The sequence below is a fragment of the Humulus lupulus genome, chromosome 4 (assembly GCF_963169125.1).
Source record: "Humulus lupulus chromosome 4, drHumLupu1.1, whole genome shotgun sequence".
Taxonomy (NCBI): domain Eukaryota; kingdom Viridiplantae; phylum Streptophyta; class Magnoliopsida; order Rosales; family Cannabaceae; genus Humulus; species Humulus lupulus.
Window position 1 is genome coordinate 186,094,451 of NC_084796.1, and position 72,089 is coordinate 186,166,539.

The 72,089-nt window shown below is 40.7% G+C and overlaps 1 protein-coding gene and 1 long non-coding RNA gene across 5 annotated transcripts; both read left to right on the forward strand.

Moving 5' to 3' along the window:
• The first annotated feature begins 16,436 nt into the window (after positions 1-16,436).
• LOC133829323 (uncharacterized) lies at positions 16,437-28,831 on the forward strand. 2 transcript variants are annotated; one of them, XR_009891688.1, is made up of 3 exons: positions 16,437-16,560; positions 22,728-22,857; positions 28,495-28,831. It is a non-coding gene; the product is annotated as an uncharacterized LOC133829323 (long non-coding RNA). The 2 variants fall into 2 exon arrangements; XR_009891687.1 differs by lacking the exon at positions 28,495-28,831 and adding an exon at positions 23,205-23,923 and having other exon boundaries at positions 22,728-23,083.
• A 6,172-nt stretch (positions 28,832-35,003) lies between these two features.
• LOC133831022 (uncharacterized) lies at positions 35,004-53,452 on the forward strand. Of its 3 annotated transcripts, none has more exons than XM_062261180.1 (4): positions 35,004-36,061; positions 39,386-39,529; positions 46,340-46,438; positions 46,532-46,961. In XM_062261180.1, exons 1-4 carry the CDS (start codon positions 36,041-36,043, stop codon positions 46,580-46,582), a joined length of 315 nt encoding a protein of 104 aa, XP_062117164.1. In that variant the 5' UTR covers positions 35,004-36,040; the 3' UTR covers positions 46,583-46,961. The 3 variants fall into 3 exon arrangements, with proteins under 3 accessions (XP_062117164.1, XP_062117163.1, XP_062117165.1); XM_062261179.1 differs by lacking the exon at positions 46,532-46,961 and adding an exon at positions 53,135-53,452 and having other exon boundaries at positions 35,005-36,061; XM_062261181.1 differs by lacking the exons at positions 46,340-46,438; positions 46,532-46,961 and adding an exon at positions 53,135-53,392 and having other exon boundaries at positions 35,442-36,061.
• Positions 53,453-72,089: the final 18,637 nt, after the last annotated feature.

Sequence of the window (72,089 nt, forward strand, 5' to 3'; positions counted from 1 at the left end):
TCAAATGTCACCATCCTGCGCTTGCAGTCAATCGTCGCTCCGTACTTTGATAACCAATCCATCCCTAAAATCATATCGAAGTCATCCATCACTAACTCAATTAGATCAACAGACAACTCTCTACTGTCTATCTCCACTGGCAATGCTCTAACCCATCTCCTAGATACTACCAGTTCCCCAGTCAGCAACAAAGTCTGAAATCCCCTAGCATACAAATCACTAGGTCTACACAGCTAATCTATCACTCTAGCAGACACAAATGAATGAGTAGCCCCTAAATCAATAAATGCAGTAAAAGAAGAACCAGCACTGGAAATCTGACCTGTCACGACCGAGGGGCTAGCCTCAGCCACAGTCTGGCTCAAGGTGAATACTCTGGCAAGAACGAGTCCGTCGCTCTTCTTCGGCTCCTCTTTCCTGGCTTGTGGGCAGTCCTTCTTCAAATGGTTAATAATCCCACAAGTAAAGCAGGTCCTGATCCTGCACTCTCCCTGATATTGTCGTCTGCATGGAGAACACACTGGAATACTCCTCCAGTAGTCTCCCCCGCCCTGATGGCTACTGAAAACACCCCGTGCCCTCCTATCCGAGCTAGGAGGAACAAGAGAGTCTAGGGCCTATCTCTTCTGCTCACTGGGGCCACTACCCCGACTAAATCTGGTGAAAGGAGGCACCTTCCTCCGAGGATCGCGCCTAGCAGTACCTTCTCTCCATATCTGATCCTCGGCCCCCTCAGCTATAAGGGCCTTGTCCACTACCTGAGCATATGTAGTAGTCCCCAGATCCATGGTTATCTTTACATCACGGGAAATCATGAAATTCAATCCCCGCACAAACCGGTCTCTTCATGCCATATCAGTCGGCACCAAATCCGGCACGAACTTCGCCAACCGGTCAAATCTCAAGGCATACTTAGTAACTGTCATCTGGTTCTGAGTCAGATTGGTAAACTTGTCAACCTTCACAACTCGGACTACGACACTGTAGTACTTCTCATTGAAAATGTTTCTAAACTCTTCCCAGGTAATAGCTGCAATGTTCCTTCTCTGAGTCATCACATCCCACCAAATGCGGGCATCCTCTCTAAACATGTAGCTGGCACAAGCTACCCTCTCATTCCCTTCCACCCTCATGAAATCCAGGATGGAAGAAATAATGTTCATCCACTGCTCTGCCCGCAGTGGGTCTGGCCCACCCTCGAAGGTGGGAGGATGCTGCTTCCTGAACTTTTCATACAAAGGTTCCCACCTATTCTCCATAACAGGTTGAATTGGCACTGGCGCCACAGCCTGTGAACCCTACAACCCAATGCCCTAAGGAGGGGCTTGTTGCCTCAACTTTCGAAGCTCTTCTTCTGTTCAGTGAAGTCTAGCTTCCATATCGGCAAACAATTGTTGCCAAATTCTATGGGGCAGGTGGAGGGTCCTGACCCTGGTTGTCATCCTCGGCCCTATTGTCGTAGAGTCTGATTGATCGCCGAGGCATCTTAACAATATGCCTGCAATCAATGGCGCCACTCTATAGGAACAAACAGTTTTCTTACCGGTGTCCCAAGCTCACAGATTAACGCAATCCCGAGCACGATCCCCTAAACCCAAACTTTGACGTAAAACCTAGGCACAACACCATAATAAATAGATATCCATCAATCTCTAACCAATTAAGAACTTTGGATTAAAATACTATCCTTCGGGACCTCGAATCCTACTTAACCGGGTAGTAGGATCCTTCCCGAGCCCTAAGATATGGGTTCCTGAGCTTAAAACCCAACATAGGTTATTTGTCCTAATTTGAGCCACGACCTACCCCCTAAGGTCACAACTTGCTGCAAGTCAGAGAGCATGGCTCTCTCTGCTGAAGGACATGGGTCGCTAGGCCTAGGCAAACTCAGAGGCTTCCCAAGCCTCTTCGCACACATGGGCCGCTGTGCCTGAAGAACAGGGTCGCGGCGTGAGCCACAAAACCCAGAAATCCCACCATTTCTCTGCATTTTTCCTCGAGCCTAAACCATTAAATCACACCCCAAACATCACCCAAACCTAGAATCAAGTCTATAATTCTCATCCACACATCCTAAATATCACAACAACTCCAAAAATTATTCTACAAGCTCATCAAAACTCAAAATCAAATCTTAGAATTCAGCCCTCATACAAGCTTATGGATTAAAGCAGAATTCAATAGAAAAACAACAACTCAAAACCCTTACCTCACTGATAATTTCGACCTGAGCTAACTCCAATCTCCACAAGCTTTAAATTTCTCCAAGCTCCAGCCAACTTTCCGAAGAGTTTTCTCAAAATTTCACCAAGCTTCTCAAGCAACAATAGAGGGAGAGGGAGCCGAGATAGAGAGAAGAGATAGGCCGAGAGGAATGTTTCTTTCTGATTTTTGGTTCATTCTACGGAATCCATAAGGCCTAAGCTAAGTCCATCCCATAGTGCAAAAGACAAAAATACCCCCAACTTATACTTACCCTTTCTAACACCACCAAGGGCAAAATTGTCTCTTGCCACATTCCCGCTAATTTCTCGAATAGTTCTATAAAGTCCCATTTAATCCTGACACACTTAAACAATCACTAAATAACTACCTGCTACCCGGTATATCCCGAACACAAACTATTTTCCCAAAATATCCCTAGGCTCACCCCGAGCCAGGTATTCAACCCCGTTGTGACTATTTCGCTATTCCGCTCCCTAGGACCGTCTTGGATCACACATCACAAATATATCACCACAATCTTGTAGTATCAAATACAACACACATATATTTCACATTTATGTCATCAACGGGCCAAATTACAAAAATGCCCCAATTAACCAAATTGGGCCCACATGCATATTTAATTCACATAAACATGCATTTCTAATCACATAATCATTAATCCACGTATTAACATAATTAAATTAATTATTGCCCTCCTAGCACGCTAATCAAGGCAATAAATCTTATTAGCGAATTTGGACGTTACACTTTTGGATCAATCATTAGGATTAACTTCTACGCAAATCTGTGATGAGTGAACTCTTCAGTTCATCTTTGTAATTGTCAAATGAGTGATTCAATACTAAATTCTAAGTGGATTAGGTTATTACTGTTCATCTGAATAGGGCTGAACCACTATAAATTTCTCTGTGTTTTGTTTAGATATTTGTACTCAGTCGTATATTTATATTGTTCAAAAGGTGTCGTATATCGTACATACCACCGTTGGCAGATTTCACAGGTCAACAGGAAGCAATGGCATCTGGCGTCATTGGAGACATGGTGGACTGACATCAACTGATTATACTTGGAGAGATGATCGAAAGGATATGTCATTCCATTTTACAGGGTTATGTCGGGCATCTTGAACCCTCTGGGCAATGGGACTTCCACGATGTGTCGGGCACACTTCTCTTTTTCTTCGTCCTCAGAGTCTGACTCATTCCCCTGACTCTTGGCCATCTTGAGCATAATTTTCTTCAAACTCTCTAGCTCCCCTCAGAGAGGATCATTGTTGGTGCTTTGTGCCAGACAAGGCTCGTGGTCGAGAACTACCTCCTTTCTACGAGCATTGAGGCTGTCTCGTAGATCATGTTGTTTTTGTTAGAATCTTCTGTGGGGTGGGTTCCTCAGGCACAGCCCCATTTTTGCTAGCATTAAGGTTATCTCATAAGTTAGGTTATGCGTGCCTGCGGTAACCCTCCTTGGGGAATCCTACTTTTGTCTCCCTGTCAAACTCCTCTACGAAGTCAATGTTTACCTAGATGTTGATATGGCACAAAATGTTCAATCTCTCATTGATGGGTGTCATATGCCATAGCAAATTTAAATATTTATTTTATCAATCACTTATACTAGCTACTTTATGATAGCGGTAAATAAGGGCCGAACCCACGAAGACTATGATCAACTTTTTATTCAAAATAAGGACTAAACATAAATTAGATAGGGGTTTAGTTTTAAAAAATTAAAACATAAAATGAAATGATGATAAAAAATTAAATAACTATGGATAAAACGATATTAAAGAAATAGTCAAGAATTACTCTCCACCTTCGACAATCAATCTATCAACAATGACAAATAATATTCTCTACTCCCAATTAAACTATTAACCCCGCAGATAACACTTAAGTAGTCAATTATCTCAGTTTCCCTATTATAATTAATAAAGCTAAGCGCTCTTAATTAATCATTTTTTTCCAGCAATAAATCCATTAAGAATGCAATCTATTTAACCTAGTAAAAGCATTACACTCTATGGAAACATGTTAATCTGGGCAACAAATTCATTAAGCATGCAATTTATTTAACCTAGGTTCTATTTTTCATCACAATCAAGATACTTATCACAATATTATAATTGCAATTTATCACTCTACTTAGAATCATAAACTATTAGGAGAATAGTAATCCTAAAATGATAGTAGAATAATGCAAAACCCTAATTAGTTGGCCACCCAACAAGATCTCACAATATTCATAGCATTAAATTAGAAAAATAGAAGCAATTTAATATAAGGGAATAGAATGAATAAAATCTATCAATGCATTCAAGATCTCATGTCTAGGGTTTTAAAATAACTCTCAACTACAAAGAAAACTACTCCATAATCACATTCATATTCACAAACATAAATATTCAATGAAAATAAAGAAGTTTTGAGAAGAAAGAAAAACTAGATTAAAGAATGTAGTTGTTGATGTCTTTTCTCCTCCTCTACTGCTCTAGCCTCTAAAATTCGCAATATAAAAGTTAACCCAAACCCCTTTAATATCCCTTTCAAAAATACATTTAAAATGAAAAAATTAAGGAAAAATCGATCATCGGCCGCAGCTAGTGTTTCTTGGCGGCAGCGACCACCAGAACATGTATTTTTTCCAGAAAATCGGGCTCCGGCCACGACCAGGGACATTGCTGGCCGTGACCGCTGGGCTCTATTTGTGTATCCGCGGCCTTGGATGTGGCTGGCTGCAGCCATAACATTTTTTTTTCCATTTTTTCATTTTTCTTCAGCTGCAGCCATTGATGTTATTTTAACAAAAACTTCCTCGATATAGCTCGGAATCGGACAATTTAAAAAGATATGGAAAGCTAAGAAAAATATCTAAAAATTGTATTTCAAGGAAGATTTCCAAAAGAGTATTGTAAAATTATCAAAATCAAGTATGAAATTTTAGACTTGTAATTTCGAGCTTAACCATTGCTTGTAAAACATCCAAAATTCATTCTTTTTCATTCAAATGTCCTAAAAATCCTAAAAACACAAAATAAACTAATTAAACATATATAAATAAATAATCAAGTACATAATCATAGAAGAATAATGAATTAAAAATAGACAAATTTGATACTTATCAAATTCTCCCACGGTTGACATTTGCTCGTCCTCGAGCAAACAAAATAAAAACTAAATACATAAGCAATTGTTTTGTCAAAAGCATTAGTTGTCTAAAAAAATAATCAAACAAATACATCATAAGAAAAATCTAAATTCCATAATCCTCAGAATTTCAACTCAATACCCAGTCACCACTTAAACTTGATCTCTTATGATTATGCACAATCAAATTTACCAAATCACATGCACCCGAATCAATTTATACATATCAAATATATTTCAAAGTTTCTTGTATAGAAAATATTTATAATGAAAAGCATCCACTCCATAGACATTAACCAATTATTCTCCACTAATATAAACACACATAATCAATAATCAAAAGGTCTTTAAAAGCTTGTAATGTAAGGCTAAGGTTAAAGGTAGATGAAAAATGAATATTTAAGCTTAAATCACACCATAGCCTATATTCATTCTATTCTCTAGATCTTCCCACCAATTTCCCATAAAATTCAAAAATACAAAACTTTTCCCTTTTCTTCTTTCCATATCAATCTTACTATTTCCCCGACACTTAGACTTTTGCCAAACTTTTCTCTTTTTTTCAATACAAATTTTTTTTCTCTTCTCTTTTTTTTTTTCTTTTAATTCAACTTCATTGGGAGAAATGGTAGATTAAATTTCCCCTTCTTACAATACATAACCCTACCCAAAAAATCAAACATTCACGTAAAACTATGGTGTAATGGGTCACAAGAAGAGATAAAATTTTCAAGCTGCAAAGGTTTAGATATTGGATTCATAGAATAAAAGATTAGTCATTATGGCTCAAAAATGGGAAACTAGGGTATTAGATTTCAACGGTAAGCTTGAAAGGCTCAAATGATCTAAAGAACATGCCTTAATCATCTTCCTAATCATGTGTACTTATGATTTCGCTTCAAACAATTAATCAATGATTTCTAGAGTGGTCGAGACTATACATAGGTAATAGCATGCATAAATATCTCCAAATACTAGTGAAAGGTAAATCTAATTGTACACATTATGTTTAAAAATCAAAGATCAAGCTTAAGTAATAACCACACAAGAGTTAAGTACACAATTCATGCATAATTCACCAAGTTCCTAGACATATTCTTATCTCAATCAGAAATTTTATCATTGATAGACAACTTTTCAACATAACCATACTAATGACAACCTAAAAACAAACTAAAAAAATAGAAAAAACAACACTAGAAACAACAAAAAACAATTAAACAACAAAAAATAACTAAACAACACAAACACATATAACAACTAAAGAAATGACAAATAATAATAAAATAGGCAGTTGTCCCTTCCCCCACAATTAATTTAAGCATTGTCCTCAATGAAAATAAAATGAAAGATAAGGAAAAGAAAACTCCCTCAAATACGCTTTGTTTAACGTCGTTAGCTCGACTGAATGATGTGGTCATGATTGTCATGGTGGGTCATTTAACAGAACCTTCTTCCTCTTATACTTATCAATAGAATTCAATAGATCAAACTTTATAACTTCACCATCAAATTTCATTGTAAGTACCCATGCTTTGACATCCAACTTTGTACTTGTAAGCAGTATGAATGGCCTCCCAAATTGAACCTACATCAAAACATATTCAACTACCCTTAGGGGATAAGGATTAGTGAGATTAGCCAATCGAATAATAACACTAGTTTCTTTTAATAACTAGATATTTAAAGAAGCAAAAATAAAATAAGACATAACATTAATAGGTGCTCATAAATCTATCATACAATGATCACACCTGGTTTTACTGATGATGCATGGATTTGTAAACATCCCAAGGTCTTGACACTTGGGTAGCAACTTCCTTTGGAGAATATCAGAAACATTCTCCCCTAAACTTATTTTTTTATCACCTCTCAGCTTTCTTCTGTTAGTACACAACTCTTTCAATAAGTTAACATAGTGAGGTACTTGCTTGAATGCATCAGTGAGTGGAATTTTAACCTCTGTTTTGCAAAAAAATTAAGTAGTTCCTTGTTGGCCTCCTCTTTTTCATACTTTTTCAATATGTTCGAGAAGGGTGGAAAAGATACATAGGTTGTGACAGTTGGTTTGTATGAATTTTTCTGTAATGATGGACCAACTGAAGTGGGAGTGTGAACCGCTTGTGAAGAGGGTCCTTCTGGGATTGAATTGTTGACTTCTTGAGTTGGAATTAGATCAAATATTTTGTCTGGGTGAGGTGATGAGTCAAATTGTGTACCACTTTTGAGAGATATGGTACTATCATTCTCTATTAAATTACTCTCAAGTTCTGTGGACAATTCTAAAAAATTCTCAACCTCAAGATTATTCAATGATGTAGCAATTCGTGCCATTGCACTCTCCAAAGTTTGAAAAGATTTCAGATTACTCTGAAGAATTACTTGGGTCTATATATTTGAAGCCACCAATGTTTTTAGCATATCTGAAATTGATGGTTCCTGATCTTGTTGCATTCCTGTAGAAGGTTGTTGAGGAAGATGCACATAAGCTTGTTGTGACATCTATTGAAGTTGGAGAATGTTGGCATTCAATGCATTGATGATATCTCAAATTGATGGATTTTAATATTGTGGTAAAAACTCATTATATTCTGATTGAGAGTAGTAATTCAGCTCAACATATTGATTTCCACCATAGAAAGTATTAGAATATTCTTCCCATTGTGAATTGTAATTGTTAGAATAGGGGTCATATCTATTCATTTGTGGAGCATAACAATGTTGATAATACATTGTGTTATCCCTCAAAATTAAAGTGATGACGTGGTGAATGAGAAAGCAACATGTGGCATCACAAATCATGGAAAAATGACAAAGTATTGAAAAAAAGACCGATGAAGAAAATTGGATAGGTCCAGGAGAGGAAGTCGACCAGGCCTAAACCCTAGGGGTGGTCGGCCTGGCCCTAGCCCCCTAGGGGTGGTTGGCCTGACCCCGACCCCTAGGGGTGGTCGGCCTAGCAGGCTTAAGGACTGCATGGGGTGGTCACGCTCGTTCAAGCTGAAATCAACAGGCCTAGCACCCATAGGGTCATTAGGCCTAGAACCCAAGCTTTAAAGGGTCATCGATCCTAGCACCTAAGTCTCATAGACCAACCAAGACTTAGCATTTTCCCAAGGGTTTCAATCGTGCATTGTCAACCACGATCCAGAGAAACAACGAGAAGACCCACGATCTCATAATCATGGGGAGGTGGACACATATCTCCACTACCTAATGATCATGTACCAAACCATGATCCCAGTCTTGTTGATCATGTAACAGCCCCTTGGTACTATAAATAAAGGACCCAGGGCTTCATTTAAAGGGGACGATTCTAGGACTGATGTTTTTTGGGAAGAGACTCTGGGCAAATATGTGGCGTGTGAACTCTTCAGTTCATCTTTTTAAATTGTCAATCGAGTGATTAAATACTAAAGACTAAGTGGATTAGGTTATTACTGTTCCTCAGAACAGGGCTAAACCACTATAAATTTCTATGTGTTTGTTTGGATATTTTTACTCTATCGTATATTTATATTTATCTCATTCAAAAGGTGTCGTATACCGTACATACGACCATTGGCCAATTTCACAGGTCAACACATTGCCATGTCTCAAGCCAAGTTCTATGCGAACCCTGAAATCATCAACCACAACTAATAAACCAAGTTAGTAAAAAGAGAAAAAAAATGAATAACAAATTAAATAAAATAGTCCCTGGCAATGACGCCAAAAATTTGATGTGTGTCGTATGCCGTATCAAATTTAAATATATTTATTTCTTATTACTCACTAAATTATTAGTAAAATGGTAGTAAGGGTCGAACCCACAAGAACTATTATTCAATTTATTATTCAAAATAAAAACAAGAATTAAATAGGGGATTTTTTTTCAAGATATAATAACATAAAATAAAGTAATAAACAAAGAACAATGGATAATGGATAATATGGTTTTAAAGAAATAGTCAAGAATTACTCTTCACCTTCGACAATCAATCTATCAACAATGACAAATAACATTCCCTACTCCCAATTAAACTATTAACCCCGCAGATAACACTTAAGCAGACATTTATCTCACTTTCCCTATTATGATTAATTAAAGCTAAGCGCTCTTAATTAATCATTTTTACCCAACAATAAACACATTAAGCATGCGATCTATTTAACCTAATAAAAGCATTACACTCTATAAAAATAGGTTAATCTAGGCAACAAATTCATTAAGTATGCAATTCATTTAACCTAGGTTCTATTTTTCATCACAATCAAGATACTCGTCACAATACCCTAATTGCAATTTATCACTCTACTTCGAATCCTAAACTATTAGGAGAATAGTAATCCTAAGATAATAGTATAATAATGCAAAACCCTAATTAGTTGGCCACCTAACAAGATCTCACAATATTCATAGCATTAAATTAGAAAAATAAAGCAATTTAATATAAGGGAATAGAAGGAGTAAAATGTATCAATGCATTCAAGATCTCATGTCTAGGGTTTTGAAATAACCCTCAACTACAAAGAAAACTACTCCATAATCATATTCATATTTACAAACATAAATATTAAAATAAAGGTGTTTTGAGAAGAAAGAAAAACTAGATTGAAAAATGTAGATGTTGATGTCTTTTCTCCTCCTCTACTGCTCTACCCTCTAAAATTTACAATCCAAAGTTATTATAAAAGTTAACCCTAACCCCTTTAATAGCCCTTTCAAATATACACATAAAATTCAAAAATTAAGGAAAAATCGATCGTCGGCCGCGGCCAGTGTTTCTTGGCGGCCGCGGCGAGTGGAACATGTATTTTCCAGAAAATCGGACTCTGGTCGCAGCTTTGGACATTAATGGCCATGGCCGCTAGGCTCTGTTGGTGTGGCCGCGGCCATAACATTTTTTTTTAGTTTTTTCGTTTTTCTTTAGCTGTAGCCACTAACTGTATTTTAAACCATAACTTCCTCGATATAGCTCAGAATTGGACAATTAAAAATGTTATGGATCTAAAACTTGTATTTCTAGGAAGATTTCCAAATGAGTATTGGAAAATTATAATAATCAAGTGTGAAGTTTCAGACTTGTAATTTTGACTTAACCATTGCTTGTAAAACATCACAAATTCATTTTTCTTCATGCAAATGTCTTGAAAATCCTAAGAACACAAAATAAAATAATTAAACATATATAAATAATATAATCAAGTGCATAATCATTGAAGAATAACGAATTAAAAATAGACAAATTTGATACTTATCACATGTGGCCTAGCGTTGTTCGTCATAGTGCGCCTGGGTGGAATGCCCTGGGCTCCGTGGACAAATTGGGCCTAGGGCCCTCCCCGGTCTCCGAGGACTACATGCAGATCATAGACTCTTCTCAGAGGAATGTTATAGGGTTCTAATGCTCGGCGGGTTCTCTTCCGCTTGTGAGGGGTTCCAGCCCTTTCTTCCCTCACATGTGTTGGGTGCACAGGTGGCACGTCAGCTGGGGGTCCACCTGTAATCCTTGGGCCACCAAGGTGGCCCTCATTGTGTTAACCACCTAATGCAAGGCGGCGATATTGTTCCTTTGTGCCTCCAATTCTCTCTATTGGGAGGCCACTTGGTTCCTAATAACCACCACTTTTGGTGGTTGTTGGATTATGTGGAGCGTGAGGAATCACTGTTTCTTCCATCTCCGTCGTATCCATCATTGTTTGCCACCTCCAAGATGCTTACTGGAGGTTGGCGCCCTTGTTCACCTCCAGGTGCGGCTGGAAGATCTTCATTTGCGACTGAATGGATTTGAGTGTTCACCATTGTTGAATTCTCGCTTTCTTCAAGCTCTCAATGAAAGCACCAAAATGTTAAGTGTCTTTTTCGTCAACTAATAAAATAATATAAAGGAAAGGAATATCAAACACCAGGTTTTACATAGTTTGGCTATTAATTAGCTCTAGTCCACAAATCACTTGTATTGAAGGTGAAGAACTTGCAAAGCTCAAGTTCTCTTAGAATTCAGGCAGCATTTGTGCTCTCTGAAAGTTGGGATCCTTTTACAAGTAATGCCTTAGATCTATTTATAGGTGGCTGAGGGGATTAAGTTCATTAATGGGAGCCAATTACAATTATTTATCATAATGGTATTAGTTATTACATAAATGAAGATTTCCTATCTTAAATAGGTTGTTGAGCCCTATCATATACTCGGCGGGCCCAATACAATGATGTCAAGCCCATTGCTTTATTGGAAAAGCGCCCCTGGACAGTGACAGAGTAGTAGTTGCACGTTCTCTCATGTCAATCGACATCGTGGGATATCCATTTTGTCGCTTGTACGGTACCGAAAACACAATCCCTGGAGCCACTAGGTGTCAGACATGTGTCTGTAGTCTAGAGTGCCTCTCTGGCCGACACTTGTCCATTGTCCTCCTCCTCCGAATGAGGTCCTTTGTTATCTTGATGAGTTAGTCATGACTCGAAGGGGCTCTAGAGGGTCACCTTCTGAGTATCTCCTCGGTTGTAATGGTCGTAAATGACATGCTCTTAGTGACAATAATGATAAGAACTGGACTCGAGCTCCCGAGGAAGGTTAGTCAATGTAGTCATTTATGACACGTATCAAATAATGAAATCGTAGACAACAATAACTATCCAGGTGTCAAAAACACAAAGAGGTATACTGATACCTCCTTTTTTAAGGGAGTACCGGAAAATTGCCCAATTCTATTTCAACAGCAATTCTATTTCAACAACAAACTATTGGATTAATCTCAAAATTAATAGAAGCATCATGAAACTATTTCTTTTTTCTTGAAAGCATAAAAATTTAATTAGATTTTTTATTATGCTAATCAGAGAAATATTTAAATTTAAATAAGTACATCTTCTCACTTTTTTTCTTTTACCAATTTATTTTACTAAACACGTCAAACAAACCTAATATGAACTAAATATAAATCCAATATTAATTAAATATATGAGTGTGTTTGTTTTAAAAAAAATTTCTCCATGTATTGTATTTCATTGAAAACTTGTTGTGCATATTATCATTAGATGTAATTTTTGCCAATTTCTTTCTGATGCAATATTATTTGGTTCTATTATTTATTTGTTGGGATGAAAAACAACAATGTCACCACCATTTCACCTTCTATGTCCACTAGACAATGTATAATGCCATCTTGTCTTTGTGACCATGTACGATGACACATGTGTACATGATCCTACTACATTCCAAGATGTATAAGCAATTTTGACCATAGGATTCTCATGGGAAACCAATCTATCTACATTGTTATTCAATAGTAACCAAAAAGAAAAATAAATAAATAAATAAAAGATGGAGAAGAAGAAAAAGAAAAAACCCACCAATTTCGTTGGGTTATTAGAAAATTGTATTTATTTTTCTAAGAAATTATGATGGTATGACAACCACATATTTCTCAAGGTACACATTTTATTCTTCCATTAATACATCCAACAAAAGTTTACACACATTTTTAACACTTTACCTTGCAATTCTCCCATTATCATTATTATTATTTTAACAGTAAAGCTACATGTCACACTTTTTCTCCCTCCATTTATACACCTATCAAGAATCTCCAGCCCATTATTTATTTACTTATTTAAAGCTATCTTCTTCTTGATGCCTACCCAACCAAAAACAATGTACTAACAAATGAAAACAACTATTATATATATATAGAGGAGAATTCTCCTATACGAGCTTCATTTTAAGCCCTACCGGTAGGGGTCTCAGTGTTCTCAACCCGTGAACAGTTTTCGGCGCGATTTTTTTTATGACCGTGTATATTGTAGCTATTTAGAGCATCATGCAAATTTTTAGAAAATTCTGAATAATTTACAGTACCGAAAACTAGGTTCAAACATGTTGCACGCGTGACTAATTTTTTTTTATGCGTGTAGAAAACAACATGTTTGAACCTAGTTTTCAGTATCATAAACTATTTGAAATTTTCTGAAAATTTGCAGGATGCTCTAAATAGCTACAATATACACGGTCATAAAAAAAATCGCGCCGAAAACTGTTCACGGGTTGTAAACACTGAGAGTCCTACCGGTAGGGCTTAAAGTGAAGCTCCTATAGAAGAATTGTCATATATATATATATATATATATATAGGAGAAAGTGAAGCTCCTATAGGACAATTCTTCTATAGGAGCTTCACTTTAAGCCCTACCAGTAGGGCTCTCAGTGTTTACAACTCGTGAACAGTTTTCGGCGCGATTTTTTTATGATCGTGTATATTGTAGCTATTTAGAGCATCCTGCAAATTTTCAGAAAATTCTGAATAGTTTACAGTACCGAAAACTAGGTTCAAACATGTTGTTGCACTCGTGACTAATTTTGTTATGCGCATGAAAAACAACATGTTTGAACCTACTTTTCGGTACTGTAAACTATTCGGAATTTTCTGAAAATTTGCAGAATGCTCTAAATAGCTACAATATACACGGTCATAAAATAAAGTCGCGCAGAAAACTATTCACGGGTTGAGAAACACTGAGAGTCCTACCGGTAGGGCTTAAAGTGAAGCCCCTATAGAAGAATTCCTATATATATATAGGACTCTCAGTGTTTCTCAACCCGTGAATAGTTTTCTGCACAACTTTATTTTATGACCGTGTATATTGTAGCTATTTAGAGCATTCTGCAAATTTTCAGAAAATTTCGAATAGTTTACAGTACCGAAAAGTAGGTTCAAACATGTTGTTTTTCACGCGCATAAAAAAATTAGTCACGCATGCAACAACATGTGGTACTGTAAACTATTCGGAATTTTCTGAAAATTTGCAGGATGCTCTAAATAGCTACAATATACACGGTCATAAAAAAAATCGCGCTGAAAACTATTGAAGGGTTGAGAACACTGAGAACCCTACCAGTAGAACTTAAAATGAAACCCCTGTAAGAGAATTCTCGACAAAAACAATATATAAGTGCCTACTTTTTATCATGTAAATTATTAAAAGTAATATTCGTGTATACTTATTACAAGATATATTTTATTTGTCTTTGTAGTGTATACTTGTTGCCAAATATTTGGCAACAAGCTAATTATATATTTATTGTAAAATGCGTCTCTCACTATGTGCCTACTTAGTGCCTAATGTCAAAATAATATTTTTAATAATTAATTAATATATTATTAATATTTTTCTTGTAACTTCTAATCTTTTTTCTTCTAATTCTTTTTCATCTAATAAAAAAAATCTTTACAATTATATACATATAATATAAAATAATTACAAAAATTACCTACAAACTTTTATTTACAAAAATTTATTGTCACGTTATCAAAAAATACCGGGTTCTAAAAGTAATATACCTGAATTTGAAACTTTCCCAAAACCAGTTTTTTAGGTTTAAAAAAGTAATTTTTTGGTTACTTAAAATGTTAATAAGTTACCAATTAATTATTTTTTCACCGTTTTTATACCACTTTTTTTTATTTGGTTTTTTTTTCATGGTACGGTGCCTCTCTCTCTCTCTTTCTCTTCACTGTACTCTTTTTTTTTATTAACTTCTTACATTCTCTCTTATCTTTAATTTTAAAAATCTTTTTCTGGCCACACCGCTAGTCGGTTGGGCTCAAAAGTGATACCATCGCAATCTACTCTTCAAGGTGATCATTTTGATATATGAGAAGCATATGTTTTTTGTCCGTCACCGGAGAAAATGACCAAAATAAAAAAGCAACATTTTAGTTTATTTTTTAGATTGTGTTAACAAAAAAGTAACTAAATTTTAAACTTGATCAAAATTTAATATACTAAAATTTGTATTCTTATTTTACATTTAAAAGATATTATATTGTATTCTAAACAACTTAAATTTATTTAAAAATATTCAAAGTAACTTTTTTAAAATAGATTTTTTATGATATTGTTTAGTAACATTTAAATAGAATATAAAAAAATTATTGTATAGTATACTAAAAGTAATTTTTAATAATAAGTTATATAGTAAATTGTTATATTTTATTGTAATTCATTAGTTTATAAAAAAAATAACTAATCAGCAACGTAAATACATCTTAAGTAATAAGACATCATACTATAACGTCAAAATGATTAATCAGTGTCTTAAGATAAAAAAAAAAATTAAAAATAAGTATTGAAGATAACCAAATGTATATAAAATAATATGCTATAAAAATAAAAAAAAATCATAAAAAAAGTAAATAATTGGTAAATTATTAACATTTTAAGGAATCAAAATGTTACTTTTTTAAACAAAACAAAAAATGGGAAAAATGAGATTTCAAAAAAGTTTCAAATTTAGGTATATTATTTTTAAAATCCGATATTTTTTTGAAGACGTGACAATGTATTTTTGTAAATAAATTTTTTTATGTGATTTTTGTAATTAAATTATAAAACCTTTCTCTACAAATAAATCTGTTGCATATTGACCGAATTAGCATGTGGCATGATTACGTGCAAAATGCTTCTATGTTATTATAATAATATAATATTTACACACAAAAGTCTTTGTTTTTTCTTATTCTAATTGTGTGTATACATATATTGCTGCAAAAAAAAATACATATATTAATATTAAATAATAATAATAAACACAGAAATGAGCAAATAACACTTATTTAATAATGTAAAAAGATATGTGAGTGTTTGTTTTAGTATTCGTTTACATTTTTTTTATTTGGTTAATACTAAAACACTACTCATAATTTTTCAATATAAAATAACCACTTAAACATATTTTTAATAAAACTTATTTTCAATTTGCCAAACTATTCCTATTTTAATTATACAAAATATCTAATATATTAAAAAACTTAATTTTAATATTAATTATTTAAAATTAAAATCCAAATTTAAAAATACATGTAAATTTTGAAAAATTAATAATATTTTTTTCTTTTGAGTAATTAATTAATTAAAACAATAATAAATTTTTTTAAGTTTTTTATTAACTATTATTTTTTTATAATTTAAAAAAAAAATTGAAAGGAAAACTTAACAAAATTATTATTTTTTCAGAAAATTAAATTTAATATATATAAAAAGGGTTGGGTAGTAACCGGCAATGGTGGCAAGTACAGCCCAATTTTTCCTTCTCTAATATTATTTTACATTTTTTTCATTTAATATTTATTTGGACAAACTCTCTCTTTCTCTCTCTATAGTAGAACTCTATTACAGTCATCGGCCTTGATCTTCCATTAACTTCAGGTAATTTTTCTTCATTTTTTACATGACTTATTTTACGTTATATCGTTTCATGTGTGGCATATATATGTTTGTGTTTGTTTAAAGTTGCATGTTGATTATTTTTTTAATTTATAAAACTTATGTATATTTTTAATGAAATATGTTGTCCGATCATAGTTTAGATGATTTGTGTTTTTTTTTTTTTTTTGTGATTGACTGTCGATTATGTCCGATTCATCATTTTCGACTCCAAAACGCATGATCGTTGAGAGGTTTTTTTTTTTGGGAGGGGGGGGTTAATGAAAGACTATTTTTGTGTTATTGATCGAGATTTTTGGTGGTGCATCGGAGTTGAGTTATGGGGATTTTCTCAAGTGCTTGGTTACTGGTAGAGATTTCTTTTTACTCAAAATTTAAGGTATTTGAATGAATATTCTTTGCTTTTGTAAAAAAATGTGCTTTTACTGTTATATCAATATTGAAAAGTTAAATTGTGCCATTGGGAATTTTCAGCGCTCAACTATTGTGGGATTTATTTATTTGTAAATGTCTTGGTGTGTTGTCAAAGATTTTTGGGGAAACCAACTGTTGCCAACGACGAGTAGACGTCAAAATGACAGCAAGCCTTGAATAGAAAATAATGACACAAATAATTTTATAGTGGTTCAGCCCCAAGTTGTTGGTAATATCCTAATCCACTTGGAGTTGTGATATATGTAGCCTACACTTAAGATCAGATGAACCTGAGCCAACTGAGTTTCTTAAGTGTAAGTAGAAAAATACAAAGTTTCTCTCTCTAGAGAATACAAGATTTTTCTCTCTAAGCTCTCTCAGAAAATGCCCCAAGAATACCCCAAGTCACAGTCTCAAAATTAGAGAGTTTAAAAGTCTCCAAAAGATCAGATCCCCCAAAATGATGTCATGAGCTCTTTATTTATAGGCTCATGAATGGTACATGAAAAATCTCTCGTTTTGACGGGGTCCTTGGTTGTTTTAACCAACTTTAATTAATAAAGTAATAAACAAAGTCAAATTACAACAATATAGCTATTATTTCGGGATATCTGAGAGATTCACGCAGTAGTTACGAGCGATTCGGGTTGAAGTTGTTACTGAGATTCTCTAAAGAAGTCACTGGGTAGTTAACTCTTGAGATTCTGACACATCCAGTCGGCTACACTCCTCAATCTGACATAGCTGGTCAGGTGAAACCCCTTTCAATGTAACTGGTCGGGTAAAACTCCTTTCAGATGTAACTGGACGGGTGAAACCCCTTTCTGAGGTAACTGGTCGGGTGAAACACTCCCTAACCAGTTAAATCCTTCCCTGGTCAGATAAATTGCCCTTCTGATGTGTCTGGTCGGGTAAGACTCCCTCCTGATCAGAAAAAATTCTTATCCGATCGGGTAAATCGTTTCCTGGCAAGTTAAACCCCTTCCTATTCGATCGGGTGAATTATTTCTTGACCAGGTAAAACCATCTTCCAACCAGTGATATCTCAACTCCATAAGTCATTTTCTAACATTTGTACTTCCCTTGGTCAACACATTTATTGACCATTAATGTGTCGCTTGATGATCTGCTTGACGATCATACACTGCCACATGTCACTTCTGATTGTCACGCCGTCAAACTAAAATTTTGGGGATAACATTTGCCTCCCCCCCCCCCCCCCCCCCAAATTTTATTATATGATTTACTCATATAATAAACTTTTTCTCTTTTGTGAGGTCGTCAAAAAACTTCGCCCGGTTAGTAGCTTTCACAAATAATAAAAGTCTGACCAGTTAAATCTCTAGCAATTGAATAGCCAATCAGAAATTCAGAGAATATCCTAGTAGTTGCCTCTACGTGGTGACTCACCAGTAACTTTAATATTCTATGTCTCCCACAATTCTAAAAAATGACTCTTTATATTTTCCCGTCTTTTCAAGTAAACCCACAACTGAACTTTTTAGGCCATAAAAATGGCACTTATTAGTCTCAATCGTGGGAAAGAGAATACTAAGATATTTTAGGGTAATTGAAAAGTTTCTCCTATCCCTTTAAATAGGCCCACGCATGCCTATCCCTCACAAGAAAAAAAATACATAAAAAGAAATTCCTCTTGTCTTGACCGATTCTCCTCCAAAGCTCCAAGGTTGCTCTACTTCCTTCAAGCAAATCAAAGGCTTCCTCAAGAAATCAAGTGTTTTCCCCTCCATTTGAGTAAGTTCTATCTCCTTTGGCTTTACCCTTAAGTATTTTGTCCTTTAAAATTCTGCACAAATATTGGTTAGAATAGGTGAATGCTGAAACCCACTTTTGATATGCTCTCCTTGGAATTTTGTGATGAATATTTGTAGGATAGTGCTTTTGTGGTTGTTTTTATGTAGATTAAGCTTTGGGTTAGTCAATTTTGCCTCCAATTTCATGAAATTTTGAAGAAAAAATGATCCTCCCATTCCACATTGCATATTCGGGTTCATGGGTATATGATGAGCATTGATGTTTTCTTGAAGCTCGTTGAACCCTTGAAATTCCCCTTTTTGATCTTGTTTACATGCCCCAAGATTGGGAAAACGTGTTTGTGCTCCACGTTATGCCCCATGCCTTTTAGCCAATCAGATTCGTGTGCATTTTAAACAGTGCTAAACTTACTAATCGAGTCATTTGGCCATAATTGTGTAACTAAGTATGATTAACGATTTAGGGTTAAAAATTTTGTTCAAAGATACAACGTTTCACTAAAATGTTTACTGTATACATTGGGATCCCAAAATATAGTTTAAAGGTTAATCACAAAAAAATATTTACAACCAGCCAACCTAAGCGGCAAAATAAGGTTTAACCCTAGTTCCTCTTTAAACCCTCGGTCGTGGCGGTTGAGCAGCTGCATGTGTACACATCGTCACCTAAGCTCTTTAACTTAAGGATGGTCCAGCTTTCTTTTGCCTTTACTTGCACCATATAGCACCCGTGAGCCGAAGCTCAGCAAGAAAACTCAATATGCTCATGAACAAGTAATAACATGTCACTAAATTATAATAGGCATGCCTAGCAATAATAGCCCTATTCGTGCATGCAAATAAATCAAAATAATGATTGTGGGCCCTGCCCTTTGTATAGATGATTTATGGGCTCTGGCCTTTGTATGGATGACTATCAAGTTATAATGAAAATAGATGGACAATGTCTCCATCTAAAATAAGTGACTCAGATAAGTGACAATTAAGTCATGCACTTGGGCTCTGCACCCTAATCAGATGAGTGAACAATACTTTATCATTTTGGTAATCATACTGGGGCTTGTAGCCCAAATCAGATGAGTGATTAACACTTTGAGATTCTGGTAATCATGTTGGGCCTTGTAGCCCTAATTAGATGAGTGATTAACACTCATGCTGGGGCTTGTAACCCTAATCAAATGAGTGAGTCACACTTTGGGCTCCGCACCCTAATCAGATAAGTGACTGATGAGTGAGTCACGAACTTGGGCTCAGCACCCATAGCCATGTGACATTGCATTCACCTAAGCCTGTTGGCCCTGGCTCTCAGTAACTAGCCTTTAGGCTAGACAAGCGCTTTTAGTTTTCATCGACCTTGAGGCCAGTCAAGCATTAATGTTCATGATGATTCATTCAATGCTTATGTCAATTAGATCTAATCATTTTGGCTTGTGTTGAACACGTCAATGCCGTTCTTGACTCTTAAGCCAATACCATACGACTCGTGTCGATTTCTGACTCGTAGGTCAGTGCCATACACAAGTAAGCAATGCAACCAAGCATATGTCATATGTCAAATATCCAAATGTAGGGCATTCAGCATGCTTACTTAACAGTCACTAGCATAATTATGATCATGCACATTTATAGAGACTCAAGCTTTGAGCAATTTCATATTCAACATTCATGTCATGCCCTAATCACATGTATCTTATGCATTACATGCATCACATACTGCGTGCAGTTTTCTTACCTTTGGTCCAAGCACAGGTTACCAATAACACAAGCCACAAGCACGATCCTATTTCCAAGCCCCTAGCAATAACCTAGTCACAACCATAATATAAAATCTCATCAAAATGCGTAAATAAATACTTCCAAACCCAAACCAAGCCTCCGGGACATCGAATCCCAATCAACTGGGTAGTAGGATCGATCTCAGGCCGCTAGAGTTAAGTTCCCATGACTAAAAACCAAATCTTGGAAAAATTTCCCTTAAGCGTCGCGGCCCTCCAAACACCATGCCGTGACCCGCCTCCAGACAGAGCCAGCCTCCTCTTTCAAGCCTGGGTCGCGGCGCCCTAGAACAGGGTCACGACCCAACCATGAACCAGCCCAAAAACCTCATTTTCTCCATTTAAAAACCTATCCAAACATCTCCAAATTCCAAAATCAAAGTTCCCAAACCTCCTAATTAACCAAAACCACTAAAACCCAAGCTTCAATTCATTCAAAAACTCACCAGAACACAAAATCCAATTCAAGCTTAAAAACTCAGAACTTAAAACTTGGATTACCTCCGATTGAGTTGTTTCCCAGTTAAATCCTCTAGCTAATAAGCTTCTAATCTTCCCTAGAATCGTTATGCCTCGATCCTCTCTTGAATCTGAGTCCTATAACTCAAGTTTCCTTCGAAAATGTGATCAGGTGTCGAAAATGGAACTTTGAGGGAGAGATAACATACTGAACGTTCTTTTTATTTCTTAACAGGTTACTTCAAGCTTAAGTAGCCTCAAGAAAATCCTAATGCTCGGGACCTCCTAATCATGCATATAATCATTTAATGGCATAATAAATCAATTATGGCCCTCCTGACCTCCTAATCAAGGTCCTAAGCCTTATTAGGAAATTTGGGACGCTACACATTTGGACACTCTTGGCCCCTCGGAACCCAAATAGCTCCTCGGCAACATCCCTTAACCGCTTGGACCCCTTGTAGCCGCTCGGGCATTCTTGGCTGCCTTGGCTCTTCGGAACCCACCAAGCCGCTTGGGCATTCTTTGTTCCATAGAACTTTTCCTAACTCCTCGACAACATTTTTCAGCCGCTCGGCCTATGCACCCTAACCACTTGGTTGTCTTGACTCCTTGGAAACCTCTAGCTGATCGGGTCACAATGAACCCTTAGGAAATTTTGCAAGCCAGCTACTCGGCAATCATGCTTTACTACTAGGATTAAGACCCTAACCACTCGGGTTCGTGCATATTTAGCTGAGCACAAAACCCCATAGTTCAAAAAACACATAGGACATGACTATAGGCTTAATGTCCCCGAACACATAGCATCCAAAATAATTTCTGTTTTCCTTGTGAATTGCTTGAAATTATTCAGCTGCTAAAAAATGTCTAAATCTGGGCAGTAAAATGTTTTCACTACTCAGAGAAAATATTTATTGGGTAGTAAAATTTTTTACTACTCACTCTCTGTTTTGTTTACTCACCTCCCCTTACGAGGTACATTATTTATTCGATCTTAGGACTAACCCCAGCAACAAGAATACATGTTTTTTCCACCTCTTTCATAGGAAAAAAGGGGTTAAGTATCTTCATGGCATTGCCCATAAATCGAATCCTGGAAAGTATTATACGAAATACTTTCTTACTTCAGACATCAAAGCCAACAACCTAACTTTTATGCATGCAAGCCCTTTTGATCAACCTCTCCCAACCAGGGAAATGCACTCCCGGGTAGAGGATCTCGCTAACATGCCCATTGAGGAGAAGGATGTTAAACAGTTGGTTACCTTAGAGAATCTTCAATTGGTGGGGTTATTACAGAACAACCAAGACATTGTTGTGGGCAGCACTACTGATGAAGCAGATTCGACTAATTAGTCTAACGCAAATACTGAAGTAGTGAATGACCAGTTCTCTCCTGAACCATCCCCCCAGCCACGCCGACCAGGTGGTCTTATCATTAGAGAGCTTCTTATTGAAAATTCTCACCGACCCGCCTTCCCTACCTGGCCTGTCAAAGGCAAAAGCATTGAGCTCCTTAGAGAAGACAACTCATCGTCGGAAGACGAGGACGAGATTTTTGATGAAATTCTGAACCCAGGTTTTACTAATAGTAACCAGAATTGCATTTTGAGAATGATTGTGATGAAAGTTTGTAGATTCATGTGGTCCCAGTAAAACTTTTCATTCACTTATATTTATTTCTCGTCTTCACTGACCGGGTTTTTGCTTTACTTTTTTGCAGATCCAGACATGTTCAAGCAATTCAACACTCCTTCTGCCCAAAAGACGAAAATTGATGAAGGGAGCAGCCTGAATCCTCCAATCAAGGTCATGAGGACTACACCGCCTAACCAGGGGAGACCATCCGATCAGTTAGTCACTATCCCACACTTGACTCCTCTGTCTATTCCTTCTCCTGCTAGCCTTTAAAATACTCAATCAGCCTACTTAAGCGAGCCCCTTCGCATTGCTGGTGAGTATGGAAAAGAGTTACTAGACCATACTCTTCACCACTCAACGATAACTCAGACCTTTGAGACTCTACCCCGACAAAGCGTTGAGGTTGTCCTTCACAAAGGCCTTGCTCAAATTATGAGTGTAAGCATCTTACCAGAAACACTCACTTTCTTATTGATTGCTCTTATTCTTAATACTTTTCTGGTTATTTACTCCAGGGACTTACTGTTATTCAGATTTTTCAAACATTAATTTGTTCCAGGACGCTCTATTGGCTCATCGGAATGCCGACTTGGCGGCCGAGATTGCCATGAAGATGGAGACGATCCAGCTAGAGCTGGAGGCAGCTGTGAACCAGTGGGAAGCCACTAAGGAATCCCTGGCCAAGGAGGTTGAAGAGGCCGCCCGGACTAAGTTTCAACTTGAAGAGACTATGTCTCGGAGAGAAGCCGAGACTGGCAAGTTGGTGGCCAGTCTAAAGGCGGAGCTCCTCCAAGTAAAGGTTCTGCAGGAGGCGGCCGCAACCCAGTCTACTTAGGATCGGGAGAAGATCACCAATCTGGAGTCCCAGGTCAGTGAATTAGACGAGTTGCTCCAGCAGGAGGTGAAGGCGCATGACGTGACCCGCCATGAGAAAGAAAAGGCGGATGCCATGTTGGAGGTTACCTTCGACGAGGCTATCTACATGGCCTGGCTTCAAGACAAAAACATGAACCTCCTACTCTACCCCGACCCTGCCGCGAAGAGGGTCGAATTTGAGGCAAAGGAGAAAGCTGACGCGGAACCCCTGGACAAGGATGAGGCGGATGGAGCCATCTCGGATGCGTCAGGGCATGGTGAAGCCTAGGCCCTGGTCATCTTTTTGTTTTTGTTTTTGTTTTTAATTTTGTAACACTTTTACGGACGCGGGTGCGTCTAAGACAATTTTTGTGTTCTTACCCACGTTATATATATATATATATTTTGCATATTGCTCTCCCATTCTCATTCGTTTAAGCTTTCTCTATGTGTTTTACCACTATGCATGAATGAGCTGAGTGTTTGGTCCTGGTTCCAATGGCTGGGAACTCTCCTGGAGATCCGTCTTCGAACCTCCACGGCCTGGGCTAGATTACTCCTGCTTTTAACCTATCAGCTTGCTTTAATCCTGCTACTCAGGTTCCAACGGCCTGGGCCATTAGAGAGTTGATAATTATTCCTGAATTTCTTTGCCTAGTTCCCCGTGTTGAAAGTTTGACGGTCTGGACCGTCGGAGATTAGTTGATTAGCTTGTTTTTAACTCTAGGTTAGCTTCCCATGGCCTGGGCCATTTCTAAGACTAATTTTAGACAACTTATACCTGGGAGTCCACGTTCTTATAATCCTATGCTGCTGTAGGAATGACGCAGACGGGTATTTAGTTATTTGGGACCGCGTGCGGTCAACCAAGTTTTAGGTATTTTATATTCTCGGGACATGCATGTCCGGGCTGGGACCAGGCCTAAGCCTTAGGTCCTATATATTGTACCCCTAGACCGCGTACATCCGGGCCAGGACCAGCCTGAGCCTTAGGTCTTGTATATTGTACCCCCGGACCGCGTACGTCCGGGTCGAGACATGTCCTTGTCGGTCCGGGTTGGGACTAGGCCTGAGCCTTACGTCTAACTGGGTTTGTACCCCCTAGACATTGTCAATCAAGGTCGGGACTAGGCCTGAGCCTTGCATCCAACTGGGTTTGTACCCCCCAGACCTTGTCGGTCTGGGTCGGGACTAGGCCTGGGCCTTTAATTTCCAGCTTTGTTTTTGTTCTCGTATTTGTTCATACCGGAGATACCCCCCCTAAGTGAGCGAAGACTGGTCTTGGGTCACTTGATTAGGGAAGTAGATTGGGATTTTCATTGTTTGATAATATTTCTTTATGACGTTTTGTACACGCCATTTTTATTATTCAAGGAATCACCCTGAGGCGTACATTGTTTACAACGAAAATATAAAACTGAAACATGCTCTCCTGATTACTGATAGTACTTATGGAGATGTTTCGCGTTCTAGGCCCTTGGGACTTCCGTGCCATCGAGCTTTTTTAAATGGTACGTTCCCGAGCACACTTCATGTTGAATTTCGTACGATCCTTCCCAATTCGGGCCCAGAACCCCTATTCTCGGATCTTGGGTTGCAGGGAAGACTCTTCGCAGGACCAGATCGCCGGTTTCGAACCATCGGCTTTTTACCTTTAAGTTAAAATGACGCGAGATCTTGCCTTGGTACATCTTCAACTGAACTTGTGACTCTTCCCGGATCTCCTCGATGAGATCAAGGGATTCCTGGAGTAAGGCGTAGTTCTGGGCGAGATTGTTCGTGTCTCTTCTATGGGATGGGATGGCCATTTCTACTGGGATGACAGCTTTTCACCCATACACCATGGAGTAAGGAGTGTGTCCGATGGGCGTTCTTTCAGTGGTCCGGTATGCCCACAGCACGCGGGGCAACTCTTCGGGCCACTTGCTCTTGCAGGCTGGAAGCTTTTTCTTCAATGTTCCTTTCAAGATTTTGTTGATGGCCTCTGCTTTCCCGTTTGCTTGAGGCTTGGAGACTGCGGAGAAGCTTTTGACGATACCATGTCTTTCACAGAAATCTGTGAAGGGGATGCTGTCGAACTGCTTTCCGTTTTTGGACACAATCTTGTAGGGGAGCTTGTACCGGCATACAATGTTGTTGATGATGAAATCCAAGGCCTTCTTTGAGGTGATTGTATTCATGGGCTTCGCTTCAACCCACTTGGTATAGTAGTCGACGGTCACGATGGCGTACTTCACCCTCCTTTCCCGGCCGGGAGCGATCCTACTAGGTCGATCCCCCATACCGTGAAAGGCCAGGGACTTGTCATCAAGGTTATTTCTGTTGGAGGGGCTCGCGGGATCTTCGTGTACCTTTGGCACTGCTCGCATTTGTGGACGTAATCGACACAGTCTTTCTTCATGGTTGGCCAGAAATATCCTTAGCGCAGGATATTTTTGGACAAACTGAGTCTGGTTGTATGATGTCCGCAGAAGCCTTCGTACACTTCATGCATGATTGTGCTCAGTTCGGTCCCGGATACGCATATGAGGTATGGCATTGATAACCCTCTGTGGTAGAGCTTTCCATCCATCATGACGTATCTGGGGACCTGGTATTGAAGCTTCCTAGGTGCAGCCCTGTCTGCTGGCAACTCTCCGGTTGTCAAGTAGTGGATAATGGGTCCCATCCAGGACGTGGAGTGGTCGATGGCGTTGATTGCAGAGGTTCGAATGCTAGGGGTGGGGAGATGGTTGATCGGGACCAGCCCAGACAGCTTCGCCTCGGCATCAGTGGCCAATTTTGCCAATGTGTTCGCGAACACGTTTTGGTCCCTGGGGATCTGGCGGATGGAGTGCCTCTTGAACGTTTGCAGCATTTCTCTCGTCTGAGTCACGTAAGCAGCCATCTTTTCCCCTTTGGTTTGTATTCTCCCGAGACTTGTCTGACAACTAGCTGGGAATCGCTATAGATCTCCAGGTTCGCAGCCCCTACTTCCTGGGCCAGACGCAATCCAGCTAGCATGGCCTCGCACTCAGCCTCGTTGTTCGACTCCTTGAAATGGAAATGCAAGGTGTTTTGTAACTGGTGCCCTTGTGGCGACACTAGGATGATTCTGGCCCCTGCTCCATGTAACGATCCAAAATCACTAATATGGCTTAAGGGCCCTAATTAGTGTGCCGGGAAGGCATAATTGGCTTATGAGTGAATTTAATTAATTTAATGCATGATTATATGATAGGCATGCTTGTATGATTATATGAATGTAAATGTGGTTAAATGTTTTATCTGTGTGAACCACATTATTATATGGGTAGATTTGCAGAGTGTGACTTGAGGCGATCCTAGGGAGCTAGATAGCGAGAAAAGTCACAACGGTGCTTAATATTTGACCTTGGTTAAGTCAGGGGTCTTTTAGGTTTCGGGTTATGGAAATAAATCTATGGAGATATATTTGAGGATAGAAAGCTTAGGCGGGAATATTGGGGAAATTTACCGTTTTGCCCTCGGGGACGTTTCCGGTACCCCGAGCCTCGGGATTGACTTAACTGGCTAGGATTAGACTAAGTTAATGAAAAACAGAGGAATAAAACACAAACTGACCTCAGCTCTTCTCTTCTCTTCTCTTCTTTCTCCTTTCACTTTTAAGAAACTACAGAAAACCTAAGGGAAACAGCTGGGAAAACTCTGTGTTTGAGCTGAATTCAAGAAGGCTTAGCTTAGTTCAAACTAAGGGGCACTCAATCAAGATTAAGGTAAGAGTTGAGTTGTGTTTTTGGGTGTTAGAACTCTGAGTTTTTGGCTGAATATTAAGGTGTTTATGATTTTGATGTTTAAGGGCTGAATTGAAGATAAGTGCTTGGGTTTTAGCTCAGAGGTTGTCAAGGAGGTGGTTCAGCAAAAGAGGTAAGCTTCAATTCGTAATTCAGAGGTTAAAATTTGAGTTTTGCATGACTGGTTTTGGTGTTTTGAGTTGCTGGGTTTCAAAGAATCAAAATGGAGTTTTAGTAGGCTTTTAGGCTGAATTTCTGTTGGAATATGTTGTTAGAGTTATGATAAAAGCTTTGTAATTAATGGGTTTTGAGTTAGGGTACTTTGGAATGATTTTGGATGGGGTTAGGATGCTAGAAATGGTGGATTTCCTTGGCACGAAGGGGAGGGTCATGGCTCTGTTCTAGAGCGCTGCGACCCTACGAAGCAAGAGAGCCAGGGAGGCTCGGCCAAGGGAGAGCGCCGCGGCGCCCTTGGGCAGGGCCGCGGCGCATGTCTGCTTGCTGAGGGCCTTGGGCTCTGTTTTAGGGGCGGGTCGCGGCTAAGGTTCAAGGGCCGCAGCCTTTAGGTGCATTCTTGATCATTTGGGGATTTCAAGCGCGGGAATCTAGCCTAGGGTGCTCGGGATTGATTTACCACCGTGCTTGGTGGAATTCGATGTCTCGAAAGCTAGTTTTGTACCCAGAAACCTTTATTTGAATATTCATGGAATCCAATACCTTGGTTGTGACTACGTGATAAAACTAGGGCTCGGGAACGGATCGTGCTCGAGGAGCGTCGCTCGTAATCAGTCGACGCAGAAACTAAAGGTAAGAAAACTGCACCCGGTTGTGTACTTGTAATGGGACTAAGGGTTCCTTAATATGTATGCTTGAAAGGTTGGTATTATGCCATGTAAATAGTGAACCAACGGCCTAAGAGTGCCAAGGGTTACACTAGCGCACAGGGCGCGGCTTGGCCACTGGTAGCCAAGGACAGCTTATTATGCACTGAGCTCGGTTTAAGCGGGCCAGAGTCAGTGGGGTAAACAGAGGGTGCGGCCTAAGTCGTCGACCCTGACTATTATGTGACCTAATTGTTAATTGTGATTAGTTGCGTTATTGGTTATGTATAAGTGCTGAGTGGTTAATGTGGAGTATTAAGTGTTTGAACATGCTTAAAGAGTTGATTATCTGTTATTGTTGTTTGTGTTGCATATTGTGTTTTCTTGCTGGGCCTTGGCTCACGGGTGCTACGTGGTGCAGGTAAAGGCAAGGGCAAGCTTGATCAGCCCTGACTTGGAGAGCTCTGTGAGCTGAATGTACATGACCAGCTGCTCAGCCGCCACGGTTGGGGTTTAGGCAGGGACGTGAGAACCAGAAATATATATTTTGCCTTAGTATGGCTGATGGTTGTCTGTATTTTGGAGATTCTGTAAACCAACTTTTAAAGTCTGTTTTTTTTTTTTTTGGGATCCCATGTATAAAACTGCTTAATTGTATAAAGTGTAACTTTTGAGACCAAAACCTTTTTTAACCCTAGCTCATACATGTTTAGTTATACGTTTTTAAATTAATGACTTGATAGTAAGTCCTACACCTTTATAAGTACACAGTGTAGCGGTCTTGGCTATCCAAGGCGTTACACTCCATTTTCATTCGAGGCTCCGTCCACGAACACCTTCCACACGGGCGTCGCGGGGTCTGTGAGATCGTCCCCTTCGGTGATCCCGAAGCATTCCACAATGAAGTCGGCCAAGGCCTTCCCCTTGATCGAGACTCTAGGTACGTAAGCTATATCGAATTGACTCAATTCCATAGCCCACTTCAAGAGTCTTCCTGATGATTCGAGCTTCTGCAGCACTTGTCGCAATGGATGGTTGGTCAGAACTTTTATGGCGTGGGCCTGAAAGTAAGGCCGGAGCTTCCAGGACGCCATTAGCAGACAAAATGTCAACCTTTCAATTATCGGATGCCGTGACTCTGCCCCAATAACCTCTTGCTCACGTAGTACACCAGGAGTTGGGTTTTCTCGTCCTCCCACACTAGTGCGGCGCTGATCGCGTGTTCGGTCACAGCCAAATAGAGGTATAGCAGCTCCCTGTCCACCGGTTTTGCCAATATTGGTGCTTGGGCTAGATGCTCTTTCAGCTTTTGAAAAGCTTCTTCACACTCGAGTGTCCATTCAAACCGTTGGCTTCCCCGAAGAACGTTGAAGAACGGGATGCACTTGTCCGTGACCTTCGAGATGAAACGGCCTAAAGAGGCTATCTGCCCAGTCAGACTTTTCACGTCTTTATGCTTCCGGGGAGAGGGCGTTTCAACCAATGCCTTAATCTTGTCTGGATTGGCTTCGATCCCCCGGAAACTCACTATGAACCCCAGGAACTTCCTGGATGCCACGCCAAAAGTGCATTTTTTGGGATTCAGCTTAATCCCATATCTTCGAATGATCGCAAAGGCCTTGGCCAGGTCATCAGAATGTTTGCCGGAGGTTTTGGATTTGACCAGCATGTCGTCAATATAGAACTCCATGTTTCGCCCCAGCTGGGCCCGGAACATTCTGTTGACTAGCCTCTAATAGGTGGCTCCGGCATTTTTGAACCCAAAAGGCATGACGATGTAGCAGTATACCCCTTTGTCGGTCTGGAAACTGGTATGCTCCTGGTCTGCTACATGCATAGAGATCTGATTGTAGCTTGAGTAGGCATCCATGAGACTCAAGATCTCATACCCGGACGTCGCATCCACCATCTGATCGATCCGAAGAAGCGGGAACCAATCTTTAGGGCAGGCCTTGTTGAGATCCATGAAATCGATGCATGTCCTCCAGGTCGCATTCGGCTCTGGTACCAGAACTGGGTTGGCCAGCCACATGGGATATATAGCTTCACAGATGAAGTTGATCAAAGACAGCTTTTCAACTTCTAGCTTGAGGGCCTCTGCCCTTTCTGTTCCCAGGGGCCTTCGCTTTTGCTGGACCGAGGTCGCATCTCTGTCGATGTTCAAGGCATGGCAGATGATGTTGCGGTCGATCTCCGTCATATCCGAATAAGACCAGGCTGGGATGTCTTGGTTCTCCTTTACCTGGGCGATGATTGCGGCCCGGACCTCTACCGTCAGATTCTTCCCAACTTGGATTACCCTGGTCGGGTCGGTGTCACTGATGCACACCTCTTCAATCTCGTCCATGGGTTCCAGTACGCGGTCGTCTCCTATCCGCGGGTCTAGCTCGTCCTCTTCCTGAACAATCCTTCCAGCTGGAGGAGGTGGAAACGGGCCGACGACCCCCTCATGGGGTTCTTTCCGGACCATATAGATAGGTCGGGCGGACACGTGGTAGCATTTTCGGGCGCTCTTCTGATCTCCTCGGACTGTTCCCACTCCTCCGTTATCGCAAAGGAATTTCATGCATAGGTGACGAATGGAGGTGATAGCCCCGAACTCGATCAATGCGGGCCGACCAAAAATGATATTATAAGCAGTGGGACAGTCTACTACTACGAACGTACAGAACTTGAACGAGCATTGCATCTCGTTCCCCAAATTTACGGGCAACTGGATTTTTCCCATAGGGAGTATTGCGTCCCCGTTGAAGCCGTAGATCAGGGTTGGACATGATGCCAGATCTGTTTCAGTTAAGCTAATCACGACGAAGGTGAGCTCCCGTCGTCCACCAGCACCCGGGACACCAATTTATTGGCGATCTGGGCGTCTATGACCAGAGGGTCATGGTGCGAGAAATGGACGTTACGGGCGTCGTCTTTCGTGAAGGTGATAGGGGGGTTCATCAGCTTCGGGCGCTGAGCCGGGGCCTGGACCAGAGCGCATACCTCTTGATCGTGGTCGAGCTCGCTATGATAGCATTTTTTATTGTTCCGGGACGACCCTCCTAGATGAGTCCCGCCTGAGATGGTGGCCACATGGCCATCTACTTGGGGGGGGGGGGGGGGGGGGGCGCTGTCCCGGACGGATAGGGCATTCCAGACCCAGGTGCCTGCGCAACGGGGGCCTCCTGAGGGGCCTACGCTGCCAGACCCTTTGCGTACCCTCCCTGAGGCGAATACGCTCTGGGTGCACCCAGGACCGTGGACTGTCTGGGGACTGCTGACAGGCCCGAAACTCCCACGGGCATCCTGATCCACTGGTGGAGATGCCCCTACTTGATCAAATTTTCGATCTCATCCTTGAGCTATCGGCATTCTTCGGTCGTGTGGCCCACCTCCTTATGGTAAGCGCACCGCTTTCTAGTATCTCTCGGATTCCTTCCTCCTTTGAACATGGGGGTTGGCTTTCGGTAATGAACCGCCCTTTCCATGGCCAAGAAGATGTTCTCCCTGGTGTTCAGTAGGTTGGTGTACTTCGAGTATTGGGGCTCATAGCCCCATTTTCCCTTCTTAGCCGGCTCAAACCGGTTTTGGCCCTTGCCGAATCTTTTCCCCTGGGAGGGGCTCACACTCGCCTAATTCCTCCCGCCTGGGATGGCCGGGCTCCGACAGGGGCAGCGCTGTACCCGATCAGTGCGACTCCGTATCCAGAAAAAGGGGTGGACTGGGTCGAGGCATATCCCGAAGAGGCAAGGCCATATACCGTGGGCGTGGCGAAGGTCATCCCAGGCGCGACTGCTGATCCTGGTGCAAGCGGGGGAGTGACGTATTGTTGTGCCGAAAACTGCATCCCCTATCCCAGAAATGCTTGGGCATTGGGCTGAGGTGTCGGCTGCCATCCGAACACCTGGATTTGAGCCTCTTCCCAGTTAATAAATCCTTAGGCCCTCCTTATGAACTCCTCTAGGTAGCTGCCTTGCTACGCTGCATATCGTCCTAGAGGGGGGATCCGGCTCGGATCCTGGATTGCAATGCCACCAGGCGTTTCCCATCGTCCACCTTGGTCTTGGAGGCCTCTTCGGGAAAACGTTAGATGTAGGCTCTTAATGTCTCCGTGGGGAGCTGTTTAATGTTGGCGAGGGCACTGATTTGCATGTCCATTCTCATGGCAGCCACAAATTTTTTGCGAAACGCCGACTGTAGTCTTGACCAGGATTGGATGGATCCTGGCTTGAGTCTCTTCCACCATTCTTCTGCAGGCCAGCCTAGAGTGATTGCAAAACAGAGGCACTTGCCGTCGTCGCTGACATGGGCCACGATCATTAATCGGTTATACCGGGACAGATGATCCCTGGGGTCGGTGTTCCCGGTGTAGGCAGTTAGACTCGGCATCTTGAATCCCTTGGGGAGCACAACGCCCAGAATGTGCCTCACGCAGGGTTCCTTGTCCTCCTCGTCGGAATCGGTGTCCACTCCTTCCTGTTTTCGGACCAAGCGGTCCGTGACCTTTTTCAAGGCGGTCAATTGCTCCATGAGCTGCCTGGCCATACCATCTTCTAAGGGAACCCTCTCGTTCCTCCTGTCGTTGAGGTTATTTCTAAGGTTGCCATCTCGGGGGCGGATCTTTTCCTGGCGGGCCTGCTCCTTTCGAGCATTCAGCCCGTCGCGCCGGTCTACCCAGAACGTATCGTCTCCAGAGCTGAAGGCATGATGCTCGTCGTTATGTGGGCGCTCCTAGCGGCTTTTGTTCATTGAAGCGTTGGGATGTAAAGACAGTTCCCGTTTGGCTTGCCCCGGGGCATACCGGGGCCTGGTACCCTATGGCCACGTCCCTTGCAGAATTGTCGGGTGGCCCTGTCCTGGGACGGGGCGCACCTTCTCTTTCCTAGAGAGCGGTCGGGGACGGGTCCCGACTTTCTGGACGGGAGGGTTTCTCCTCTGGGGGATTGCCCCGGTCTTCCTCTCCTCTCGATCCGGGTTTCCTGGGCCTTGCTCGGGAGCTTGTCCCTGAGGAGGGATCAGGCTCGCGTCCTCAGGGGCGCCATTTCTGGCTTGCGGAGCGGGCGGTTGCGTTCCCGGAGGTGGGACAACTGGGGGATTAGCCGCCGAACCCTGGGCGGCTATGAAAGCTTGTAAGGCATTGAGGGACTCTTGCATCCGCCAAGTGGCCTCCTTCTGTTCAGCAATCCTGGCTTCTTGGTCTAGAACTTGCTACCTCAGTTTAGTCACCTCCGGATCCTCCTGGTTAGGGTCCACTCCTTCTGGGATCTCGGGATCCTCAGGCTCTAGGTCGTGGTATTCCCCCTCATTTCCCTCTTCCTCATAGTAGTCCTCTTCGTATTCCGCTCCACCTTCATAGTTCTGCGACTCGTCGGGCTGGGACATCTGATGGGGAGTGTCCTCAAGTGGACTCCGAGGAAGAGGCTGGCTAGGTAGTGGCTCTCCATTGCCCGACTCTTGGTTAGTAGGATCGAAAGTGGTGTGTCTTGTGCTCACCATTGTTGCAGATGTTTGAGGTCAACTCTAGCTTTCTTAGTCTCTCAATGAAAGCACCAAAATGTTTTCCGAGTTTTTCGGAAACCTTAATAATAGAAGATTAGAGAGCTTAGAAGAAAGGATTTATGGAATAAAGACAAGGTTTTTACGTGGTTGGGTCGATAATGAACCTTAGTCCATGAGACAATTGTATTAGAGCTTAGAGAATCTATAACAATGGAGTTTTTTACAAGTTTCAGCAGGGTAACTGTTTACAAGCCAGAGATCCCTCTTCCTCAATGCCCCACTACCTGTATTTATAGGTTTACGGGTGCACTGGGCTTGGGCCGGGCTGACTCGGGCCCAATAAGGGTATAAATACTGCTGACTTCTCTAATGGAAGCCCAATACAAAGGATTAAAACATAGAAAATACACTAATCTGAGCCCACTGGGCCAGCCCAAACCACATCTGTCATGCGACAAATTGGAGCTTTAGTCTGTGCATCTTGGGTAACGAGGCAGATCTAGGAGACAAGATCGGTCAGAACAGTGGCGGCGCAGATCTGAACCAACGGCGTACAATCCTGAGGTAGCCTTTTCTGTAGGTGAAGTGTGGGGACAACCCCCACGCTTCATGGGACTAAGTCAGGGTCATGAACGCTTTACCTTGCCAACCTCGGACAACCGACCCGGGTTCGTTTACCCACGTCCCCCTCCGTTCGTCAAGGCCTTGTACCGTTTACCAGGGGCCCGGATAATTTACTAGGAGCCCGGACCGTTTACCAGGCTCCGGGATCATCCACTGCGATCCTGACTGTCATCTAGAAGCCACGCTCATACCATCTCCCGTATGACCGTCCCGGACGACACTCCCCGGATGCCCTTCGAGCCTCACCTAGACTTGGGCTGCCAACGTCTATTTTACTCTTTGCCAAATGGGCCTGGTCTGGGCCCAAACTCATTCGGGCGGCCCGCAGGCTTGAAGCGTGGACCCGGGCGCCCGGCAGGAAACGGGGATAACAAGTAGGATAGTAGTTATTTCTTCTATTAGGCTCTCAATGAAAGCACCAAAAATATTGACCACAATTTTGGCTAGCGACGAGTAGACGTCAAAATGAAAGTAAGCCTTGAATAGAAAATAACGACACAAATTTTTTTATAGTTGTTCAGCCCCAAGTTGTTGGTAATAGCCTAATCCACTTGGAGTTGTGATATATGTAGCCTACACTTAAGATCAGATGAACCTGAGCCAACTGAGTTTCTTATGTATAAGTAGAAAAATACAAAGTTTCTCTCTCTAGAGAATACAAGCTTTCTCTCTCTAAGCTCTCTCAGAAAATGCCCCAAGAATACTCTCAGTCACAATCCCAGAGTCTCAAAATTAGATAGTCTAAAAGTCTCCAAAAGATCAGATCCCCCGAAATGATACCACGAGCTCTTTATTTATAGGCTCATGGATTGTACATGAAAAATCTCCCGTTTTGATGGGGTCCTTGGTTGTTTTAACCAACTTTAATTAATAAAGTAATAAACAAATTCAAGTTACAACAATATAGCTATTACTTAGGGATATTGAGAGATTCGCGCGGTAGTTACGAGCGATCGGGTTGAAGTTGTTACTGAGATTCTGTAAAGAAGTCATTGGGTAGTTAACTTCTGAGATTCTGACACATCTGGTCGGCTACACTCCTCAATCTGACATAGCTGGTCGGATGAAACCCCTTTCTGATGTAACTGGTCAGGTAAAACCCCTTTCTGATGTAATGGGTCGGGTGAAACCCCTTTCTGAGATAACTGGTTGGATGAAACCCCTTTCTGAGGTAACTGGTTGGGTGAAACACTCCCTGACTAGTTAAATCCTTCCCTTGTCGGATAAATTTCCCTTCTGATGTGTCTGGTCAGGTAAGACTCCTTCCTGACCAGACAAAATTCTTATCTGATCAATTAAATTGTTTCCTAACAAGTTAAACCATTTCCTATCTGGTCGGGTAAATTATTTCTAAACTAGGTAAAACCATCTTCCGACCAGTGATATCACAACTCCGTAGGTCATTTTCTAACCTTTGCACTTCCCTTGGTCAACACATTTATTGACCATTAATGTGACGCTTTACGATCATGCAATGTCACTTATCCCTTCTGATTGCTACGTCATCAAACTAAAATTTTGGGGATAAGACAAACAATGTTAATATGTTTTCTGTGGCTCTTCTATCAGACTTAGTTGTTAAACAACTACTAGTTTCTCAGCTGAATGCCCAAATATTTTTCGATTCAGGGAACTCTCTCTTTTTTTCTTTTGAGAACATTCGGGGAACACTCTTTGTTTAGCTGGAAGTAGTTGTACATTTGTTAGCATCAATCAGGTTTAGAAATTTAGATGGTTTTTATAATGCAGGTTTTCATTTGCATATGCTGATGGAGTATGATTGTATGAGCATTGTTATTGTTAACTCGTCTCAGCTATGAACTTGAGATTAACAATAATAAGTTTGAAGTTTTGGAATAATGACTTGTCAACGTGTGCAGGTGAGTGTTTAATTTTTGCGAGCTTTTGCCTCTTCTCGATTAGATTTGGAGGTTGGATTATGTTGTCATTTTATTTAAGAATCAATCAAGTACATCTGACTCTCTCATCTTATAATTAAATCTTATAGGACTGTAGGTGATTTGAATCCTCCAATTAATTTTCCTTTCTCATTTATTTTTACCTCCCAAAATTGAATATGTTTTTATAAATATTCATCTGGTCCAAAAGTTCTCGTGTAGGATATTGAAGACACTTAGTAGGTTAGTTCTAGTCCTCTTTTTTTTTCCATATGCTGAATTGTATATGACATTGGAGGCACTTTATCATCTCTTCTGGACTATTTAACATGATCTATGCCCACTGGTGAATGTTGGGCCTGCATTTGGGTGGAGACAATATCTGGTACTAAAGATTCTATGTCTAACTTTCTGCATCATTTTGACCTTGTATTAGAATTATTCTAATAACATGGTCTGATTATCCAACCATGTGAGATAGGAGGCTGTAATGGAGGAATGATGTTTATTGTGGACCTTGTTGTACTAGAATTTAATCTAACAACACAACATGGTCTAATTATCCAACCTCGCGAGGCAGTGGAGGCTGTAAATGAAGGGTTCACGATTACTCTAATTAGTGACGGAAAGACGTGTGTGGAGTGTAATGGGGCTAGGGGGAGAGCATCCATATGCATAGATTGGTCTCAATCTTTCCGCAAAAAATTAGTTACATGTGTATTATGAGGATGATAGATGTTGCTCAACTTTCTAGGGTATGCATCAGCTGTACAATAAAAATTTTGATTGCAAACTCTCATTTAGTGGTTTTATTTGATTACGACATTATAGAATGTATTAAGTTGTGGGTTTCAGTGTTAGATCCATTGTATTTGACATGTGTGTTTAGATGATTTTGGCAAAGGGGTTTCCTTGGACGTTGGGGCCTTTGTGCGCAAGTTTGGATATTCTTCTGTAACTTGGGGCTCTCAATTGGCCTAATTCTAAACAAACATGATAGTTCGTAATGATGGATTTTGCATTTTCTGGTGGTTGATGCTTAAGTTTTATGGGTTTTTTCTACTTTAGATCCTTGAGATGCATTAGGCGATTGTATTCTTAATGTGATGAGTAGTCTCCATGCTTAAGTTTGATCTTAACAAACATCTTTGAGGTTCCTAACATTGGTAAGGGTATTAGGGCTGAAGGAGAAGTTCAGTGGCTGGGTGTTGGTTATAGTTGTCCTTGTCATTGCTCCGTTGATTGGATGGATGGTTGCTCATAAGTATGGTGGTTAACTAGCATTTTTGCTATTAACAAGAGCTTTGATTGAAGTATAGTTTTGAGATTTCAAATATTTGATGATCCAGATTGCTTCTAGGAGTCCTTTTACTAGGGGGCCTTTCAAAAGAGAGTATTATGTACTAATAGCTTCTATCTTAAGATATCTCCAATTGTATTTTCAGGGCAAAAGTATGTCAATTTCTTTGTACTCTGTTGCTTCAGTAATGAAAATTTAAAAATAAATATAGCAAGCCAGCTTTTTATTTTTTTGAAGTTGGGAATAAATCCACAATTTTCCCCATAAGCTTAAACAACTTTTGGAGCTAGAATCATTTAAAATATTATTAGGTACATTCTCTAAGTAATCTTGATGTAGTATAAGAAAATTGTTCATGTTTAAATAATTCTTATAATTTATGTGATATGTTTCTAATGAGATGATAAATATTTTAATTAGTTTTAGTGCAATACAGAACATTTAATAATTAAAATGGTGATGGATCATTGTGAAAACATGTTGAATGGTCATTTTATATCATTACAAGCATTACTCATTAAAACACTTCTAATATATTTTGAAAGAAATCTCCAACTTTTGTCGATGTTTGTAATCTCTTTTCTCTTAACTGTAATTATGGACACTTGCCTCATGAGGCTAGTTCAAGTGATTGGGTAATGAGTGTGCAATCTGGGGTTCAAGCCCTTGCAAATGTATCTAATTAAAAAAGAAAACGGTAAATTTTCTCACTTGTTGATTCCTTAGTCCAAACTAACTTACCCAAGTTTAAGTTCATGTGATGCAATTCCTATAATATTTATTATCTATGGATTATTGAATTGCTAAATGAAGAGTTCAACATGTCATTAATTTATTTGACCTCTGCAAGTAAGAGTCTCTTAGTTGAAATCATGATGTCTTTATATTCAGAATTTGGTGACTTGGCAGACTCTTTTGTGGTTGCCTGGTCCACACAGTCTATAGATTTACTATTACTTTTTATTCATCAATCAACTTTGTTAGAAAAAGCCTTTTCTGAGTACCAATTGAATGCTTTATGAGCAATAAGCCTTTACTGAAAAGGTTAGTTTAGTATTTGAGTTTCTTTTGTGCTTTCATTTATTCATATATACCTTCTTTAAAGGGTATAGATGCAATATTTCCTGTTATGCTGAGAGTTTTGCCTCATTGGTGTGAGTTCTAGGCTATGGAGTTGTAACGTTTTTGGTCATTACCTTATGAGTTTCTCTACTTACGGGTATTAGTCAAACTTTGGATAAAAAAAATTGTTTGGCATTTTCTTGTACACTTGCTAAGTTACCATTGATAATAGTTCAGGTATTATTCTTCCAATATATTTTGATTCTATCCTTTTTTTGTTTTGAGTCCACATGTGAATTTTCATATGTGCATATGATGGTGTGATGTAATGGGGAATAAGAATCCAAGTCAATTATAGACACTGGATGATGACAGCAGATAGGTATTAGAGGGATATAAGGATCATTGTATTGAGGGTCAGAGTGCGTGGAATGGAGTAGTACATATAGGAGGGTACGAAGAATGAGTGGGATTTATGTTGGGTGATTGGGAGAGTTGAGGTCTCTCGTATATCTCATTGTTATAGCGTGTCTTGTCTTTTTGTTGATCCAATGACAATTCCCCGTTCTATTTTGTTCTTTCGATTTCATTTTATTCTCAATTTCTCTCTATCTTGGTCTATTATATTTGCCATTGTTCTGAGATTCCTAATTGGGGTATAACAATCTATCTGTGTCCTTTTGTTTGTATTCTTTAATTTGATCTCTTTTTGTATATGTCTTTGTACTCTTTAGTCTTAATTCATTTCCTTGAAATTCAAACTATGCTCTCATGATATTGGTTGGGAAAAGAAAAGCCATCTACTTTGGATGTTTATTGCATTCTATGAACTTCCAATGCAGCAAAATAAGAATGTTGCATGTTTTCTATCATCAAATTAATCTGCAATCTACCTATGAGTGTATTTATCTTATTAATGTGTAGGTTGGATTTTGATTTGGCAGTTTTTGACACCCCCACGTAATTTATCGACTCCGGTGACCAAAGTATGGGACATAGACATGTATTTAGCACATCTCAAGTGTTTGACAGTGACCATGATCCAAACTGGAATCACATCCAGAATGAACAATCATACGGGCATATGGGTAATGTAGCTATATCTTGTTTTTCTCTACATTTATCCTTCTTGTTTTTGAATTACATCAAGTGATTGTCATTCCCTTAGTTTTACCAGAAGTTAAAACTTGAAAAGTTCGGAAATTTATTCTGCTATAATTTCCTTAGACCCTTATGCAACTCATAATTTTCAAGACAAGCCTGATGTCATTTTAGAGCAAAGTTGAGTCATCAATTAGAATAATATTTTGTGTTTTTTCTCTCTGGTCTAACCTGAATTGTAATATGTACTTCCAACCTTGGATCCGATTCTTACAACCAGGGCGGGTAGTACAGACAATGGCTCATATTTTTATCCTACAGAAAATATTCTTGTAGATGGAGTGCATTTTTCTTCGCATTGGAATCATGTGCCAAGGTCTAATGGGTATCCTTCTTCGAGTCACAGAGTGGACGTACCACCTTTTCCCTCAGATACCTCAGGCCCACCTCATGATCCCTTTCAGCATCCATTAAGTGCTGGCACCTTCTCCACATCTCCTGAAAATTACACTCACCATGCGTCTTCATCAAATTATGATAGGCAGCCATTCCAAGGTGTTGAGGGTAGTTTTGTTGATCTTACAATGAGTAATGGAAGAGGGTCTCACAAGCATAAACGCCCAGGAATCCCTTCAGTCCCTGAGAGAGGCGGTACAAGCAGATACTATGGTGCTGGAAGTTCCTCTGACCAACCTATACCTTCATAATTGCGCCATAAGAAAGTGGTTTAGATTCTCAACACATGCCATGGGATCGAGGTACTATGAACCCCAATTATAGAGGAAATGGTCTCTTAATAAGGGTTGAAGGATCTATTAGGAATGTGAGAAGCCGGTATACACATGATTTGGAGTCATACCTAGCCAGGACACATTTGTCGGGAAATTCTTCACATAATTCTTATACAAACCCCATTGAACACCCTAGCACACCGGATCTTTCAGGTCAACCTTTAGCTGGATTGGCCCGAGATTGGAACCACTTTAGCATGTCTCCTTCTCAGGGAAGAGTTTTAATTCCAGATTAGTTACAGTTATATTATAATTATTATTGTTGTTGTTGTTGTTATGTGGTTCCACATTCATTTTAAAAGTTGTTTTAAACTACAGAATCAAGTGGTTTCAGTCATGAGCCTGCACACTTTCTTTTAGGTGTCACTACTAGCAATGAGGGGTACATTGACTTCATTCAAAGCAGAAGTACTATTGTTCCTCAAAGTTATCCTGCTACTTGTTAAGAACAGAGTTATACCCAGTATTGTGTAATTACCGTGTAGCTAAATGTAATCAAGTCACCTAAACATTTGTTAATTGTATTGTTTTATTTCTGTTATCAGTGGTCGGGTGGTTACCAACACTAGGGCCACTTGTCAATATGTAATTGGTTCTTGTATTCCTTTATCAGAGTATAAATGCATCTTGTTCTCCTCAGCCACAATTGTGCTGAGTCTTGCCATTACTGCTCCCTGCCTTTTCAGAAACTTTATCTTGGTATCAGAGCAACAGGCTTGTACCCATGTCCTCCCAGTCGCAGACTCCATTGGCCACCACCACAGCAGCAGCAGGTGCTGCTAGCTCCTCTACTGTACCTCCTCAAAACTTTACCCAGCCTTTCAATACCCTTAATCAACCGTTTCCTTTGAAGCTGGACCGTAAAAATTATGTGCTATGGAAGACCATGGTGTCTACGGTGATTAGAGGTCACCGACTGGATGGCTTCGTCAATGGAACTCGACCTTGTCCCCCTGAGTACGTTTCAGCTCCAACAACAGGTGAAGGAGAACCAGGAGTGACAATCAACCTAGACTTTGAGCAATGGATAGTTGGAGATCAACTACTAATGGGATGACTATATAGCTCTATGACCGAAGGGATAGCAACGGAAGTTATGGGCTGTGAGTCTGCAGCTGCACTCTGGAAGGCACTTGAGAACTTGTATGGGGCTCATTCAAAGTCTAAAATGGATGAGACGAGGACTTTGATTCAGACCACGAGGAAAGGGACAACGTCGATGGAGGAGTATTTGAAGCAGAAGAAAAGCTGGTCCGATTCTCTAGCTCTAGCAGGGGAGCCATACCCAGAAAGTCAACTCATCTCTAATGTAACCTCTGGATTAGATATTGAGTACTTACCCATCGTCTTGCAGATAGAAGCCCGTGAATCAACCACTTGGCAGGAGCTGCAAGGAAATTTGCTTGCATTTGACAACAAAATGGAGCGCCTCCAGAATCTGAGTATCAACGCTGGGACCAAACCCAGTCACCCACTAATTTCTCCAAGTGCAAATGTAATGAATCGGTCCACATTCAATCGGGGTAGAGGCAGCAACAGTTATCACTCAGCACCACATAACTCAAACAACTTTCGTGGTAATTACACTCGTGGAGCAAGTAATGGAGGCCGAGGACGATGAGGTCGTTCAAATGGACCCAAACCCACTTGTCAAGTTTGTGGGCGTTATGGGCACTCTGCAGCAATATGTTACAACAGATTTGATGAATCCTACATGGGTTCGGATCCAAAAGCCAACAACTAGATCAACCAAAAACAGAACCCATCAGCTGCTGCCTACATTGCATCGCCTGAAGTGGTGGATAGTGAAGCCTGGTTCATAGATAGTGGAGCAAGCAATCATGTGACGGCAGATGAAAGCAACATGGGCCAGAAACAAGAGTATGGTGGTAAGGAAAAGCTGGTTATAGGTGATGGTAAACAACTAAACATCTCACATCTTGGTACTGGAAAATTAAATACAAATACTGGGTCGAAAATTTTGCTGCTGAATAACATGCTTCTTGTTCCATCTATTGCCAGAAATTTGATCAGTGTATCTAGTTTAACAGCTAATAATGATGTATTCCTGGAATTTTATTCTGGTTGTTGTTTTGTGAAGGACAAAGTAACAAGGAAGGTGCTGCTGGAAGGAGTGCTTAGAGATGGACTCTACCAGTTCAAATCGTCACCCTCAAAATCTGGTTGTAATAAAAAACACCCTTTGTATTTCTCAAGTGTCTCAAGTATGTCAAAATCAAGAGTTGCTAAGTCAACCAATGTCTTTGTTTCCAAGAAGGATGTGTGGCATAGGTGTCTAGGCCACCCCTCGTCTAAAATTCTCAAAGCTGTCTGTGATTCTCAAAATGTAAAACTGTCAAAAGATGAAATAGAAAATTTCTGTGAAGCTTGCCAGTTTGGCAAGTCACATGCCTTACCCTTTAAATTGTCTACTTTTAGAGCTTCTAAGGTGCTTAAGTTGATTCATACTGATCTGTGGGGACCTGCCCCAATTGCATCTAATACTAATTTCAGATTCTACATACATTTCATTGATGATTTTAGTAGGTTCACTTGGCTTTACCCTTTGAAACACAAGTCAGATGCACTAAATGCCTTTGTTGAGTTTAAAGCATTTGCTGAAAATCAATTTGAAACTAAGATTAAAAGTATCAAATGTGACTGGGGTGGTGAATATCAAGTGTTCGAAAATCTTGTTAAAACCAATGGTATCCATTTCCAACATTCTTGTCCACATACTTCAGCTCAAAATGGCAGAGCTGAAAGAAAGCACAGACACATAGTAGAAATGGGACTAACCCTCCTTGCACAAGCCAAAATGCCACTCAAATTCTGGGTAGATGCCTTCCAAACCTCAGTCTATCTAATAAATAGACTTCCAACTCCAGTTCTGCAGGGAAAATCACCTTTTGAGACTCTTTACTGCAGGAAACCCGATTATAAGCAAATTAAAACCTTTGGTGCTGCATGTTACCCATTTATAAGACCTTATCAAAGCCATAAGTTCCAGTTTCACTCTTTGAAATGTGTAAATTTGGGATTCAATGACTCATATAGAGGATACAAATGTCTTAGTACAACCGGGCGTATATACATATCAAGAAACGTTGTTTTTAATGAAAAAGAGTTTCCATTTAAGAGTGGGTTTCTGAATACATTGGCACCAGAAAAACAACTTGTCATTCATAATGAGTCATGGTCTCAACTCCCTAATATACACTTCAGTCCATATAGTCGGGTATCCTTAAACAAGCCTCATTCTTCACCATCTCGGGCATCTCCTGAAGGCGCGACACCTTCCCAACAAGAGGTAAGCAACTCTATCTCTGTAAGTGAAGCTCTTGATGTGGTTGATCATGGTTTTGTAGTACCCGAAACAGCCCAGAATGAAGCCCAAAATATCGAAACTCTTGCTGAAACTACTGAACAGATTACTGAAGCAGGTGCTCGGGTTGAAGGAGAAATGACTAGCAAGAAGCCATCACACCCAATGATAACTAGAGCCAAAGCAGGCATCTTCAAACCGAAGACATACTTGAGTGAATCAAAGTGGATAGAACAAGATGAAGAACCAGAAAGTGTGACTGAAGCACTTAAGCACGCAGGCTGGAGAAAAGCCATGGAGGACGAAATTGAAGCACTAAAGGCCAACAAAACATATTCCCTTGTTCCAAGACAACACAATCAGAATTTAATTGGCTGCAAATGGGTACTAAAAATAAAGAGAAATGCAGATGGGTCATTCCAGAGATATAAGGCACGAATGGTAGCAAAAGGTTATCACCAAAGAGCAGGGGTAGATTATGGAGAGACCTTCAGTCCAGTCATAAAAGCATCCACAGTCAGAGTAATCCTAAGTATAGCCGTATCAAGATGTTGGGAAATCAGACAAATAGATATCAATAATGCCTTCCTAAATGGGCATATTGAAGAGGATATATATATGAGGCAGCCAGAGGGCTTCGAAGACCCAAAACAACCTAACCATGTGTGTAAGCTACACAAATCTTTGTATGGGTTGAAACAAGCCCCAAGGGCCTGGTTTGATAAGTTGAAGAGCACATTGTTGGAGTGGAAATTTCAGAACTCAAGAGCAGATACCTCCTTGTTTTTCTACATAGACAGCAAACTCATCATCTTGGTGTTGATTTATGTGGATGACATCATAGTCACTGGGAACAACAATCATAAACTGGATGAATTTATTCAGCTGCTGAACAAGAACTTTGCTCTGAAAGATCTAGGAGAGCTACGGTTCTTCCTGGGAATAGAAGTCGAAAGAGATGTGACTGGTCTCTATCTCACTCAAACAAAGTATATTGATGAACTGTTGAAACGAAATAACCTGCAACACCTCAAACCGTGTCCAACACCCACGGCTTCAGGAAAAACTCTATCTCTAACAGATGGTCAAGAAATGACAAATCCCACGGTTTACAGAAGCTTGATTGGTGCCTTGCAATACCTGTGTAACACTCGGCCAGACATAAACTACGCAGTAAACACTCTTAGCCAGTTCCTTAAGGCTCCAACCGATGTTCATTGGAAGGCAGCCAAGAGGATCTTGAGATATTTGAAAGGCACTCGCACACTCGGACTACACATTTGTTGCAGTGACAGAATGAACATCACAGGGTACTCAGATGCTGATTGGGCCAGCAATGTAGACGATCGAAATTCAGTGGGAGGCTATTGTGTTTACCTAGGAGACTCACTAATATCCTGGTCTTCAAAGAAACAAGCAGCAGTATCCAGATCTAGTACAGAATCTGAATATAGAGCTCTTGCAAATGTGAGTGCAGAAATCACTTGGATAGAATCCTTACTCAGAGAATTAAAGTTTCCTCAGCCAGAGAAACCAGTTACCTGGTGTGACAACACAAGTGCAAGTGCCCTTGCTTCAAATCCGGTCTACCACGCGAGAACAAAACATATTGAGTTGGACATTCATTATGTTCGGGACAAGGTGCTCAAACAAGAACTTGAGGTTCGATATATACCATCTGTAGAGCAGATAGTAGATTGTATGACAAAGGGTCTATCTCATGCTCGGTTTCACTATCTCATCTCCAAACTTGGTGTGAAGACTTCACCCTCACGTTTGAGGGGGGGTGTTAAGAACAGAGTTATACCCAGTATTGTGTAATTACCGTGTAGCTAAATGTAATCAAGTCACCTAAACATTTGTTAATTGTATTGTTTTATTTCTGTTATCAGTGGTCGGGTGGTTACCAACACTAGGGCCACTTGTCAATATGTAATTGGTTCTTGTATTCCTTTATCAGAGTATAAATGCATCTTGTTCCCCTCAGCCACAATTGTGCTGAGTCTTGCCATTACTGCTCCCTGCCTTTTCAGAAACTTTATCTCTACTGCTGCCCAATCTACGAGAAGGGATCGTAGTAGATATTCTCAAAGGCCTGGCCCAACTTTTCGAGCTTCTTCAAGCAGCTTGGGGCTGGGACATGTGGCTCCTCCAGAACAGGGATTGCAATTGGTAGCTGAAAATTACTCTAGACATCCTCGGCCTCTGTCCAATGTTGGATGGCACAATGGTGGTAGAAGCAGTAGATCAAGGATATCAAGTGAAAGATATTGTTTACTCTCTGATGAGACAAGTCTTCGTGAAATATTTTCTTCAGAGGTATGTACATCGCATGATGAAATTCCCTTCTTATAATGAGAATTGCTAGCTTTCTGTGATACTCCTACATGAAAAATCATAGATGTTATACAATTCTTTTAATGCACCGACTTCATAAATGAACTCCATGCCTACAAAACCATTTAAACAAGAGAGTGTATGAAATGTAGTTTATTGCACTTCATCACGAATTTGAGGACCTAACTATGGGCCTATACAAAACTTGTAATTTTATTTCAATCTCATGTGAAACCAGGTTGATACAACCGCATCTTATCAAAATCACATGGCTTAGATGACAACGATTGTTTTCGCTTCTTACAATACGCGTTGACTTGTAGAAACAAATAATCTATTTTCAGGGTTTCATGATTGTGGATCGCTCAGCCTTGTATGGATCTAGAAATATTGTTAATCAACATAGGGACATGAGGTTGGACATTGACAACATGAGCTATGAGGTAAACAATCAACATTCCTCACTTCTTTTTCCGTCCTTCCTTCAGTTTGTTATTGTTGTTGTTGTTTGATTACTCTTGTTTTACAAAAACAAGAACTTCTTGCACTTGGGAACGCATCTAGAGCTTCAACACTGGTTTGTTTGAAGATTTGATAATCAAGTGTGTGACTGAAACAATATATTGTTCCTCAGATCAAATCTAGGATGAAGGCAATTGTGTAGTAGGCCTGGTAAGATATTCTGAAACATCTTGTTCTTTAGTGCATTAATGTCACATTGCTCAAGGAGTCAGATGTAGAAACCACTTGAATAAAAAGTTATATTGGCAAAATACCAAAGTCGTTCAAGTTACCATAAAATTACACTGAGCGACTCATAATTGAACTTGAACGACCATCATTGGTTGTTCAATGAAAAATCGAGTAGGTTGATCTTCAAATTATGTTATCTTTAACTAAGTTTGTACAAAATTTGTGTGGTGATAGGAGGAGTACAAGAACTTGGATGATGTTGGTGTTGGGGTTTTATGCCCTAACTAAAACTCAATTTTTTTGTAATATCATTTTATTATCAATAAAATAATATAAATCATTTTTTTGACTTGGTCAATCACTTTGCTCACATGTTTTATTTTTATAATTATTTGTTTAATATAAACTTCTATTAAATCCCGAGCATATAGCTAATCAAATTTATAGTGACGTAATCACAGTGGAATATAAATATGATTATATGTTCAAACATAAGTTAGTCCTAAGATTAGTCAGCGCACAGGATTTACACTGAATTGACAATCTACGATATGATCTACTTACACATTGTAGTGTTATGTTCTTTCTAGAAATTAGCAAAGTAGATAAGATCGGATGTATTTGTTACATCGGACTAGACCGGTATTGACAATAGATAAGATAAGTAAACATAATGTTATTATCTATTCTAATCATATCATACAGTTGACCATAGGTCATTTCAATCTCAATTCTAAGTGGTTAGTATTCTAACTGGTTGTATTATTTGAGTTCTTTGACTTGTTCGTTACTAGCTTACCCTACGAGCTAGTCCATACTTACATCTTGGAAACTAGGTAGTATAATTAAGTGGGAGTGTTAAGCATAGATATGAACATCTATAGCTTCTAATGAAGAAGTAAAACGATGGTTTTCTTTTAGTTTGGTTCAAGGTGCTAAATGATAGAGATCTCATTCCAGTAATTAATATTCATTTACTGAAATATCATTTACAAGGACCTAAGTGTTTTAAGGATAAAATACAATGAGGGGTATAACGGTATTTTAGTCTCATCTCATTGTAGACCGTCTATAGATGATTGAGTGATTATTATGGTTGTAACAATAGATAATTAATAACGTATCTATATTGATTATAGAGCGTTCTATGAATTCAAGAGTGCAATTCCGAGTCTTTAGTGGACTCATGAGAAATTAATAAGTTAGTAAATTTATTTGTTAGATTTATGATAACTTATTGGAGCTTGATTTCATAGGTCCATGGTACCTTTGATAAAATCATCTAGATAGTCTCAATTAATTGATTTAATTATCAATTACAATTATCAAAGTTGACCAGGTCAATTTTGGATAGTTTCATAGAGTTATGTAATTTAGAGAAGAAATGAGATTTTAGGGCAGATTTATTAATTAAGAAAAATTGGTGTCTAAATTAATAAATAACTTATAATTAAGTTTCAAATTATAAATAATTAATTTGATAAAGGATTTAATTAATTATTTAATTAATTAATCAATAGAAAATAATACGAGTCTTGATTTTAAGTCCAATGGGCTTATAATTAAAAGAGAAATTTCACGGGTCTATGGCCCATGGGAATTTCGACCTAGGATTGATAATTGGTTATTATTTTATTGATTTTTTAATTAAATAAGTAGCCTAATTAAGCTTATAAAAGAAATGTTAAGTGAGAGTTGAAAACATGTGATCAAAAGATCTAGTTTTGATGCTTTAGAGTTTTAGAATCTCTCTACACCATAAGTCATTTTCTAAGCCTCAATATTCTCTTCTCTGCTTCTTATTGTATCTATCTCATGTGTTGAGAATCGCCCACTCTAGTCTAGGTTATTCTAAGGATACTTTGGAAAGCTATGAAGAAAATTGAAGAACGGTTCAGTTTCTTGGTGATACCCTGCGACGGAAATGATACAAGGGTTAAAGAAACTGAAGGAATGACTCACTCATTCCACTACACAATAATGTAAGTGTTCTTATCATTATCTCTGTATGAAATCAATTTTAGAAACATGTACTAGGTTTTCTTATATTAATATTGTTGTCTGTGTTTTCATCCAAGGACACGTGCCTCTTTTTTATGAGGCAGCACCCAAAAGATTTGTTCTCAGGGGATCGGTCCAACAGTTAAAGGTCGACCTCCTCGGATAATATGAAGGCATCGACATCTTTCCTAGGCCATGTCCCAAGAGCTATGAATGTCTTCATAAGGTTATCTCCCAGGGATGCTTGATAGTCCACGTCTTTTCCTTGCTCCCAGCTATATTCCAAGCTGAGGGCCTAGTCCTCAGAATCTTAGGAATAGGCCAGGTATCAGCCAATGCGAATTAGCTGCCTAAAAGGAAGACCTGACAACCTCTTTGGGCGATCTGCCTACAGTGTTACCGATGGTACGACTCAACAATTCGCACTCCCACTACGTCGCTTGACACAGAAATACGTACAGCATGCCCTGACAGTCCCAGGGGCATGTTCCCCGTAAAGTGTTTACCTTTCTGCAGTGGGCCCTGCAAATCTCACTTAGGTCATGGTCTCTATTCAATGCAGCCCAATGCATTGAAGTGTATTAATCCCTAATTTATGGGAAGAATGTGTATTACTTTTTTATGATTAACATTAATGGCCCTAGCCTCTATAAATAGGAAACCCATTGGAGAGGATCTTGTCTACCTCGGCCTTGAGGGCCTCTTTCTGAGTATGGTCGAACGCCTGTTGCTTTTGCTGAATGAGAGCAATGCTAGGGTCAGCATTCAAGGCATGGCATGTGACATTTGGATCAATGCCAGTCATGTCGAAATGTGACCATGCGAACACATCTTGGTTCTCTCGAAGGAAGACCACTAACGCTTCTCGGACCTCTGTTTTAAAGTCTCCCCCGACTTTCACCTTCCTACCGGTGATGGAGGTTTCTAGAACCACCTACTGTACTTCCTTAATTGATTCGATGGACCGCTCCTCTTGAACCTATGGGTCTATGTAACGACCCAGATTTTCAAGACTCGATAATGCGGAAATATAAATGTTTTCATTTAACAAAATGTCTCAAAAACCCATAGAAAAAAAAAAAATTTAAAAAGCCGTATGGCCATACTTAACATTTAGTTACAAACATGTTTTATAAAGAGTAGAGTGAGCCTAGTTTAGGAAAATTACACAACATTTCCAAAAATAAAACGGCTTCCCAAAAGGTCGGTCCACATGTACATTTGCAAGGAAGACTCCAGCGCTCATTGCTCTGCATTGCCCTTGCTCACCTACAACATGAAACAACTAGGTAAGCGAAAACGCTTAGTAAGATCAACTTTCAAACAAAGCATGTAGAGAATTAGGGTTCCGAACCCTACACAATCAATTTCAAGAATGCTAAAGCATCCTGGCAAACTTATGGTCATGCCTGATAACCATTGATAAATTAATTCATAACTAGATAAAAATCCTGCACTCAGAAAAATCCTAGAACAAGAAGATATATTATATCACAACTATATCTTATCAACAAATATATCCCTGCACTCAGAAAAATCCCAGAACAAGCAGATATATTATATCACAACATAATTCGAGACCAACGCTCGACAATTTCCAACAATTCATGCGTAACGCGCCCTCCAACATAATTGCTAATCTGTAAAAGAGAACCGAGTCCCCACACTAAGATCTAGCCAATAAATATTCTCATCAAGGGTAACTATCGTGTTACCTAGGGCATCGCCACTTATTCAAGAGTGTAATCCAATTTACACGGTTTTACGGAGACTTCTATGTTAATCAATGGTGCTGGTGAGCAGTTGCCCCTAGGGTGTTCAGCCTCACTCAATCTTGGCAACCCCTAGTATCTCTAGGCACTCTCACTGAATGGCCAATATTCACGGCTGCTAACCGGGAATAACTTATCAGAGCACTTGCTCGGATTCTAACCGTCCAATGATTAAGTAAGCATGAGGGCCCCTAGGTCCCATTTATCTTGGCGCCCCTAGGTTTAACCAGCTTATCCCATCTCATGGCCACTCGTCGCGGTAATGAACCGGACATAAATAAAATCAAGCAATGTGACGGGGATCAACCGTCTAGGATATGACGGACATCTACCGTTCATATTTTCTAAATCAGCACTTACTAGACTAACGTCTCTAAGCAACTTTCTATGACAGCATATATATGTGCATGTATCCCTATACTAACATACAAGACAATAATCATTTCATGTTGCAGCCATACGATATAAGTTGACTTACTTGGAGTCCTTAGCGCTCAGCAGGTTTTCACCCTCCAATGTTCAGTCCAGTTACGCTTAGCCAATACTGTAGTTATCCATACAGTATACTCGGATTAATTATGGCACTCATAATTCATTATTATTATTTTGGGCAGTTTGGTCATTTTAATAAAGTCATTTGTAAGGATTTATAATCCTTATTTGGTTTTAAACCTATTAAGGAAAGTCATACAAAATATTCGAGACTAAACCCTAAGTCTATGGGAGGCCTATCCTAAGGTCTCGAGGCCTATCCTAAGGTCTCGATACCTAGGCTCGGGTATCACAATTGTAACGACCCAAATTCGCTATTAAGGCTTAAGGGCCTTGATTAGTGTGCTAGGAGGGCATGTTGGGATTTATGTGTGATTTTATGAATTAAATGCATGATTATGATTTAAAGCATGGTATTTGGCTATTTGTTTAACTGAGATGCATGGCTATGTTTACTAGTATGCATGTAGGCCCAGATCGTGTTAGAAGGGCGTAATTGTAATTTTGGCCATGTTGGGCATAACTGTATTGATAGGTGATAATTGTAATCCGTGATTTGTACCACGCGAGTGTGGTGTTATTGTTGTGATGCACGTGCCGAGACGGTCCTAGAGAGCTAGTTTAACTTAGATGTCACAACGGGATTTTATGCCCGGCTTGGGGGGAGCCTAGGGGTAATTCGGGGATTTTGTAACTTAGCTCTTGAGAGATTTTGGTGACTGGTAATTTGGTAACTTGTGTGACTATTAGTAACCATAGAGAGTAACAGGTTTTGATGGTAAGATGGTAGAATTGTAATGGATAGGAAATGACAAGTAAGCCCTTGAGGTTTAGTTATGAAAGGATAAGCAAGGAGGGGTAAAGTGGTCATTTGGCAAGGTTAATAGACAAATTTGAGCTGTGTTATAGGGGTACACGGTTTGGTCTTGGTCACTTGAGGCTTTGATAGAATTTGAAGAGAAGAAAGAGAAGGAGAAAGAAGGTTAGGGCAAGAAGAAGAAGAGAAGGAGAAGTGGGAGTCTAGGAGAAGATCAAGGAAGCTTTGTGTGGATTCTCCATTTGAGGTAAGAGTTTTATACACATTTAAGTTTGGGTTCTGTTTTGAATTGATGAATTTTAAGCCTAAGCTAAGCATTGTTAAGTTTTGGGATAGTTGCTGAAATTTGAGATCAATTGGGTGGATTTTGAGTATGTTTGTGTTTTGAGCTTGAATCTTGAGTTTATGGGTTGTGGAATGGTTTATTTGGAGTCTTGAGTTGGTTTTGGGGCTTGAGTGTGAGTTTGGGTTGATTTGGGAGTGTTTTGGCTCGAGGAAATGCAGGGGAAAAACCCAGTTTTTCTGGGTTCGCGTTGGGGCGCCGCGGCCCTGTTCTTGGGCGCCGCGGCGCAAGGCTGAAGGCAGGAGGGGATGGGGCCTCTGACTTGATTAGCGCCGCGGCCCTGTAGGGCTGAGCCGCGACGCTAGGCCATTTTCAGGACACCAAAATTTGCATTTTTCAGCTTTTGCTCCGGGGGTTCGGGGGATGTTTCCGATGAACTGTTTTAGGAATTTGGGAGTCCCGAGAGTGTGGGATTGGTCCCGGGAAGTGGTTTTGGGTTGATTAGTAATGAGGGATGTTTCTTGTGTGTTGTGACTAGGTTCTTTGAGAGGCTCGTGCTAGAGGACCGTGCTCGCGGCTTTGGTGCATCAGGAGGCTCGGAATGCAGGTAAGAAAACTATAACACCCGAGGTTAGGGCATGGCCCCAGATTGTATTATGTGCAAATGTTTAAACCTTAAATGAATCATGATGTGTGTGAATGATTATTTCGAATGTACTATATGTGTGATTATGATGAAATGAGCGGCAAGGGCCGAGTACGGCGTAAGCCGGGGCGGCCGTGGGCCGAAAGTAACACCTAGCACATGGGATGCTATAATCAGGGCGGGGCCCGGTGAATAACATTATTATTGCTATATTCAGGGTGGGACCCAAGGGATACATGAGTTATCCTCGCGGTGAGAACCGATACCCCAGGGCTCTGGTAAGGCCTCTGGGGCGGCATGGCCGTGTTTGCTTAGTCTAATGGTTGACTTGTTTATATGTGGGTTATCTGTTATGATAAATTGTATAAATGCATATGTTATGTTCTGCATGAGTTTTCTTGCTGGGCTTCGGCTCACGGGTGCTCTGTGTTGCAGGTAAGGGCAATGACTGAGTCAACCAACCATGAGTACGGAGAGCGTGAAGCGACGCGTACATGTTTGGCCTGCCCGACTGCTTTGGTTGGGGGTTTATTCGTAAATGGCTGTAATAATCTATGATTTTATGATTTCTCAAAATGTAACCTTATTTCAAGACGTGATTAGTTTTCAAACCTTATTTTGGGATCCCAAATGTTTAATAATAGAAGTTTTAATGAAACGACGCATTTTCTAAGATTACAGCCTTAACTTTTAATTAGTCACACTTTTGTTTCAAAACCTCGGTTAGCGAGTTCTTTGCACACTGTTTTGTCTTAAAAACTCACTCAGTAACGGCTCTAAGGAAGTAGGGCGTTACAACAATGGTATTTTCCCACAATCCGCTAAAAATCTTATTCTTTCAAGATATCGCTATTAACCCGCACTTTCGACTAGTCGGTTAAAATATGTAAGATTTTAGCCGGTATTATATCCAGAAAATACTAATAAATTCCTTAATTATTTTTAAAGAAAATAAATTCTTAAATTTTCCTTTTATTTTTCTTAAGGTTTTAATATCTAAAAATCGTTTTAAGAAAATTGCCTAATTTGTCTTAATTAGGAAAACCGTTAAAAATTTCCCATCTTGACTAATTAATTTTCCAAAATCAATTAATCAATTTTACTTACTAGAAAAATAATTCATTTAATTATTTTATCAAATTATAGGGTTTTAAACCATCTTTTAATTTATTAACTATTAATAAATTAAATATCTTATTTTTAGAAAGAATAAAAGCTCTTTAATAAAAATAATTCATTTAAACTCAAATGGGTAATTTTAGTGAAAATATGATTTCAAGACTTACCAATTTATATCTTGAAACAAGCAAAATTTTACTTTTTACCTTATGTTCCAAAATCTCATTTTTACACTAAGTGTGAAAAGTCTATTTTTCACATTTTTAACTACATACTTCGTTAGTTCATAACTTGAAATTTACTTACCCAATTGTTACCAAAATTTCCCAATTCCATTTTTGTTATGCCATTTAGGTCTTTGTAAAATCTTAGGTCAAAATGAGCATTTTTTATTGGTGAAATCATTTTCCAACAATGAGGTAAAAATGACATTATTTTCAAGTCCTTATTTTTTCCAAACTTTGATAGTTAATAACTTTCAAACCGTTCAATATTTTCTTACCAAATTTTACAGTGGAATAATAGGTTATGCCAGAAATATTTCCACAAAATTTTAGAAAAAACTGGGTTAATTTGCCCTATACAGTGGCTGTCCAAACTTGGTTCCGGAAATAAGAATACGAAAAAACAGTTTTTTACCTAAACTTTGAAATAGCATAACTTACTCATTTCTAAACATTTTTTAGTGTTTCAAAAGCTCAATTTTATGTCCTCAATCTCAACAACATCACAGTATAATTTAATTTTACAAAAAAAATATACAGTAGCTGCTTGACCCCTTGGAAGTCACAACTCAAAACATGTTTTGTTTTAGGGTATCCTACAAAACCCTTGGGGTTTTGGTTCCCATTTTCAAAAATCAATACACAAGCATCATAAAAATTATTAAACAACTACCATAACCTTATTACATCACCAATAAGAAACTTTAAGCATTAAATATACAAAATAATGCTTAAAACTAAAAACCCTACAACAAAATCATCAAAAGTAAATTTTTTACCTCTTTGGTGCTCTTGCTTAAGGTTTGGACCTTCCTATTAGCTTTGGCTCCTCCAAAACCTTTCAAAAACCCTAACCAACTTTCCCCAACAACATAGTTAATTAACTATTTGAAACTCTGTGCTTAAAACTTTACAAAAGACTAGATTAGTGAAACTTTACCTTAGAGAAAAATACTTCCTAGACCAAGACTTAGCCTCCAAGTTTTCCTTGGTGTTCTTGAGGTTGAATATTGAGGGAACACTTTGAGAGGTCTTCAAAAATCAGATGAGTGAATGAGAGAGAGTGGTGTGGTTGGTTGGGGAGGGTTGGAAGAGTTTATACTATCTAATTTACCCTAAAAACACTCAAGTGTTTTACTCCCACTTGCCCACTTGACAATATCCCAAACCTTTAAATAAATGGGATTTAAACTCAATTAGTTAATAAATGGGGTTTCAAAACATCACTTGGTCGGCCACCCCTTGCTATATATATGATCATTTCATTTTATTTTATTTTTTTATAAAGGTTAATAAATGTTTCATAAGAAGAAAAGTCCAAATTGGCTTTTGACACATTTTTCACTCTTATTAAGTTTTAATCACCAAACTTAATATTAATTAATTAAATTGAATGTCTCTCACATTTAATTTAATTAATCACATAATAAAATTTAACCTAAGGTCCATTCATGGAATAAAATTCCCCATTTCGGCAAAATTAGGCATTTAACACAAAATGCCTTAAAATTTCCATTTTCTTTTAGGTTTATTATTTTTGACCAAACTTTAACTTTTATGAATGTATTTTATGCCCAAAATATAATTGCCATGATTTTTCATTTTATTTTCTGAGATTTTTACCCGATCAGGGTTTTTGTGTCGGTCTAGGACCAAAAGTCTTATCTTGACTTTTAAAATCACAAAATTCATATTTTGGCTAGCAATAACTCATGGAATACTTACAAACAAAATATAATATTATTTAAAATAATATTCTTAACCCGGGGGAAAAATCCCGACCCGAGTCGTTTAAAGGTACCCAAAAACGTAGGACGTTACAGTCTAACTCGTCAGGCGCCGAGTCCTGCACAGCTTGTACCTCCGGGGTCTTGAAGTTCTCAGAGATTTCCTCCCTTACCATCATTACGGGAGCCTTGAGGGAGACATTGTAACATTGTCTCACCTCCTTTTGGTCACCGCGGACTGTGCCAATTCCCGCATCTGTGGGGAATTTCATGCACAGATGACGGATTGAGGTGACTGCCCCAAACTCCACTAGTGTAAGTCGTCCCAAAATGGCTTGTATGCCTAGAGACAATCCACCACCACAAAGGTGCAATACTTAATGGTCTGGCGAGGTACCTCTCCAAGCGTCACTGGGAGCTTTATCTGGTCTGCTGTAGTTGGCCTATCTTCTTGAAATATGATTTAAATAGGATATTCACCGAACTCCTGTTGTCTACTAGAATCCGCACTACCATTTAGTTGGTGATTTGGCTCTCAATCACCAACGAATCATGATGCGTTAAATGCACTCTCCGACCATCGTCTTCGAAGAACGTTATGACTTGGTCAGTCATTCGCGACATTTGGGCAGGTAATTGGGTTAAATCCATTACCTCATCATCCTGGTTCAAAGCTCGTGCATACTTGTTCTGCGAGCTTTGTGAGGTGCTCCCCAGGTGTGTTCCTTCAGATATGGTTCCTACCCACCCATTTACTAGAGGAGGCCCTTGGGCTACTGGATGTTGGCGACCAACCAGAGTCGTTGTCGGGACCTGACGTGTGGCAGGCAGAGCCGTCGGTCCGGCCACGAGTGGTTGTGCTTGACGCGGTCCACCCTTAGCATATTGATGGAGGTGTCCCAGCTTGATGAGGTTCTCAATCTCATCTTTGAGTTGGCGACATTCGTTAGGGTGATGCCCTATGTCGTATTGGAAACGACAAAATTTTCCAGGGTTCCTCCTATCCCTGTCTCTTCGGATGGGCTGTGGCTTCCGGTAGTGCACGTGCTATGTCGTGGCCACAAAGATGTTCTCTCGGAAGTCCACCAAGTCAATATATTCGGAGTACTGCGAGACGTACTTCTCGCCTGATGCGACTCCCTTCTCGGGATGTGTGATTCCGCCTACCTTGGGTTTGCAACCATTACCCTTCCCTCCGCGCCTTGTGCCACTTGGAGCTCGACTGGATTCAGCTAGATGGGATGGGGCAACAATTCCAGCACTGAATGTTGGCTGAAAAGCAGTGTATCCAGTGGGCGCTGCCCCGAACCCTTCCAGGGACATACCAAATCCAGGAGCAGACATGGCGCTATAACCGAAAGGGGCGGCGCTCTAGCCCGCTCCCAACGACCCCTGTTGAATGTGAACATAGGGGGAGTATTGGATCCCCAAGGCCATGGGACCAAGAGCACCCGAGGCAGGGAAAAGGATGAGTGCTCCAAATGCCCCGATCTAGGCTTCCTCCCAGCTGATGTATTCTTGAGCCCGATGAATGAAGTCGTCGAGATGTCGTTAGTGTCGCATTGGTCAGGGAGGAAAGTTGTATTCAGCACCCCATCTATTACATTATCAAGAGACTCCTCATGGCAGAATCTAGGTATCCAATGATGGAGAAGTTAATCTTCTGCTTGATGATGGCCTCTCGGAAGCTAAGACCCTACTTCCAGGCGCATCCAATTATGGTCCACACGAACCACCCGCTTAGACAAGTCCTTCAGAAGCCCGAATCGTTGAGAAGGCTCTTGAAGTGGTTGGTAGAGTTAAGTCAGTACGACATCACTTACCTCCCAAGGACTGCCATAAAAGGAAAAGCACTTGCTGATTTCATCACCGAGTGCACCGGGAATAAGGAGAGAACCGAGTGCACCCCAATGGTCGAACTAGTGTGGAAGTTGTTTGTGGATGGGTCTTCAAATGAGAATGGTGTGGGGGCTGGTCTTATCTTAGTCTCCCCTGAGGGGCATAGAGTGCATAGTGCTCTCCGCTTTGGGTTTAGCACCTCTAATAATGAAGCAGAGTACGAAGCCTTAATCGCTGGACTTCGCGTGGCGCTAGAGCTCAGGGCCGAAGGACTCGAGATATTTAGCGATTCCTAACTCGTGGTGAACCAAATTCTCAGAGAATACCAAGCTTGAGGAACAAAAATGGAAGCATACTTGGCAAAGGCTCAAGAAATGCTGCACAACTTCTGAAATGTCACTATTCAGCAAGTGTCGAGGGAGCGAAATTCCAATGCGGACGCCCTGGCAAAGCTGGCTACGACCAAAGATGCCGAATTAATTAACGTGGTCCCCGTCGACTACTTGGAGTCTCTGAGTATCTTGGCTCCAGAAGGAATAGAAATAGTACAACCCCAAGATGGGTGGATGGAGCCAATAAATAAATACCTTGTCTCCGGGGAGTTTCCCCAAGACAAGAAGGTAGCCTGGAACTTGTTGTACCAAGCGCTGAGGTACATAATTATGGATAATAGGCTGTACAGATGAGGTTTTTCTTTGCCTTTGCTTCGTTGCATGTCCCAGCAAGAAGCCTGTTAACCTATGAAATTGGCCAACAATCGTATGTACAGTATAAGAACCTTTTGAACGAAATAAATAGAATATACGACAGAGTACAAATATCTTAAACAAACACACAGAAATTTTATAGTAGTTCATCCCTGTTCTAATGAACAGTAATAACCTAATTCACTTAGATTTTAGTATTAAATTACTCGATAGACAATCACACTGATGAACAAAATTATTCACTCGTTGCCAATTTTCCCAGAGTTTCTCCCAAAATATTCATCTGATCCCTTTCAATGAAGCCTTGAGTCCTTTATTTATAGTACCCAGGGGCTGTTACATGATTAGTAAGAGTGGGATCGTGGTTTGGTACATGATCATTGGGAGTGGAGATACATGTCCACCTTCCCATGATTATGAGAACGTGGGTCTTCCCGTTCTCTTCTCTGGATCGTGGTCGATAATGCACGACTGAGACCTTCGAGAAAACACTAAGTCTAGATTGGTCTATGAGACTTAGGTACTAGGCTCGACGACCCTTTAGAACTTGGATGCTAGGCCCGTGATCTTCTGGGTGTTAGGCTTGTTGATCTCAGTCTGAACGAGTGTGAGTTTTACTCGTCTTTGGGAGTGTAGGTCGACCACCCTATAAAGGATAGGGTGGGCCAACCACCCAGGTGGTTCTTGAGCATGTCAGGTCGACCACCTCTAGGGGGTTTAGGCCTGGTCGACTTCCCTATAGGTTCTGGACCTATCTATTTTGCTCATCAATCTTTTTTCAATACTTCGTCATTTTTCCCTGATTTGTGATGCCACCTGCCGCTTTCTCATTCACCACATCAACTCTGGATTTTTGAGGGATAACATTTGCCCCCTAAGCTTATCGTAATGTGTTCAACATTACAGTAAACTTGATCTGGCCTGAGAAACATATCGTAGCAGTACTTCAATAGCAAAGTCCCTCGGGACATTATGTAGTAAATTTATCAACTATCGATAATTTTCTCAACACGAATTTTTCAAGGATAATTGTAATTCCTAAAAATAATTAGATTTTTCAAGGAAAATTAATTTCCTAAAAGTCTAGTATATTTTTCAAGGAAATTCGAAGTCCTAAAAATATAATATATTTTTCAAGGAGTTTCGAAGTCCTAAAAACATAATATATTTTCCAAGGATATTAATGCCTAAAATACAAAATATTTTTCAGGGAATTTTAATTCCTAAAAATATAAGATATTTTTCAAGGAATTTGAATTTCTAAAAATACATATATTTTTCAAGGAATTTGAAATTTTAACCATACCAGATATTTTTCAAGGAAATTTGAATTCCTAAAAATATATGGTTAGCCTGAGAATCTATAAGTAGGACGTCACTTCTCACTTCTTTGCTCTATGTGCCTCACCTATAGGAGTCTCCAAGCGTGATTTCTCCAATTCTTCATCAAACTCAGATCTTTATTTGGGTAAGTACTTCCTCCTAATCCTTACATCATTTAATTTAAATGTGCTTAGATTTAGAAGAAACACTTTGAATCTTTAAGGAATATGTCTGAATCTCCTTGTTTTGTTTTATTTTGATCCAAAATAATTGGCTTGTTTGAATCAAGTCTACGATTTCTCTAGAACTTCCTTAACCTGGATGATTTCCAGGGTTACAAACCCTAGCATATGCGCTTTCAGGTTTGTGAAACCCTAGGATAGGCGATTTCCAGGGATGTAAAACCCTAGGCCGACCACCTCTTTGAGATCCATTAGCCTGGTGATTTCTTGGATTCCAAACCCTAGCATAGGTGATTTCCAAGGATGTAAATTCCATTATGGGTCAAGTACCTCTAGGGCTACCCTTGCATTTCCCTTGCCTTATGCGATTTCCAGGGATGTCCATTCCCTCATGGGTTGACAACCCCTAGGGTTTCCACCATGGGTTGAGTACCTCTAGGGCTTCCCCTACATTTCCCTTGCCTTATGCAATTTCTAGGCCTAGGGATTAGGGTTTGGGCCGACTACCCCTAAGGTTTCCTTATGCTCCTAGTGATTTCTAGGTTTACATACGCACCATAGGCCAGCAGTGTTTACCTCATGGGTCGACCACTACACCCTTGGGCGACTTCCAGGGATCCAAGGTGGTTGGCCCAAGCATAAACCGACCACCTGGGACCCTAAAAACAAATTTATCTTCCTTTACTAACCTCTTTGGGGTCTTCCTTGTACTGTACAAATTTTTGGAGACTTGAACTTTAGTCCTTTGGCATTTTTCTGAGGTCTGCATCCCTAGGGTGGTCGGCCTAAGGTGGTAGGCCGACCACCTATGCCCTTACTTTCATGCTCTGTAATCTTAGGGACTCAGGGTGGTCGACCCAGGCTTAGGTCCACTAGGCCTACCCCCCTCTTTAAGACTTCGATCAATTTTTCCCAAATCTAGGGGAGTCCTATGGTGGTCGGCCTGAGCTTAGTCTCACTGGGCCGACCCCCTATATAGATGTTTCCCCTTGATTTCTTCATTTTTTCTCCTTAGTTCATGGATATGCCCCCAGCTATTGGCTTCATTATGTTCACTTACTAACTGTACTCTTTATTTTTCCTTTGTTGCAGATGTCCAGCTCCTCTTCATCTGACAAGTCTATAAGCGAGCGTACTCCCCAGGAGTTCTTGGAAATGGTGAAAATGATTTTCCCTCACTCTGCTTTATATTTGTTCAGTGAGGAAGACTTCTTGAAAAGGTATAGCCCAATGACGAGAGTAAAACAAACAACTCGGCAATCTTCCGAAGATGATCATCATATCGCCAGGCACATCACTCAGGGCTCTTTGCCTGGCTCTTCTTAGATCTCTTCTCAGCATAGTATGCCCTGTGGCTCTTAAGGCATATCTCAGCGAAGTCATTCTTCTCAGCGGGATATGTCAGGTCAGCGAGACTCATTGCAATGCCTTTTGCACCGGGATACCAGTCAGGTTCCCCATCACTCTTCTTCTCATCAAGAACATACCAAGGGCTCTCATCGCCATGCTACCCATCCTCAGGAGCGTTCTATTCACAGATTCTGGCCTAAGGTGGTTCCCCCTCCCTCCAAGAGCAAGACAATCTCGCTAGCTGCGCAGCAGAAGAAGAGACAGCAAAAAGAGTTCCATTCATCAGATTCTGGAGCCACCTTAGCCAGTGAGATCATATGGAAACCTTTTGAGAAGCCTTGCTCTACTGATTACGAGGTTGTGTGGTTCAAAGGGGTTGCCTCTAACACGAATAAAGAGAAGGTAAAGAGCTTAAGGAAGACCTTTGACCTTTCTAGCGTGTCTATTACTATCCCTAGTCCAAATGATAGAGCTGAGGACCCCCTTTGGGTATGTTCGCTTGGACACGTTCTCCCATCAAGTCTGGCACTCTACTTCCTCTTCATTCGTACTTTCGTAGCGTTGCAAATTATTTTGGTATTAGTCCTTCTCAACTGGCTCCCAATGCGATCTTGGTGTTATTTGCGTTGTACATTATCTATCACCGCGAAAAATGGGTTGCTCTAGTGCCTCACGAGAACCACTACTTATATGATCTGAAGAAGAACCTTTCTCAGTGCAACTTGGGGTATTTCCACTTCCACCATTATATGAGAGAGGGTACCAACACCTTTTTGGAAGAGATCTCTGGAAATAGCAAGGCGTTTAGATATGCCGACAACTATTTTTTCACTAAGGACGCAGAGGCCAACTACTCCAAGTTTAAGCAAGTTGGGCCTTTTTATAGACCTCTCCCGACCCAAGCTATGACAGTCAGGGCCAAGGCGTTGATTTCCATGACCCCTGAGGGGAAGAATATCAAGACCCTTGTTACTTTAGAGAACCTTAGGAAGGTCAGGCTGTTTCCTCCTACTATAGTCGATGTTCCGAATGACAATGGTCCCGAGCCCGTGAACGCCATAGACTCCTTGGGACCCATTCATGTTGAGGAGGTACCCTCTTTGCCTGTGCCAGCCGGACAGGAGGGTGATGAGGTGGGTGCATTTTTCGTGTACTCATCGCTTACTTCGAACAACTTTGATGAGACTATGTTCGAGCCCGAATCTCATTCAGAAGGTTCAACACTATATCATTTTTACTTTATGATTCATCTATGCTTAATATCCTTCTAACATTTGATCTCTTTTGCAGGTTTAGACATGTTCGGTTTTGTTCATACCCAGCAGAGGTCGACTCCCACCGAGGCCAATCCTTCTATTCGAGCGGCAAAAATGGCCAAGGTTGAGGTTGAGTCGGTAATGGAGGTTCCTCTCGAGGTGTCTCCTCCGACTCCTTTGGTGACTAGTCCTGTCGCAAAGGTAGAGCCATCTCTGCCTACACCAATTCCTCCCATTTTCACTGATTCGGGTGCTTCCTGTTCTGCACCTGCTCCCTTATCTGAGCCACACCAATCTGCTATACGGAACATAGGTGCTCTCATGGACCGAGCGTCCCATCTGGAGCAGACAACAATGAATTTTAATGGGATTAAGAATGAGGACTTGAGCACCATTCTAACGAAGTCACTTCTAGAAATTTAGAGTGTGAGTCATTTATAATTCTCTTCTTGTCTCATTAGCTTGTGTGCTAACATTTATCTAACACTTATATATTTTTTGCATGCACTAATGCTGGTATTTCATGTTCGTGATAGGTCTGTGGAGTATACCTCTACACTCTCCAACCTTTGTTTTGAGCTTGAAGCTGTCCGCCAAGAGGTGCTGGACCTTAGGCGCGTTCTCGACTCTAGGGATGCTGACATTGCTTCGAAAGATGAAGAGATCAACACCCTCCGCAGTACCGTGGAGCTCAAATAGCAGGAAGTGACCAAGTTGACTCTTTGGATAACCCATTTTGAGGGGAAACTTGCCGATCAGCTCCAACAGTCAGAAGCTGAAAAAGAGAAGTTGATTGCTGACATGGACCAATTGCGGAAGGATGCTCTTGTCAAGAAGGAGTAAGAGGTCAAAGCTGCCCGGGACAAGGCTCGAGAGGAGTATTCAGAGATAGCTTTTTCTTCCTTCTACTTGATCTAGAAGTCCAACAAAGATATAAACTTAGATTTCCTTCCCGAGAAGACACGAGCGAAGGAGCTTAGAAATTGTCTGGCTCGTGAGGCTACCGAGGCTCAGGGTGGTCTTTCAGATGATACTCCTCGCCCTAGTTCGTTCTATTGGTCTTTTATTCTGTCTTTTCCTTTGATGCCATTGGTGGGGCACCTTGTACTTGACAGTTTTTACATATGACATGTTATGCCTTTATGCGTTTTTTGTTATGAGTACTCAGTGCATTGATTGAAAATTTTTATTTCCAATGCTTACTAAGTATATCAACTCACAACCTTCATTGGTTCAAGTATCAGTATACTCTAAACACATGTATTTTACGTGCCATACTAACCTTACTCCTTTACGTTTTTCATGCTAACAACCCTGGTAATGTGATTAATATGATACATCACCAAGTACCATGAACAAAACAAGTCAGGTCGACCACCCCATGGGTGATAGGCCGACCACCCAATAGGGTTGATGGATTGGTCGACCACCCTATAAGGGACATGGCTAGGAGTCTCCTTACCAATGCCTTTTTATTTTTTGTTTTTTGCATTTTTGGAACATATGTTGAAAAAATGTCCTAGAAAAACATGAGCTTGCTTAGTACTTAAGGTCACACCCTAATTGCTTGTGTATACCCTGATCGGTATGTACTATATGCCCCCCAAGTGATCATGGGTTTAAAATCTTTGGTCACTTGCTACTTGACCATGCCTTGCTTCAAGCATTTAGACACATAGTACTATCCTTTTCACCCAAATGATGCAAGCAACAAATGCTTGTCCCTCATTGATAGTCGGGTGATGGTTTCATACTCAGTAGTAATGATACCTATACACAGATGAAGATTGTGTAGCAAGTGTCGATCACGATCTACATAATCTCTCTTGTACTCGTTATAATGATTGTAGACAGAAGTGTCTAAGTTGGACCAACTGGGTCTAAATGGGCTAATCGAGCCTGTAATGAGTCTTAGATCAAATTATCAATCGGTCCCTCAAGGACGAGATTCGATTATGATCTGATGATGGTGACTGGTCTTCAACCAGTCTCTTTTTTTATCGTATGGGTCGATACGTTCCTCAAAAACCAAGATCGAACGTGATCGAATAATGGTGACTTGTCCTCGGACCAGTCATTTTTGTTGATCGTACAGGTCGATAGATTCCTCAAGAACCAAGATCGAACATGATCAAATAAATTGGTGACAAGGTCCTCAGACCAGTCTCTTGTTTGGATCTTATGGGTCGATAGGCTCCTTAAGAACCAATATCGAACATGATCCATAATTTGACGACAAGGTCCTAGGACTTGTCTCTCTTTTGGATCATATGGGTCAATAGACTCGTCAAGAACCAAGATCGAACATGATCCATTAATTTGGCGACAAGGTCCTAGGAACTGTCTCTCTTTTGGATCGTATTGGTTGATAGGCTCCTCAAGAACCAAGATCGAACATGATCCATTAATTTGTCGACAAGGTCCTGGAACCCATCTCTCTTTTGGATCGTTGGGTCGATAGGCTCCTCAAGAACCAAGATCGAACATGATCCATTACTTTGGCGACAAGGTCCTAGGACATGTTCCTTGTTGAATGTAATTTAAAAAATTAAGAGAAACTTAAGAAATTAAATTCATTCATTGAAGCACAATGACTGTTACATAGATAATTTGAAAAATACTACATTTGCAAATTAAAACTTGTGTCACTGCTGAACAGCTTCACTGATAGTACCAGCGGAGGTGTTCACCATTCCATAAGTTTTTTATTAGTTCTCCATTCAGTCGAGCTACCTTGTACGTCCCTGGTGGGATCACCTCCTCCACAAGGTATGGCCCTTCCGAGTTAGGTCCTAGTACCCCTGCTGTAGTGTCCTTAGTGTTTAGGAACACCCTCCTGAGTACAAAGTCCCCAACTTGGAATTTTCGATCTTTCACTCTAGAGTTGAAGTATTTGGCCACCTTTTGTTGATGTGCTGCTACTCTGAGACTTGCCTTTTCTCGTCTTTCTTCGATTAAATCGAGCGACTTTTCTATCAGTTGATGGCTCCTCCCCTGATCGTATGTCTCCCGTCTATGCAATGGGGGAGTGAGTTCAACTGGCAACATGACTTCATACCCAAATTCCAAGGAGAATGGCGTATGCCTTTTCGCCATTCATGCCATCGTTCGATGTGACCATAGGACCTCCAGAAGTAATTCTTGCCAGGCTCTTTTGGCTTGTTCAAGGCACTTCTTCAGAGTGTCTTTGATAGTCTTGTTCACTGCTTCTACTTGACCATTAGCTTGGGAGTGTGCTGTTGAGGAAAAGCTCTTTGTGATTCCATGCCTTGTACAAAAGTCGGTGAACATATCGGTGTCGAATTGAGTCCCATTGTCCGAGACTATCTTCCTTGGTAGGCCAAATCGACATATGATATTCTTCACCACAAAGTCTAAGACTTTCTTTGAGGTTATGGTGGCGAGCGGTTGTGCTTCAGTCCATTTGGTGAAGTAGTCCACAGCTACAACAACAAATTGGACTCCTCCCCTTCCTGTAGGTAGCTTTCCAATCAGGTCGATCCCCCATACAGCGAAGGCCCAAGGGCTTTGCATCTATGTTAATTCGTTAGGTGCTGCCCGGGGTATCTTGGAGAGCATCTGACACTTGTGGCATCTTCTGACACACTCCATCGAGTCTTCACTCATCGTCACTCAAAAGTATCCTTGTCTTAAGATTTTGTTTGATAGGCTCTGCCCCTTAACGTGATCTCCACAAAACCCCTCGTGTACCTCGATCATTAACAACTTTGTTAGTTGGGTGTAACGCACTTTAGCAGTGGTAGGGAGTACCATCGTCGATACAGGACCCCTTCGATTATCATATATCATTCAGCCTGTCTCACCAACTTCCTTGCTTTGTTCCGATCACTGGGTACTACTCCTTGGTTGAAATAGTTAATAATAGGGGTCATCCATGTATCTCCTAACTCAACAGGTAGTGCCTCCTGCTCGGTTATGCTTCTTTCCACCAAGTATTCGACGGGAACAACATTCAGGGTGTCCGCATCTTTGGCACTGACAAGCTTGGCTAAGGCATCAGCATTGGCATTTTGCTCCCTCGGGACTTGTATAATTGAGTATTTCTTGAAATGTGTCAATAAGTCCTTCACCTTGTTCAGGTACTGCACCATCCTAAGTCCCTTGGTTTGGTACTCCCCCAGTACCTGGTACACCACTAGCTGGGAATCACTGAATATCTCCAGGGACTGTGCATGCACATCCCGAGACAAGCGTTATCCTGCTAATAATGCCTCGTACTCAGCCTCATTGTTTGAAGTGTTGAATCCAAATCTGAGAGCACAATGGATTCGGTGATTCTCCAGAGTGATCAATATGTTGCTGCACCTGAGTTGTGTTCATTGGATGCTCCATCAACATATAGCTTCCATACAAGAGTATCTCCTTCCTTCTCGGTATCTCCATTCTCCGATTGGTAGGAAGGATCTTCAAGGTTGGTGCCTTCGACTATGAAGTCTGCCAATGCTTATCCTTTTATCGCCGTCCTCAAATGATAAGTGATATCAAACTGTCCTAGTTCCACTGCCCATTTGAGTATTCATCCCGAGGCCTCTGGTTTCTGAAGAACTTGTCTCAGTAGTTGATCGGTCAAGACTCGGATCAAGTGAGCTTGGAAATATGGATGCAGCTTTCGAGAGGTGATTACTAAATAGTAGGCTAGCTTTTCAAGAGGGGAATACCTAGACTCCGCACCTATTAGCCTTTTACTGATATAGTACACAGGGTGTTGTGCCTTATTCTCTTCTTTTACCAAAGTAGCACTGATTGCATGCTCGGTGATTGCCAAATAGATGAATAGTACTTCACCATATATTGGTTTCGCTAGGATGGGAGGTTGAGCGAGATACTCCTTCAAGGCTTGGAAAGCTTCCTCACATTCCTCGGTCCATTGGATCTTCTTGCTGCCCCTCAGTAAGTTAAAGAAAAGGACACACTTGTCTGTAGACTTTCATATGAACCTACTAAGGGCAACTGCTCTCCTGGTTAAGCTTTGCACTTCTTTGATTGTGGTAGGTTACTTCATGTCGATCAATGCTTTGATCTTCTCGGGGTTAGCCTCGATTCCATGTGAATTGACTATGTATCCGAGAAACTTACCAGAACCAACTCCAAACGAGCACTTAAGAGGGTTTAACTTCATGCTATACTTTCTAAGTATTGCAAAGCATTCCTCCAAGTCTCGAACATGCCGTCCAGCTTCTTTGTACTTGACCAACATGTCATCGACGTATACCTCCATTTTTTTCCGATCAAGTCTCGGAACATGCCATTCACTAAATGCTGGTAGGTGGCTCCTGTGTTCTTCAAGCCGAATGGCATCACCTTATAACAGTACAATCCCTTGTCTATCCAGAAGATGGAATGTTCCTCGTCTGGAGGGTACATACTTATTTGATTATACCCAGAATACGCATCCATGAATGAGAGTATTTCATGTCTTGTTGTTGCATCGACCAGTTGATCTATTCTGGGTAGTGAGAAGCAGTCTTTGGGGCAGGCCTTGTTCAGATTTGTGAAGTCCATGCATGTTCTCCACTTCATGTTTGGCTTTGGGACCAGCACAAGGTTTGATACCCCATCTGGGTAGTCGGCCTCCCTTATAAAATCGTTTTCCTTGAGCCGCTCGACCTCCTCCTTCAGGGCTTGAAATCGGTCTTTGTCAAGCAGTCTCCTCTTTTGTTGCACTAGTGGGTAGTTCTTGTCCACATTGAGGACATGGCTTATCACGGAATGAGAAATTCCAACCATGTCCTTATGTGACTAGGCAAAGACATCCTGGTTCTTCTTCAAAAATTCTTTCAATTGTGCCTTAATTTCCACATTTAGGTCCTTCCTGACTTTAATTACTTTAGTCGGGTCCTCCTCATCTAGTAGGACTTCATCCAAATCTTCAACTGGTCCTACCACTATGACGTCATCCCAAAAGCGAGGATCAATGTTGTTTCCCTCACTTTGGAAAACTTTCTATAATAACAAATCTTCGTTAAAAGGAGCCCTTGGCTCCAATAGAGTTTTTCTTTCAACGTCAACTTCCATCTTGACAACCTCATTGGTTCCTTCCTTCTCTTCGCAGCAGGCTACTACCATGTTGTTTACGCATGGTCCTTTCTTTTCCTTGACCACTGACGCATTATAGCATTCTCGTGCCTCCCTTTGGTTACCCTGTACGCATCCTTGCCCTGCGCTTGCAGAGAACTTCAAAGACAGATGCCAGATAGATACTGCTGCGTGTAACGCCATTAGGAGGGGTCTCCCGAGCACTACATTTTAAGCCGATGAGCAATCTACCACCAGGAACTCTATCATCACAGTCTCGTGCATGGGGGCATCCCCCACCGTGACAAGTAGTCTCCCATGAACTCATATATCACTTGTGAACACGGTGTTAGGTCCTTGACCATGAGCTTCATCTTCTCGAGGGATGTTTTGTAGATGATATCTTTTGAGCTTCCCGTATCCACCAATCATCTCTTCACTCGGGCAATGGTGATTTGAATTGTAAGGACCAGAGGGTCTTTGTGGGGGTACCTCACGTGCCTGGCGTCATCCTCCGTAAAAGTGAGAGTTTCATTTTGTTATACCCAAAAAATAGGAAGATGCATCCTAGGAGGCTAAGGGGAATGCATTCTAGGAGAGTTAAGGGAAATGGTCCTAGGAGACCCCAAGGAGGATGTGGTCCTAGGAGACCCCAAGAGAGTGATCCTAGGAGAACCAAAGATGAGGTCCGAGGAGAACTCAAGAAAGTGGTCTTAGGAGACTCCAAGGAGAAAGTGGTCCTAGGAGACCCCAAGGAGGATGTGGTCCTAGGAGACCCCAAGGGTGTGTAGGAGGTAAGCCTCCCAAGGTTTTCTAAGTGTTCGCTCGAATGTGTCCAAGGTGAGGTGCCAAGGAGGTTGCCTCAATATTGTCCAAGGTGAGGTGCCAAGGAGGTTGCCTCAATGTTGTCCAAGGTGAGGTGCCAAGTAGGTTGCCTCAGACCACCTTGGTCCGAGGAGAAGCCAAGGAGATTGGTTCAAGGAGGAACATGGCATGCTAGAGGAGAGTGCCATGTTAGGGGAGAGAAGTGCATATCCTACCACCATGCACGTTCAACCCACCCAAAAACATGTCCTACCACCATGCATATCCTACCACCATGCATGTTCAACCAGCACTTGCATGGGTAGTGAGTAGGAGGTGGACCAACTAGCTAGAGGAGACTAAGTTAGACACAACTCCAACAACATACGCGGGAATCTCTCATTCTTCCTACAAATGGGGGGTTTGTTACATTTCGAATTTTGAATGTTTAAATGTAATAAATATAATAAAATATCCCTATCATAAGGGGATATCAGTTGAGGATCCCAAGCCTATAAATAGAGAACTTATGGGATGAGAGAGGGGTCTTCTTCTGCTTCTTCTTTCTAGAGAGAGAAAATTGGGTCTGTCTATTCTAGAGAGAGAAAGTGCTGAAATTAGAGAGAATTCTTGTATTTTTCACAATCTGTACTGAAGAAACTCAGTTGGCTCAGTCCATTTGATCTTGAGTATAGATTTATAAATCACAACTCTAAGTGGATTAGGCTATTACCGACAATCGGGGCTGAACCACTATAAAAATCTCCTGTGTTCTTTATTTTCTTTATTAAACCGTCTGTGTCATTTTTATTTCTCTTGAAGGTTCGTCGTATGTGACGTTCTCACGTCGTTGGCTAAAAACGCAGTCAACACATTTTTATACTTTGTATTCTTTGGAGACTGCTCCTCAACTGCCATGCACTGGGAAGACTCCCCTACCTCATGTCTTAGGGTCCTTTCATATTGCTCACGCTCATTGTTATCGTTACCTGCTATGTGGGGCCCCCCACATATGGTATCCAGTGTGAAGTCTACGGCCCTGGCTCCAATGGTGGACTCATCTGCCTTCAGAATTTTGGATTCCTGTTCTGGGCTTCGGTCTTTACTCGGTACTTCGAGAGTTTTCCTGATCGAAGAAAAAACTCTATCTCATCCTTCAATTGTTTGCACTCGTTTGTGTCGTGCCCATAATCATTATGGAAACTACAAAACTTATTCTTGTCCCTCTTTCCTTCTGAGTGCAAGGGTGGTGGCTTTCGGTATGGTACCTCTTGGTATGTTGCCAAGTAAATCTCAGCCCTTGATGTAGTCAGGACGGTATAATTGGTGAACCTGGGCTGGTAGGGCTGATGCTTAAGTTGTTTGTTGGCGGGTGCTAACTTAGCTTTCTTCTCTCCACCCTGCTCGGCACCTGAGGTATTCCTCTTCTTACCGTTGCCCCCAATGCCGCCCTGAAGGTTTGCACCGTTCTTATCTGCCTTTACAGTGGTCGGATGGTTTATGCCTTTTTCTTCCTTCATGATAGCGTCATTGTAACGCTCTGGATAACCAAGACCGTTATACTGTGTGTTTAAAATAGTGCGAGACTTGCTAATCAAGTCATTTGGTTAAAAATGGGAATCTAACGATACAAACAGGTTAGGTTTAAAAGATTTTGGTTATAAACAAATAATTTTCATTAAAATACATATTTGGTACATGGGATCCCAAATCAAGGTTTAAATAACGTAATTACAGAATTTCTAAAGCTTATAGATAATCAAGCCACTCTAATGGCAAAATACACGTTTTAGGTTCTCATTCCTGTACAAATCCTCGACCGTGGCGGCCGAGAAGCTGACAATGTACACCTCGCCCCCAGAGCTCTCCAACCCATGGTTAACTTGCCTTACCCTTACCCTTGCCCTTACCTGCACCATGTAGCACCCATGAGTCAAGGCCCAGCAAGGAAACATAACATTTAAAACACAATCACTAATAATTTTCAATGATTTCACAAGACATAACCAAGTACTCAACAGTACACAACATTCACCCATTCAACGATAATATTCAACAAGCTAACAATCTACCATTCAACTAACCATCATATCATAATCATCACAATAATTGCACTCAAATCACATGTTAGTTAGGGCCAACAACTTAGGACGCACCCTCTGTTTAATCCACTGACTCCGGCCCACTTAAACCGAGCTCAGTGCATAATAAGCTGTCCTCGGCTACCAGTGGCCGAGCCGCGCCCTGTGCGCAAGTGTAAACTCCGGCGCTCTTAGGCCGCACGTTTACTATTTACACGTCGTGATACCATCCATTTACAATTCACATGGCATAATACCATCCTCTTTAGAGAGAATACAAAACAGGGAACCCTTAGTCCCAATATAAATTCCATAACCAGGTGCAGTTTTCTTACCTTTAATTCCAAGTGCTTTAATTAGGAGAGATGACCCCCGAGCATGATCCTGCCCCGAGCCCACGCGTACACCTAGTCACAACCATGATAAACGATTCCATCAATAATTGCATAAGGGTATTCGAGTAGAATTCTAGCCTCTGGGACATCGAATTCCACCAAACATGGTAGTGGGATCGATCCCGAGCACCAAAGGTTAGGTTCCCACGCTTAAAACTTTAAAAGGCCACAAATGCCCTTAAGGGTCGCGGCCCCTAAGACTTGCATCACGGCCCGCCCCCTAAAACAGAGGCTAGGCCTCTCTGACCATAGACACGCGCCGCGGCCCTGCCCCTGTGGCATCGCAGCGCTCCCTCATCTCAGAGCTCTCCTGGCTCTTCCTTGCTCCGAAGGGCCGTGGCACTCTA

What these genes read in the sequence shown, in the direction of transcription:
- LOC133831022 (XM_062261179.1), top strand. Translation starts at nt 36,041, where the DNA reads ATGACTTGTCAACGTGTGCAG. An exon ending in TGACTTGTCAACGTGTGCAG is followed by an intron (nt 36,062 to 39,385) that starts GTGAGTGTTTAA and finishes TTGATTTGGCAG; the next exon opens with TTTTTGACACCCCCACGTAA. An exon ending in TTGACAACATGAGCTATGAG is followed by an intron (nt 46,439 to 53,134) that starts GTAAACAATCAA and finishes TCTGTGTTGCAG; the next exon opens with GTAAGGGCAATGACTGAGTC.